The sequence below is a fragment of the Mugil cephalus genome, chromosome 2 (genome assembly GCF_022458985.1).
Source record: "Mugil cephalus isolate CIBA_MC_2020 chromosome 2, CIBA_Mcephalus_1.1, whole genome shotgun sequence".
NCBI classification, from domain to species: Eukaryota; Metazoa; Chordata; class Actinopteri; order Mugiliformes; family Mugilidae; genus Mugil; species Mugil cephalus.
The window spans coordinates 7,285,781-7,354,900 of NC_061771.1; the positions used below are offsets into that span (position 1 = coordinate 7,285,781).

The 69,120-nt window shown below is 41.7% G+C and overlaps 7 protein-coding genes, 2 long non-coding RNA genes and 1 pseudogene across 16 annotated transcripts in view; 7 read left to right on the forward strand and 3 right to left on the reverse strand.

The window, feature by feature from the left end:
* Positions 1-660: 660 nt before the first annotated feature.
* hap1 (huntingtin associated protein 1) lies at positions 661-12,952 on the forward strand. 6 transcript variants are annotated; one of them, XM_047579313.1, is made up of 15 exons: positions 661-1,301; positions 4,610-4,686; positions 5,088-5,204; positions 5,286-5,380; positions 5,963-6,071; positions 6,315-6,393; positions 6,478-6,608; positions 6,688-6,762; positions 6,911-7,122; positions 7,984-8,202; positions 8,285-8,622; positions 9,117-9,305; positions 9,723-9,813; positions 10,093-10,151; positions 11,405-11,549. In XM_047579313.1, the coding sequence occupies exons 1-14, from the start codon at positions 1,112-1,114 to the stop codon at positions 10,130-10,132; spliced, it is 1,962 nt and encodes a 653-aa protein (XP_047435269.1). In that variant the 5' UTR covers positions 661-1,111; the 3' UTR covers positions 10,133-10,151; positions 11,405-11,549. The 6 variants fall into 6 exon arrangements, with proteins under 6 accessions (XP_047435269.1, XP_047435270.1, XP_047435268.1 ...); XM_047579312.1 differs by having other exon boundaries at positions 663-1,301; positions 9,711-9,813; XM_047579314.1 differs by lacking the exon at positions 9,723-9,813 and having other exon boundaries at positions 662-1,301; positions 11,405-11,605.
* Positions 11,926-14,635, reverse strand: LOC125004595 (cholecystokinin). Its single transcript, XM_047579318.1, has 2 exons — positions 13,350-14,635; positions 11,926-13,201 (listed from the first exon to the last, which is right to left on the reverse strand). The coding sequence occupies exons 1-2, from the start codon at positions 13,603-13,605 to the stop codon at positions 13,125-13,127; spliced, it is 333 nt and encodes a 110-aa protein (XP_047435274.1). The 5' UTR covers positions 13,606-14,635; the 3' UTR covers positions 11,926-13,124.
* Positions 14,636-19,256: 4,621 nt separating this feature from the next.
* On the forward strand, positions 19,257-23,644 carry LOC125002949 (keratin, type I cytoskeletal 19-like). The gene is made up of 9 exons (XM_047577313.1): positions 19,257-19,741; positions 20,239-20,364; positions 21,219-21,301; positions 21,475-21,631; positions 21,764-21,925; positions 22,026-22,151; positions 22,465-22,697; positions 22,796-22,941; positions 23,043-23,644. The coding sequence occupies exons 1-9, from the start codon at positions 19,298-19,300 to the stop codon at positions 23,147-23,149; spliced, it is 1,584 nt and encodes a 527-aa protein (XP_047433269.1). The 5' UTR covers positions 19,257-19,297; the 3' UTR covers positions 23,150-23,644.
* A 7,916-nt stretch (positions 23,645-31,560) lies between these two features.
* On the forward strand, positions 31,561-33,336 carry LOC125002965 (annotated as a pseudogene).
* Positions 33,337-34,150: 814 nt separating this feature from the next.
* On the forward strand, positions 34,151-34,889 carry LOC125004777. The gene is made up of 2 exons (XR_007112380.1): positions 34,151-34,186; positions 34,288-34,889. It is a non-coding gene; the product is annotated as an uncharacterized LOC125004777 (long non-coding RNA).
* Positions 34,890-42,026: 7,137 nt separating this feature from the next.
* Positions 42,027-45,709, forward strand: LOC125004776 (keratin, type I cytoskeletal 19-like). Its single transcript, XM_047579672.1, has 9 exons — positions 42,027-42,248; positions 42,749-42,874; positions 43,731-43,813; positions 43,986-44,142; positions 44,275-44,436; positions 44,537-44,662; positions 44,976-45,208; positions 45,307-45,407; positions 45,509-45,709. Exons 1-9 carry the CDS (start codon positions 42,051-42,053, stop codon positions 45,613-45,615), a joined length of 1,293 nt encoding a protein of 430 aa, XP_047435628.1. The 5' UTR covers positions 42,027-42,050; the 3' UTR covers positions 45,616-45,709.
* A 7,334-nt stretch (positions 45,710-53,043) lies between these two features.
* LOC125003657 (keratin, type I cytoskeletal 19-like) lies at positions 53,044-56,491 on the forward strand. The gene is made up of 7 exons (XM_047577673.1): positions 53,044-53,457; positions 53,960-54,085; positions 54,942-55,024; positions 55,198-55,354; positions 55,487-55,648; positions 55,749-55,874; positions 56,188-56,491. The coding sequence occupies exons 1-7, from the start codon at positions 53,086-53,088 to the stop codon at positions 56,422-56,424; spliced, it is 1,263 nt and encodes a 420-aa protein (XP_047433629.1). The 5' UTR covers positions 53,044-53,085; the 3' UTR covers positions 56,425-56,491.
* Positions 56,492-58,268: 1,777 nt separating this feature from the next.
* On the reverse strand, positions 58,269-60,552 carry LOC125003659. 3 transcript variants are annotated; one of them, XR_007112258.1, is made up of 5 exons: positions 60,419-60,552; positions 59,032-59,186; positions 58,832-58,923; positions 58,673-58,712; positions 58,269-58,569 (listed from the first exon to the last, which is right to left on the reverse strand). It is a non-coding gene; the product is annotated as an uncharacterized LOC125003659 (long non-coding RNA). The 3 variants fall into 3 exon arrangements; XR_007112257.1 differs by having other exon boundaries at positions 58,269-58,712; positions 59,042-59,186; XR_007112256.1 differs by having other exon boundaries at positions 58,269-58,712.
* Positions 60,553-63,344: 2,792 nt separating this feature from the next.
* Positions 63,345-65,531, forward strand: krt15 (keratin 15). The gene is made up of 7 exons (XM_047577672.1): positions 63,345-63,884; positions 63,995-64,077; positions 64,195-64,351; positions 64,467-64,628; positions 64,744-64,869; positions 64,971-65,188; positions 65,330-65,531. Exons 1-7 carry the CDS (start codon positions 63,408-63,410, stop codon positions 65,433-65,435), a joined length of 1,329 nt encoding a protein of 442 aa, XP_047433628.1. The 5' UTR covers positions 63,345-63,407; the 3' UTR covers positions 65,436-65,531.
* Positions 65,532-67,273: 1,742 nt separating this feature from the next.
* krt98 (keratin 98) overlaps positions 67,274-69,120 on the reverse strand; it is a 3,263-nt gene continuing 1,416 nt past the window's right edge. Inside the window, exons 4-8 of the mRNA XM_047577674.1 lie at positions 68,585-68,746; positions 68,375-68,500; positions 67,677-67,897; positions 67,522-67,532; positions 67,274-67,416 (exon numbers count right to left, since the gene is read on the reverse strand). Of these exons, the coding sequence (XP_047433630.1) occupies positions 67,319-67,416; positions 67,522-67,532; positions 67,677-67,897; positions 68,375-68,500; positions 68,585-68,746 (618 nt within the window). The 3' untranslated portion in view covers positions 67,274-67,318. The remainder of the gene's footprint in view (positions 67,417-67,521; positions 67,533-67,676; positions 67,898-68,374; positions 68,501-68,584; positions 68,747-69,120) is intronic.

Sequence of the window (69,120 nt, forward strand, 5' to 3'; positions counted from 1 at the left end):
ATGTTCTTCAAAGACCGTGCATGTTATCAGCACGTGCTCTAAGATTTTATTCTGTGAGAACCAACAAATGTTACAGACAAGAACACAGGAAAAAGGATAGTGTGTAAGGCAAAGGTTGTGTCTTTGCTGTCTCTTGCGTGCAGCATTTGACCTGCAAAGAGTCAGTTTGTGGGTGAAAAATTAATGAGAAGGTTAATATTTGATTACAAGAGACTTATCTGTCGAGGAGATGGCAAAGATGGACAGGCCAGAGCCAGAATATGATAACAGTGTGTAGAAAGAATGTGGATCTTGGCACTTCTTTAATAGATGATAAGCTCTTCATTGCGTCTTGGTTGGTTACCATACTCATCTAGAAAAGCTGAATATTCTCTCACTGTGTGTTAAATATTTACAGATAACAACCTCCATTTTTATTACAAAAATGCTTTGAACTGCTGCCAGTGGAGCAGTTGTTCATGAGGCATTTTTCCCGTGTACTGTATACACTTGCTCTCTGTATTTGTGTAAAGACTCCTGCTTCCATCAGACCCCGGTGGGTGTGGCTCAGTCTGCACCAGTATTACGCAGAGCCCTCTCTCTGTCTGCTATTACGTATGTCTTCAGCAAAGAGCAGCCATTGGCATGGGACCTACCATCTCCCTCAATTCACGGGGGGGGGGTGGGCTTTGTGTAGCATCTCCTTAATCTGCATCGGTTTTCTCACTCTAAATATTTCTTTTCAGTTATATCCACATCTGCTCCTTTTTCTGTGATTTATACAAGGTCGGTGTGATCAGCTGTCGTGACTCATTGTTTAGATTTAGTTTCCTCCTCCAGCCCTCCTCCTCTTCTTCCCCTCTTTTCTTACCCAGTAGTCCAGCGTGGCCAGGTGAACGCAGGCAGGCAGGCATGACGACAGATGGACAGCACAGGCCGAGGGATTATATATTAACAGCGAGCAGCTCAGATTCTCTTGCACACACAAACACAGGTGTACCCGCCCACTCACGTAGGCCAGAAGATACTGTTTTCCCCTAGACACGAGCCAGCAGAGTCATGCCAGGGGCACAGCTGGTGTGGCACACCACAGCTGACACACAGTAGAATTAGAGAGGGAAGGATTTATCCTATGGACGGAGGACTAGAAGGCAGTTTTTCTCCAGTCACCATGGAGGTATGGAGCTCCTCTGCATCTGAAGAAGATGACGAAGAGAAGAGCACTTCCAGCTTCCTGGATGAAATGGACGAAGCGGAGAAGAAATGCCTCAACAGCAATAATAATAACAATAATCACCAGCTTTGCAGAGAAGTGACACAAGGTGAGAAAAGAATGAGACGTGACTGAGAATATGAAAGGCAGGTAGCACGCAGAAGAGGCTGCTCAGTCTACAGAGCTCCAACATAGAAATTGTGTTATAGCAAGAAGTGCAGAAGATATTAATTATTGTGTTTTATCTGTCCTGCAAGTCAAGTTTACTGGGGTTCATTTCTTCATCAAGGTCCCTAGTAGCCAAGTGCTTTGATACTTAATAGTGCACTGCAAATGCTGCAGGGTGCAGTAATGTCATTGAAGGTGCATCATGCAGTGGGAGACTAACGTCAGATGTAATGCTTTGTTTCTTGTAATATTTAGATCAATTTGAAGGCTTGTGAAGTTTTTAAATATATGCAGCTTAAATATTTCTTCCTATTTTGGTGAAGGTTACTCAGCCTGTATGTGTGTCTGTTTGTGTGTCTCCAAATGCACTGCAGCAGCATAACCAAACTCTGCGTACATGACAGCACACGTAACTGGTCGCATTTTGAATGTGTCCTTTCGTTCTCTTTGCTCTTTACTTTTTTATTACGTAGAAGACAAAGGAGAATTATTACATTGTAATTTAATCCTGCAAATTTTCATAAATACGTTTTCATTCTCCAAAACAAAATTACCAATAAAATCTAAATTGGTTTAGTAAATATGTTAAAATGATACACAATGACCAGATGACTGTCCATGGTGGTGGAGCACAAACTCCTGCTGCTCCGTTTCCAGTCCAGCAATGTCAGTCGTCCTTGGGCGTCTTCCTTTAAAATTCCTTGAGTAACGTTACACTATTGGTGTATTTAAATGGATATTTAGTAAATATAGTATGTTTATAAAAGATAATATAGGGGTATTTCTGGGCTTATTCTCAGGAACAGTGTGTATTAACACAATTTGCTGTTGTGGCAGTACTTTTTAAATGAACTATAAAGGTGCTCAGACTACATTTCTGTGTTATTGTGAGCACGGTGTCTCCTTTTCCTTCCCTTTGTATGTGGCATTGTATGACATGTGGCTGGTACCTGAGAATACTGCAACATGGGCGTCCTTCCAGAAAAAAAAAAACAGGACACTCTGGGCCATTTGTGCATATGTTTTTAATCTGTGTTGAGATTTTGAGATGGGAAGTCCACATATTTGCTATTTTATAGTATAGTTTAGCTTCACTTAAATAATCATTAGATAGACGTACTCTAGGAAGCTTGCAGACAAATTCTAGCTCCTGCTGATCTTGTTAAGCGTGCACCTCCATAACAATATGAGGTCAGTCTTATTTTCGTAGCTCGGAGCCACAGTCCGGCAAGGTCTCTAAGTCAGCAAGGTTTATCCGTAGTAATCAGTATTAGCCTAGCAGTTCATAGTACCTGTATGGATTTAGTGCAAACCGGACCCTAAAACCTCTAGTTGGCATAGCGACACCTCTGCCCTTGATCCTCTGTGCTAAGTCTAACTCTGTCAGGTCAAGAGGAAATAGTTTAGGGGTTTAGCTCAGGTGCTGCAGTCCAGAACAATGGGATTTGTTGTGCCTTAACTATTATCCCATTAGCCATTGTTAATTTATAGAATGTGTTTTGGGAATTACAAAATGTATAAATGATTGTCATTATATTATTTAGGGTCTAGTTAATCCGTTTATCAGGATTGCTCTTTGGTTTACACCAAGTATGAATAATAAGCAGGATGTTCTTGTCATAAATGTACATGTTTACACCCATGGTGACACATACTTCGGTTATAACCTTATATTTGTTTTTAGGAGTGTAGGGAAAAAAGGTTCCTTACTTCAGTACTGACCTCTAGGTGTGTTTAGCTGTTGATCTTTCAAACACACCTCAGAGTTCCCATCAGCATTTGGATTTATTTTTTCAGTTGTCATTGAGTTGTAGACATTTATTTTGTTCACACTTGGATTCACACATCAGATCTATTGCTCTCTCCTGTTGGAAGTTAGACAATTTCCCTGCCTGGTGTTTGAGAGAAAAGGACAGTGCTAAACGTGTTCTCATATTAAAGACTGGGTGTTCAAGTGTCCTTCTGCATTGTCCTTGAGAGTCACTTGAGCTCCTGTCAGCTGACCTCTTATACAGTCAAGAGGAGTATTGTGATGAATGTGTGTTCCCAGCAGCGTTTTTTATCTCAGTGACTTTGAACAAAGGCATTTTTTAAGGTGACTTATATTTCAGATGTGGCACATTAATTGAAGCGTCCTCTGTCGCTTAGGAAGCATTTTGTCTGTAATCTACTTAGTAAAGATGGAAGCATGTTCTCAATCTACAGTGACAGGAGAGCAACTCTATTCTCTATACTATAGACATGATTTATTTTCTGCAAGTCATGGCCAGTATTCGTACACTTTGCAGTTAAGCTCAAGGTATTCTTTCCATTAGGATGATTAGATACTGATACAGCTATCCAATCAACGTGTTTACAGGCCAAATTCACAGACCCCAATCTAATTAATTTACGATATGGCAACTTCCCATCTCTTTAGTCCAGCTAAGCTTTCGCCTGCAGTAAGATTACGTCACTGATTTTGGTTAAGATGCACTGTACGTAGTCTGTATATTTACAATGCCAGTAATCGTCAAATGTATGAAATGAGTGTAATTAACAAATGAAAAATAATGTTGAGAACACAAATGACTTTAATTAAAAAATACATTCACGTCAACGATAAATCTGCCTGAACTTTTCTGAGTAAATGACTAATTAGTCTTCTGTGCCTCGTTAGCTCCATTGACTTTAACACGCACATAAACAAGCCATTGTCCAGTGTATATAAACAAAGCGTCAGGCCGATAGCCAGCCACTCTTATCCCTTCCAACATGTCCTGCTGCCGTGAACACATTGTGAGCTTAGCTCTGGCAGTCTCTCCCGTCGAGCTATATTGGTACGCAGGGGAACGAGGTCTTTACTGGTGTCTTATCTGGACTTGAAAGGATCAAGCTAAGAGGATCTTTATCTGGCTGACCACATGGAGATGCTGGGGGGAGTAGCTCTGAGAAGCTGGGAACAACAATACTGTTTTCTGGGTTTGTTGTTACTGATTAATATTATATAATAGTATGGCATCTTCTGTACATGATCTGTAATCTGTGAATAATGAAAACAACATGTAATCTGTAATCCTTTTCTGTCAGGCCTGAACATCCAAAAATTATATTATGATGACAAAAAAAAGAGAGCGAGAGACAAAGTAGAAAAACTTGAAAATGTGAACAAAACATCATGCGAGTTGGCAGGCCGCCGTCTTTTCTGTGTCACCCATTCTCTGCTTTATCTTCTCCGTCATTCATGAAATCTGTCCCTGTCTCCCTCAGTGCTGTGCTCAGACAGAGTGGGCCAGGTCACCAAGACGTATCATGACATTAAGGCAGTCACCCACCTGCTGGAGGAGGTAAGAGACAGACTCAGAGCAGATGAATGGGATTAAAGAGGATAAACAACCCCCCCCCATCCACCCCAGCAGTTTGTGTTTTCTGCACTGTTATTTCCGTCGCTACAATCACATGAAAATAAATTGAATGTTTGAGTAGGATATGAAAATCCTTGCATTTATAAGATGTCTGGTTGTCGGTGGAGACTTTCAGACACAAAATACCAGGGTGGACTCAGTTATTAGTGAAGGAGGATCTGTTGTGCAGCAGTTCATGTTCAGGGCTGAGGTTGCTGCGTAGTCCTTAATAGGTGCTGCAAAAGTGAACAAAATTCAAATATCGGAAATTTCAACTTTAAACTGCAATTATGAAAATGCAAAACCAGGTCTGAAAATATCTCTTTTTATTTCTGACTTTGCAGAAAGAGCGGGACCTGGAGTTAGCAGCGCGGATTGGTCAGTCCCTCCTGAAGCAAAACCAAGAACTAACAGCACGCAATGAAATGCTGGATGAACAGCTTGAAATCGCAACGGAGGAGGTAAAAATAAATATGGAGTAAGACTGAAATACCTGATGTATGTCATGTTGCAGTCTACTGAGCTGTTGATTTCTTTTCTAGATTGCACAACTTCGCCATGAGCTCTCTATGCGAGACGACCTCCTCCAGTTCTATGCGAGCACTGAGGAGATTGAGAACGCTCAGTCAAATTCACCGTGAGTACACATAGTAACACAGGTGTTTAGAGTATTTCCACATTTGAACAGAATACACCTTATTTCAGTTTTCAAAACTCAGTGAGAGCATTTTGTTTTTCTTGTTTTTTTTCTAAAACTCAGGTAACCTGTAATTTGTGTTTCACAAACGCTCTCATAAAAATGTAAAAGTCTTCCTCCCGCTAGAGTTTAGTGATAAACAACAGACAACTTCGTGTTGAAGATTCTAATTGTCCACTAAGAAGGATTTTGCTTTGTACTGTTGCTCATTGCACTAAGCTTGTTTGTGAGTAAACATGCGTCAATGTTTCCAGCGAAGCTTTTTGTGCAGTGAACGCCTCCTCCTTATTCTTCTGTCTTTTAATTCTTTTTTAATTTCCTTCAATTACTGCTAGCCATGATCTACTTTGTAAGGATGTTACCCAGTTCAACAGCTGATAGTTTGACATGCTGAAGAAGCAAACAGCTCATTTCTGTTGTTTTGTTTTAGCATTTGTGATTCATTGTGTCAGTATTTCCCAAAGATACTTTTCCCTGAAAGGGGACTTACTTTACGCCGACATGTTGTCTTTTCTTGTGTAGGATGAAAAGGAATGAATCTAGCAGTTCACTTGGAAACTTTGTCCACTACGACTTCCTGCAGCAGAAACTAAAGGGTTTAGAAGAGGAGAACCGCAAACTGAGATTAGAGGTAAACAATTGCCGCACTGACTTAAATTATCAGTCAACACTTACTTATTGTACATGACGGTGTTTTAAAGTTTTCCAGAAAAACCTCAGGTTCCTGATATCATCTTGTATGAAATAACATTAAAAAAGACATCATCATTATTTATCTTCATGGTTTTGCTTGTATTTTGTAATAGACAATAGAGGATGCAAGTCTCCATTCACCGCACAATGCAAATAATTGACAGTTGCATTGTTTCTTTAGGCCAACGAGCTGTCAACTGAGACGACCAACTACGAGGAGCAAGAACAGGAGCTGATGATGGTGTGTGTGGAAGAACTATGTAAGTTTGACAGTCTTTCCTCAATAAATTACAGGGAAATTGTAACTCAAGAATAGTTGCATTCATGGTGATTGTGTGTTTCAGCGTCTGCCAATAAGAGGGCGGTGGAACTGTCAGAAGAGCTGGCACGGAAGGTGGAGGATACTCTCCGACAGCAGGAGGAGATCAGCTCGCTGCTCGCTCAGATTGTTGACCTGCAGGCCCGATGCAAAGGGGTGAGGACTCACTCTCACACATGACTTCTGATATATATCTGGAATTAAAACTCACCTAAATCCTTCTTCATCTCTGTAGCTCTCACATGAGAACGAGGAGCTGAATCAGCACCTGAGTACCTCCCGTGAGAGCCAGCTGAAACTTACATCAGAGGCAAGACATTCACTGTACACACTCACTGTACTTCAACAGAACAGTTTAGTTTCAGCTTAATGAATCCTTCGCTGCGTCCTTCTGTAGTCAGGCAGGAATATATGTCCTGGTTTGTCATTTTGAACGATTTGTCTCCCCCTGTGTGCAGCTTAAGGACCTGCAGGACAAATACTCGCAGTGTGAGGACATGCTCCACGAGGCCAGAGAGGACATCAAAAACCTGAGAAATAAGAGCCTGCCCAACAGCACGGTGCAGCGGTACACGGCACTGGCCTCCGTCCTCCCTATGGACTCTCTGGCAGCAGAGATAGAAGGCACCTTCCGCAAAGGCCTGGACACCCCGGCTCCCTCAGAGTACAAGTAAGCCTGTCACCTGTAAATATCACTACTTTATAACAGGTTAAGAGTTCAAACAGCTAGTGTCACTGGAGTAAACATCAAACTCCGTATCAGCACTTTTACTTAATGTCTTAAGCTTATAAATGCCTTGATTACTCCTCTCCCTACGTTTATGAGGCTTTTAAGCTGGGATATAGTCCTCCAGTGTGTCTTTGGCCTTCATTACACGAGACATGCATGTCTGGCAACTTCTTTTATTTTGCAAAGGACATTGACCTCACATCTAAGCTGACTACCGCATCTTTTAATACAGTGTATTAACTGTATGTTAAAGACGTGTATGTATTCTGCATTGTATACAAGAAAATATATAGACAGGAAAAAATTAAGAAAAGATTTGGTAAGTGCAGTTTCACTACACTCTAAGTTTACTTTAGTCCTTTAGACGTAAGTTAGGAGATCTTACCTTGTATTAAGTTTTCTTAATACAAGGTAAGATCTGTGGAGGGTTTGTGTTTTGCACTGTGACAGATTTCACGTTGTTTGCTTATGTTGCCAGGAAACTGTTTATCATACCTGGTCAAACTCCACTCACGCCCATGCTGTCTTATCTTGTGTTTTGGAATAGGCAACAAAGGGACTTGATAGCGGCTCCAAAAACTCTAATCTGATTTCTCAACTTATCTGCAAACATTCTGATTAATCAGTATTGTCTGGATGGAGTCCTGTGAACTCTAATGGCGGTTACAGTTAAACCTTCATGACCTTTCAGTTTTCCACCAATCTGATGTAACACAACAACACACCATGAAACGTTATACTACTGCTTGTATTGCTATTGTTTTATCGTGTCTTTAATGGCCGCTCTGTTTTCCGTGACAGGAACCACCCGTGGCGTGTGTTTGAGACAGTGAAGGTGGCGAACAAGGCCGTTAGGCTGCGGTCTCGGTGCCACTCACCGGGTTTGCCAGGTTCCAGTCCTGTGTCTGCACATTCCAGCTGTACCAGCACCCCCAGAACCAGCTACTATGGCTCTGATAATGCCAGCCTTACCCTGGAGGAGAAGCCCAGCTCCAATCACACTCAAAAAGAAGACAATGGGTGAGCTCTATATAAAAAGGAAAATGTTACGTCTTTTAAGTGCAGCATGGTAGGAAGTTGACTTAACACTTTCTCCTTGTAGTGCCAGTGGGCCAAAGCGTCTGGGTCAGCCAGGCACGCCGGGAGGCCAGGACCTCGAAGCAGCCTTGCGCAACCTCTCAGCCCGCCAGCAGAACCACTCCTCCGAACGGCCTTTCTTTGATGTGGAGCGAGAACGGAAACTCCGTGCCTTGGCAGCAAACTCTGAGGAGGGTGAGGGCTCCAGCGGATTCCTGACTCCAAACGACAGCCTGGACTCCAGCCCGGGAGCATCGACAGGCACCAACTACTCCAACGGTAGCTCACGGCACTCCTGTGGCTCCTCGGGAGGATCCAGATCATACCTGCCGGACCGACTGCAGATTGTCAAACCTCTGGAAGGTAAAACCTGCAGCTTTATACAGTGTCAACAATGTCTTTGAATCTGCTCCAGCTTTTGTACAGTCTCGTCGCAGAATAAGAATCCAAAGTAGGACATAAACTGCTGATTATTATGGACATTTGTCTGTACGTCTACAATAAAAACCACTCACAAACAGCTTTCAAGTCAAAACTGTATTACCAAACATGGACAAAGGAAGCATTTATTTACTTACAATATGGTGGCAAACATATTTAATGATAAAAACTTCCCCTCTAATTAGAGTGCAGGTTATTCCAGTCTATAATTTAAGACGTGTAACCTCTTTATTAAGCTTTGCATTAACCGACTTTACTAAGAATATGTCTCTCCTTTTTATAAACCGTACCGGAAAGCAGTGCTGGTCATTTTAATTGTAAAATGTGTGGTCACATTGATCTGGGGTCAAAAGAAGTACAGATGTAAATCACTGTAATTTCTAATGCACCTTCCTTATCACATACTTCACCATCAGGCTCAGTGACTCTGCACCAGTGGCAGCAGCTGGCCAAACCGAACCTGGGAGGCATCCTACATCCACGCCCAGGGGTCCTGACTAAAGACTTCAGGGAGCTAGAGGTGGACATACAGCACGTCTACAGTCTGAACGACCTGGAGGAGGATGAGCTGGACCTGTCACAGCTGTCTGGAGCTCATGGCATGGGTACGACACATATTAACCCATATGTATAAATGTATATTATATATATCTTTTTTTTCATCATTATTTTAGATGGCCATGTCATTTGTGTGTGTATGTGAAGGTATTCAGTCATCCAGGTTGTGGTATATCTAAAAAACAAAACTGGACTTGTTGGGTTTCATCATCACTTTGAAACTCACATATTTCACAAGTGTCTGGAACAACCAGACACCTGTGAGATATGTGAGTTTCAGGTGGACACCACCCACAGGCGTTCTTAATAAAAACCTAAATGCTCCTCCAGTCATTTAGAACTGAGGAAGCCAATTTTTTCAGCCTTTTTTCAGCTTTGTTTTGTAAAAGTGTGTGCATGTGTTCTCCTCCATGTGTAGCTTTATAGTCATTTCTCCTTCCATGACTTCACAGTCTCCCCATCAGGTCCCAACCTCCCTCAGACCTCTCCCACACATACCATTACCACCTGCCAAGTCCACCAACCCTCCATCCTCATCCCCTCCTTCTCCACTAGGTAAGCATTCACTGACTGTAAAGATGTCCTTTAGCTTTAGTTCCTTTGCTATTTTCACAGCCCTGACTAAGACGTTTTCCATGTTGGGTAATAATGTTGGATTTGTAATAATGTGGCAACTTCACTTGGTGTTTATAAGGGATGGATTAACCTGAAACGTCATTTTGCAGCTGGCTTTCATTAAACATCTGTGTTTCCATCTGGATATTCCAGATATCATCTACTCATCCAAAGCTGCTGCTGGTTTTCTCTCTTAACTTCTGCTCTTTACTCCCCCAGTGGCAGAAAACGCTTGTCGCGGCTCTTTCTCCAACTCTAGGAGGAGCCCTCGGGGCAAAGTAAGAGCCAAGTGTCGTGGCTGCACCTGGCATGAGAAATAGTTTATAAAAATGATTAACGACAGAGGCACAGTACTGTCTTGTACTGAAAAATAATATTCTCAGTAACACGTGAGAAACTATCAAAATAAAGGCATAAAAATAACAAGACAAACCAAATAATGGCATTGGAAAGAAAAAAAAAAACAAAAGTTACCAAGGCACTGATCTTAGAAAAAAGTAAAATGACCTTAATAAAATTACAGGCAAGACACGGTTAAAAGCCTGTGGCAGAAAGCAGCTCGAGTCAGATTTTGTCAGATCTTCCTTGGAATCAGACCATTCATTTGTCACGTCAAGTGTTTGTGTTTAAACATGCCTTTATTGAAGGCTTTTCCCTTTTTTCCAAGAGGAGTGCCTTGTTACCTTTTTTTTTTTTATTTTCCACTGTCTTTCCTCGGAACTAAAGAGCACCATCTTCAGTGACTCAGTTGTTAGTTGCAGGCAGCACTCCTACTACTACTTCCAACACTGTCTTAAAAGGGAAGAAATTATGTTAAACCATGTTAGAATATCATTTGTGTTCTGACTTTTTTTTTTTTATTTTCCACTGTCTTTCCTCGGAACTAAAGAGCACCATCTTCAGTGACTCAGTTGTTAGTTGCAGGCAGCACTCCTACTTTTCCAACATTTTAGTAAATGACACATGGCTCCTTTTAATGTTAAAAAAACAAAAAAACAGTGGCCCTATGATTCTTGGATTCGTGGCCCTATGATTCTTGGATTCTTGACACATGGCTCCTTTTAATGTTAAAAAAACAAAAAAACAGTGGCCCTATGATTCTTGGCTTCTATATAACCAAAACTTACTTACATTAATACACTGACCAACAGGTGAAATCTATATTATGTTGTTATAAAGCATTTGTCACCTGTGGATGTTCTGCTGGAAATACTGAGAACAGTAAGATAAGATAATCCTTCTTTCTTTAATGTGCCATGTACTGTGCCTCTCTCTATAGTGCATCACCTCCTACTAACACTTCACTTTATGCTTCAGCTCCTGTGCTTGCTCTCCCATTCTTGGTTTTACGTCTCTTGCCCCCTCTAGGCTTTCATCAGCACCAGCTCCTGTTCATCAGCACACTAACATTGTGTTTGATTTACTAACCGAATCTTTTTCAGTTGTTTTGTACCGTATATCTGCATGCAAAAACTGATGTTCATCAGGTGTGATATTTTATTTTAATGGCTTTATGTCTTCTTGTTTTCAGCCTTCACTCTTTCGCCCTGCCACCTTGTCGGAACTGTGAGCACGTAAGCACTTCGACTCCTTCCCACCAGCAGCCCTTTGGCTGGGGAGGACAAACCCCCCCCACAACCGTACCCTCTTCATCACTGGGACTCCTCGAGCTGCTGCAAGAGCGCGGCATCTCCGCCTCTTCCAATCCTCACCACAACCTGCACTACAGCCACCCCACAAAAACTGCATGCTCCACAGTAAAACACAAAGACGGAGACTCGTCCGCGGACAGACAGGGAAGACAGAACACTTTTAGCTTGAACCTGGTGGAGAAACTTCAGAGTCTCGGGCTGCACCGAGTGGCAGCCTTGGGGATGATGGGCCGCGGTGGCAAAGCCAGAGAATCGTCCCAACATCCTCCCAAAGTGTTCACCACTCTCTCTCATTCACCGTAGTGACTTTTCATCATGCCATGTGATTCCCGCTGTGCAGTTCACGGCCCCGCCACTGCAACCGTGTCTTGAAAGCCACAGAATGTGCTAGAGCCATACCTTTAGTTGTTGGTAGTGTATTCTTTTCTATGAAGAGTAAATACTTGTTTCAGTGTGAGACATTTTCATCTCAGGACAGCCGCCTGATCACCAGTCTGTTTGATTCACACCTTTTCTTTGTTTTACACAAATAAGAAACATCATGACGGGAAAAAAAGACTTTTTATATCTGTGTTTTGTGGATTTTACAGTTCTCCCCATCACTGCTTTTAAAATCATCTGTCTTTTTCCAAAGTGAAACACCAGGTATGTGTAAATATTAACATTGTCCTTTAGGAACATTAGTAAAAAGAATACATGCAGTATATTACTGTCGGTTGAAACCACAAACCAAACCGTTGCTGTCACACTGAACATTTCAGATGCACTAAAGCACTCTCTGATCCTGCTGCTTCTACGCTTCTGCATTGAGAAAAGCATGTTGTACATACGATTGTTTCATTTGACGAAGACATCTGCCACTAGCTGGGCCAGATGATGACTGAATCATATAAATAACCTTTCACTTGTCTGGTGCTCGTCACCCACACTCATGTTGCACTTGCAGTCTCACCTCCGTGCTGTTTAAAGTTCTGTGGACTTTATTCTAAGCCAAACCTCACGAAAACCAAAATCAAGACACTGAATTTTGAAGCAATATATACGTACTAAACAACTGTGCTTGTACAAATCTGCTGTGTTTCACACCACGTTCAGGAATTTTGCTGAGATTTTAATTAGATCAAAAATCACACTGGGCATTCGAGGTGATTTCTCAATGAATACTTATTTAATTAACGCAAGCAGAAGAGTGGCAATAAATGTTAAAACAGCACCTCTCTGAACAATCAACTGTAGCAAAAAAAAGGCATAGGATACCGTGGATTTAAAAGGGAAGAAATGATGTTAAACCATGTTAGAATATCATTTGTGTTCTGACTTAAATCAACCAAACTGCTGTTCTCTGCACTACTGTTTGCTATAGTCTGGTAGCATCACTGCTGTACTTGTCAGTGCGTGTATAAATTGTGAATAAAACTTTACATTCAGTTTGGGTGTCTCTCAATCCGCTCAAATCAATCAATCAAGACGTCTGTGATAAATCTGCAAAATATTTTAATTTATCAAGTTGCATGGGAAGTAAAATTTTTTACAAAAGCCGAACAAAAAAAGCAGGAAGCACGAGCTCTCCAGCCGCTCTGCCGTTGTTTTTATCGTGCCTCATTCCGCGTCCCTGCGTCCAAAGTCCACCCAGCCCTGGTAGTCCCGGTCTGACATGCAGTCGGAGTTCATCATCTCTGTGAACAAACCATTCCTACATGAACCACACAAAAGGCTTCAGTACACACGCCTGTTAAGGTTGTATTTTATTTCTGCCCATTTCTCTCATTAATACAAGCATAAACAAAACGCCTCATGTGAAAAACAACTGTGCGTGCAGCATACCTGAAATTGCTTGCATTATCTGTTTAGTCATAATCTCCCGTTCATCCTCCGATAGGTGCGCCCGTCTCTCCACCCTGGCACTGTGAGGCCCTGGCTTCTGTCTGCCAGCTGAGTCTCTCAGGTTGTCCCTCTTAGCTAGGAGCTCCCTCAGGACATTAGTCTCTTTAGCCTCTACAGCTGCAGGGGTCTCAGGGGAGGAGATCACACCAGATACCAGCAGCGCAACCAACAGTCCAAATACGACAACAACCTTCATGTCTGTGGGCAAGAACAAAGAACAATTTCTGTTAAAAAGGACATCGAGTGACTTAAATATTCAAAGTTTAACGTACTACACCTGCAGCAGTGGGATGAGAGGTGTAAGTCTAAGGAGAGTGACGTCTGTGGTTGCCAACCTGGGGATGAATCTGAGCAGGTTCTCTCTTATATACTACAGGTTTGGTGAAAGCAATATGGCTGAAAATCGAAGCCTGATAACAGTGTTCACCGCAGGGCGTTGGATCGATTCAAAGACGGATACGCTGGAAGGATGTGCGTAAAGGAAGCGGTGCACCTTGACATGTAGGAGCCCATCATTGTGGTGCTGGAAAGGCCCTTTTTGCACCGCAATAACTATAAAACGACTCAATGTGTTTACATTAGAAATCCAATACCCCTTTAGAGCCCATTTTAACCAATACGAAGGATCTGGGGTCAACATGCAACGGTGAAACATCAGGTGTTTTGAAACCATCAGGCGGCTTCCACAAAATGACAGTTGTAGCAACCATTCTCATTAGCTGGTTTTCATTTGTCCTTTTAGGACAATAGAGCTGGGCAAAGACAAAGCTTATTTGTGCTCAAGAGGATGACTGATTATCACTGTCATTATATCCTGTCCAGATGACGCGCTCGCCACCCTTTTAGTCAAAACACACGACGGCTCGGATGACATTAGCTCTATTTACATACTGTATGGATTCGTTTTGGCTGTTTCCAGTTTCCCATGACAATATGTGAGGTGTGAATGCCAGCCTGTGCCACCATTAAACATTTTCTAAGAGGCAGTGAATCATGTGTCTGTGGTGAGTTTTTATTTATGCAATAAATAGACGTGTCAGCCGCACAATGGAGAGCAGACAATGTACATGCATGCAGACAATACCTCTGGATTTGACCGCAGAATAAATGAGAATAAAACTAAGCTGAGCAGCAAATAAAGCCCTGAAACATGATCCTACAGGTTGTCACAGAGTTACACCTGCCCTTTATGCGACCTTGGTTGTTTTATCTATTAATACTGCGTTGAAAAGATAATCACATGTCTCGACGGCTAAGATTTGCACTCTGCATCTAGACCGAGGCAACACACACCCATCAGTCATAATTAATAAATGCATCAGATCCCACACACCCATTTTATCAGGAAAATCAGATGCTCTTTGTTTTCTTTCACGTTAGCTTGTGTTCTTTGTACGGCTGGAGAAAGTACATGTTGAGTCCAAGTCATTTTATTGGTCTAAATGTCCCTTGTCAGTCTTGATAATATCCTAAAAAAGTAAATATTAAGATCAAAATTTAAAATGAAAACGTCATTTTATTAGTGTTTTTTAGCATATCCACCGATAGCCTTCGAGAACAGGACTTTGTTTTGTTTTTTACAGAAAAAGACTTTTATTTTTTTATTATTACTTTATAAAAAATGGGAAGGGTCGATGTATACTCTGGTCAGACATAACATTATGACCACAATCCAGAGGAAACCACGTTCATCAATACAGCTGAAAACAAAGAGTCCAGACCCTATCTACAGCCTGTAACCATCAACTGGTGTAGAGGTGGTTCAGACCTGGGTCTACACCTGGATCACAAACTGGACTGGTTGGCTAACACACAGTCAGTTTACAAAAAAGATCCCTCAGATTCCCTCAGGAGGCTAATATCTGTTGGAAGCTGTTGGACATGTTCTACCAGACCATTGTTGGCAGTGCCCTCTTCTACGCTGCGGTGTGCTTAAATATCTTTCATATCTTCGATCCATCTCCATCTGCATTCATCTGCCATGAAATATACCTTCTTCCTGTTTCACTTGCTGGGACTATATATAACACAGAAGAATTTTAGATTTGCATGCCAATCAAAATCCTGTGTGCTCTGACAGTTAGTATGAACATGCATCCAAGGAAAATTTTATAAAATATAATTTTGGAAGATTTGCGTGCTTGTCACTTCAGGAAATATTTAGTGTGATGTCGGATTCCTCCGAAAAAAAAAGGTGCGGCAATGGTTTTGTCTGCGTGTGTTTTAGAAATTCTAGAGTTAAAATATGCAGTTGTGTTAGTTGAGATTAGCTGGTATGCCTAGAGCATTTAAAACTTTTGTTCAACAGAAACAAAAACACTTCCAGAGAAGAACCAGTTTGATGTGGTTAAAACACTCCTTCCTTCTTTATGGTGTGTCTTCCTTTGTTGATAATTCAGACTTGCAATGTGTGAGGTGAGGTGACACACAACTGACATCACAACAATGAGGATGAGAATGAGGACAGTGCAGGTAGATGTAGCACATTAATGATTTTATAAAGCCACGCATTGTTAACCTGTAATGTGCCCAGTGTGAACCTCATTTGTCTCTAAGGGTGTTCAGATGTAAGATATCAGAAAACGGTAAAGCTCAGCACATTGTAGAGAAACAGACATTAAGTCAGAATGTCAGATCGAGTGCTGTTGAAGTCACTAGATCCAGGTGAATACAAATCTCTCTCCATACTGCAATTTCACCTGCTGGATTTCACAAGTAACAGTAAAACAAAAAATGTACAGTGATGTGAAAAAGCGTTGGCCCCCTTCCTGATTTCTTATGTTTTTGCAAAAAAATAAATCCAAACCTACATGGTCTTCCTTTTAACATAACTTACTGTGAAAACTGTGGTTTATCACACATGAGGTCAATGTCTCTCGCCACACCCAGACACACCTGTTCTCAATCAAGAAGTCGCTTAGACAGGACCTGGCTGACGAAGGGAAGTAGAGCAAAACATCCTCGAAAGCTAGACATCATGACGAGATCCAAAGAAATTTAGGAACAAATGAGAAAGAAAATAATTGAGATCTGTCAGGCTGGAAAAGGTTAGAAAAGCCATTTCTAAAGGTTTGGGACTCCAGTGAACCACAGTGAGAGTCATTATCCACAAATGGTGAAAACAGTAAAATCTGGAGGTGGTAGTGTGATGGTCTGGGGCTGTTTTGCTGCTTCAGGACCTGGAAGACTTGTTGTGATAAACGGGAGCATGAATTCAGTTGTCTATCAAATAATCCTCAAAGAGAACATCCGGCCATCTGTTCATGACCTCAAGCTGAAGAGAACTTGGGTTCTACAGCAGGACAATGATCCAAAACGCACCAGCTAATCCACCGCTGAATAGATGAAGAAAAACTAAATTAATCCTATTGAGATGCTGATGCATGACCTTAAAAGGGAGGTTCATGCTGGTAAACCCCCCAATGTGGCTGAATTACAACAATTCTAGAGAGATGAGTGGGCCAAAAATCCTCCACAGCGCTGGAAAGACTCATTGCAAGTTAATGCAAACACTTGATTGCAGTTGTTGCTCCTACAGGTATCCCAACCAGTTATTAGCGTCAGGGGGCAAACACTTTTTGACACAGGGCCATGTAGGTTTGGATTTTGTTTTCCATTAATAATAACAACCTTCATTTAAAAACTGCATTTTTTTATTTTTTATTTATTTGTTCGATGATCTGAAACATTTTAGTGTGACAAACATGCAAAAAAAAAAAGAAGACATCGTTCAGGAGGACAACACTTTTTCATACCACTGTAAATAATACACCACAGATAACAATGCTGCGATTGTTGTTCCTAATAGGACTAGTCGACTAGTCGACTAGATGCTTTACGCATCAAGGCGACGAGGAGAAGACAGGTGAGGAGCCCAGTGGATCACTGCAGCAAACTAGCAGTGGCTAATCTAGTGTGTGTAAATACTCCACTAGAGATGAAGTCCATTACACCGTGACATACAGAATATGTAAGAAATACATAAAAAGTACTACTGCAATGCGCACTCACCTGAAAAGTCATCCGCTAGCGATAGCAGAGGAACGGTCCACACATTAGGGCCAAATCATCTTGACTGCAGTCAAGAGAAGTAGACTGCACATCAGCAACTTGCTGGTAAATGTTATCATCTAAAGTTATTAGACGTTTAGCTGCTGTACGTGGTACATGATTTTTTTTTTTTTTTTTTTTTTTTTTTTTTTTTATCCCGGCTACATTATCCTGCTATAGGCTACCTGCAGCGTTTGTGTGGCCATGTGTTTATGTTTGGATTTTATTGTGTTCTGCTGACAATGTTGCCGTGGTTGTAGAGCGTTTTTTTGTGTGTTTTTTTCTCGAGCAGTATAGAAGCATCAAGACTGGTGGTGTGTATGGTGTTGTCGTGGGCTGCTACGGTCAACAGTAGTCTTCTTGCTTCAGTTACCTCGCCTGAAAGCCTCCGTAGTTTTTCTTGTGTGAAACGCTACAGTATGTATTCAGCTCAGGAATGTAGATTTCATTGTTGCAAAGCATTCATTTCTTTTGTATTTGTATGCCTGACGTCATCGACTAGTCGACGTTGATTCGACTTTCATCACAAAGTCGACTTTAAAATCCGAAGTCGTTCACCCCCTAGTTCCTAAACTGGATTTTGTATCATTCATCTATTTAGGATTGACTGAGTTTAGGAGCGACAGCAGGAGACAACAAACATCCGAGTGAAAAATAAAGCTAAATTGACACTTATTGATGCCAAAAATGTGAACAACATCCACATAAAGAAAGGTGGGGAAGGTCTGAAATGTCTGTCGAGGTTCAGTCACTAGGTGATGGTATATATAAACGATAAAGCTGAAACAATCGAGGTTCTTGAAGATGTTTTCATTATTCAAGTGACTTCTTCAGTTGTAAAAGACTGGTGGAGATGTTCTTTTTATTAGGAGCCTCTGTTGACAGTGCCCACCTGAGACTCACACAATGACCAGAAAATCACATGTAAATGAAGGAATTTGTACTGATCCTGTCTCCTGTCCCCAGTCAATGATAGTCTACTGACAATTAACGACCAGAGGCTCCAGTCCCAGTGTGTGAACGGGACTGACACTATTTCTGTTCCTAAAAGGTTTTAGAAATCCAACACATCCATTTTCCCTTGAGTCAGCTGTGTATACTGAATGAGCTTTAAAATATGAATAATTGCTGAGTATTGAAAGATATAAATAGTACATATTAATGAATGACTGTTTTCTTTTCACAAAGTCGACTTTAAAAAATCCGAAGTCATTCAACCCCTAGTTCCCAAACTGGATTTTGTATCATTGGTCTATTCCCCGTTGTGTTCTTGTTATGCACCATGACATAGAGATGTGGGGAATCTGGAGGCCAATCGACCTTCACAAAGACCACGTTGTTATGTTTCTCAAATCCTTCCTGAACGATTTTTACTTTCCTTAAAGGTGTTTCTGTCATTAGTTTTTCCTCACTTGTTTTACTGTGTGCCTGTGTTTTTTTTTTAATCATGTTTGATTAGTAGTTTTGTTATGATTCCTTTCTTTTTGACAAGGTCTCACTTTGTATCACCAATATGTTACACACAAAAAATAAACCCACCTATTAAAAGGTTTGCAGTCTACATTTTCTCTCAAACCTGAAAGTCTCATTAGTAAAACTATTAAGTGAGAGACAACTGTTCTGATATCACTTGGTCTATCAGTCTTGCTGAACTGGATACTCCACCTGTCTGCCACGGATCATTTCTAATGAGCCTGTACACGCCTAATGATTTAAAAAAAAATATGATTTGCATACCACACATGGTTGTTTGGAAGACCTGACCAGTCCTGCCCTATAAATACCCACTAGTCTCAGTCAGAATCACAGCGCACCAGTCTGCACATCCTCGACTCACCATGGCCCAGTCTCCCAGCCAGCAGAGCACCAGCTACAGCTCCCAGGGCATGTCCACCGGCCGTGGTAACTCCGCCGCCTGTGGCAGCTCCACCGCCCGCAGCACCTCCACCTCCTGCGGCACCTCCACCGCCCGTGGGAGCTCCGCTGCCTGCGGCACTTCCACCGCCCGTGGCAACTCCACCTCCTGCGGCTCCTCCACCGCCCGCAGTGTCTCCGGCAGCAGCGCCTGCAGCCTGGGCGGACGGATGAATGGACGCTCCTCCGCTGGCTGGGTGCCCAGCATGTACGGAGGAGCAGGAGGTTTTGGGACCCGCATAGCCCAGTCCTCCAACTCCTCCTCATCCTCTGCATCACTGAACATGGGCGGAGGGGCCGGCGTGGTCGTGGATGGGAAGTTGACCATGCAGAACCTCAACGACCGCCTGTCAACCTACCTGGACAAAGTAAGTTATCATATCACCTCCTGTAGGATTTTATAAACAACACACACATGGCATTGCCTCATAAATTTGTCACATTATAATTGATGTCTCATAATTAATCTGCTCTCATGAAGCTATGTGTGAATGATTTGGTTTAGAGAATGTAAAGTTAGACACTGCATGGTTGGTTATTATTGAGGGGAAAATAGTATTCAAGAAATATTTTAAAAGCCCTCGACTGACATTTAAAATACGATATAATACAAGGATCTGACTTGAAAAGTTTTTACCTTTTGCAACATGGACAAAAAACAACAAAGAGGATGTCAGTTGTTGATTTTAGATAGAAATTAAAGGAAAGAATGATTTTTTGATATATATATATATTTAAGAGCTGACAGAGATTTGCTTATCTGACCCAGTATTTCCATCATTGTCATAAAGCACAAGTGGCTAAAGCAGGTGATAATAAAAAAGAAGAACAAGAAGAAACTGATGTTGTCTGGTTGTGTGTGCAGGTGCGCTCTCTGGAAGCAGCCAACAGGAATTTGGAGCAGCAGATCAGAGACTTTTATGAGAAGAGAGCTAACGATGTCCCTGACTACAGTTGCTACTACGCCACCATCAGTGACCTGAGAGCTCAGGTACCTTTCACATCAATACATGTTGAACCGACAATGAAGGAACACAAAATTTGGACTAACAGTTCTGTCCACTCCTCCTGCTGGTCATTGGAGAATAGAAATACTTCACACTGCTCAAAGCAAAACTAAACTGTGGACCTAGATTACTGTGATTGAAAAGACATGGTTAGAACTCAGTCATTCAGTTCAACTTTGGTCCAGTTTGGTCTGGAGTCAAGTAGCAACAACAGAAAGACACACCATTATACTGAGTAAATGATACTTTACCAATGAAACCAAATGTGGTCTGATTAGACAGGAGTGACAGCAAACATCTGACTGTCACCCTTGAAAAAAAAAATGCTAAACTGACACCTATGTGAACACATCCACATAAAGGAAGCTGGGGAAAGTCTGAAATGTCTGTCGAGGTCACGACTAGGTGATGGTATATACAAACACCAACGCTGAAACGATTGAGGTTCTTGAAAATGTTTCCATTATTCTAGTGACTTCCTCAGTTCTACAAGGTGGAGATGTTCTTTTTATCAGGAGCCTCTGCTGACAGTGCCCACCTGAGACTCACAATGATGACCAGAAACTCACGTGTAATTGAAGGAATTTGTACTGATCCTGTCTCCTGTCCCAGTCAATGATAGTCTACTGACAAATAACGACCAGAGGCTCCAGTCTCAGTGTGTGAACGGGACTGACGCATTCTGTCCCCAAAAGGTTTTAAAAGTTGTACAAATACATTTTCCCTAGAGTCAGCTGTGTATACTGAATAAGTTTTAAAATATGAATAATTGCTGAGTACTGAAAGATATAGATAGTACATATTAATTAATGATTGTGTTTTCTTTTCCCCTTCTTAGATTGAAAAGCAATGGTCAGAGAATCAGAACATCATGTTGCAGATCGACAACAGTCGGCTGGCTGCAGAAGACTTCAAAACAAAGTACAGCAAATTTACCTTTCTGTGTTGGTTCATGCTGCAATTTTTGTAGAGTTGGAATAACACATTTATGAATACTGAAAAAAGATAATCTTTTAAATATCACACCTTTAATAGAGATAAAAATGACTCTAAGTGCATGTTAATGAAGTCTAACCCCTGACGGTCCTGTGCAGATATGAATTTGAGCACCACCTGCACAAGGTAGTGGAGGCTGATGTGCTTCGTCTCCGCGGGGTCCGGGACAGCATGACTCTTACCATCAGCGACCTGGAGATGCAGATAGAGGGTCTGAAGGATGAGCTAGTGTGCATGAAGCAGACCCACAAGGAGGTGAGAACATCGTCTGTTTTTGAAACACAGAGGAACCGCGAGCTGTTGATTGAACTGCAAATGGCGCCACCTGTTGGCGACAGCAGTAATGGACACTGAAAATGTTGAGCAAGTCCTTCTTGAATGTTGCAGGAGACAACTCAGATGAGGCAGCAGAGCAAGGGTTCTGTGAATGTAGAGGTGGACATTGGCTGCTCTATTGATCTGTCAAAGCTCCTGGAGGAAGTGAGGGAGCAGTATGAAAATGTGGTGAAGAAGAACAAGCATGAAGTTGAAAAATGGTTCCAGTCTAAAGTAAGGTGTCTCCAGAATAAGTCTTTGAAAAAGAAAATGTGAATGAAGTCATTCAAAGGTTGTTCATTATGTGTATGTATGTGCCTGTGCCTGTGAAAAGGTGGAAACCCTCCAGAAGACTATTGTTACCTGTGAAACAGAAGCGAAGGCAAGTGCCAAAGAGGTGGCAGAGCTGAAGAGGACGTACCAGAGTTTGGAGATCAACCGGAACAGCGCCTATGCAGAGGTAGAGATAACAGGAAGCACACCTTGGTTGTGTTGGATAAGTTGGTCATAATTTTGATTGAAGAGTAGTGTGATATTTCTGTCTGTCTCAAAGCAACACTAATGACCAATGGAACACAATATTTCAGCAATATATTGCATTTATTCCTGATGCTGTTTGAAGGGACAGAATTCACTGTCCCATTCGAAAAATGTACTTGGAAAAACTGTGGGCCTTTTGAAGAAATCTGTGTTGTCCAAATTCATCACAACATGGACGAGGTGATTCTTTCCTCTCATCACTCTCACCAACATCTTTCCTGTCTGTCCTGCAGCTCGAGCTCCTGGGGCAGAACTTGAAAGAAGTGAAGACCTGTTACGGCGCTCAGCTCTGCGAAAGCCAGAGGCGCGTCACCATGATGGAGACGGAGCTGCAGCAGCTGAAAGCCTCCATCGAGCAGCAGCAGGTCTGTTACAAGCAGCTGCTGGACATCAAGATGAGGCTGGAGATGGAGATCGCTGAGTACAGGAGGCTGCTGCAGGGAGATCAGTGTGTGCAACAGCTGACGTGAGACATGAAATATATATTTTGATCCTTTATTACTGGAAATGGGAGTTGTTTCACAAAGCTAACTGTGTTTTAAATAATTGTTGCTCCCTCCATAGTACCCAGTGCACCCAGGCCCCCCAGGCCCCCAAGGCCCCCCAGGCAACCCAGGTCACCCAGTGCACCCCGGTCGCCCAACCGACCCAGGTGACCCAGGTCGCCCAGGCTCCCCAGGTCCACAAGAAGGTGGAACAAAAAGGGGAAGGTAAGGAATAGTGATCACTCAGTGAACTACCTTTCTCATCTTGGAACAATATCAGTGAATGCGCTGACGTCACATGATGGATTATTTTTTGTTCTCTGCAGAACATAAACCCCACATCGAGAGGCGGGTGAAGACCATTGTGCAGCAGGTCGTCGATGGACAGGTGGTGTCCTCCTCCGTTGACACCCAAGTGGAGACCATTCAGTAATGCTGCTGCTAAACCCTATACACTGACTTAAATGGCGTAAATGATGTTCAGTGTATCTCTGTCACATGGGTTTAATTAAGGCTTTAACCGTAATTTACTTTTAAGCTTGCAAAAGCAGTTCAGCTTCTTCAGTGAGTTACGTTGGTATTTTCATTCTTGATTGGTGATGTAGGGAAAAGTTTCAGTGAGTGATGATATTTACCTGGTGGATGCTTCTTCTGATAAGTCACAATATGATTTAAAGTCATACAGATGATGCGCTGTCTTAATTATAACTCTGAGAGGTGGATGGTATGAAGGCAGACTGTGTTTTTGAACAATTTCATCATAAAGTCAACTGAAACACTTTTGTTATAACACTTTAAAATTAGTATGTGAAGCTCCTCAGACATCCAGGTCATAGTATAACAATAACAACACCAACTGCATGCGCTTAAAGTCACCATCTCCTCCTGACTGTCCTGACAATAAAAATACTGCAGTGCTTGATAAAAACTGTGTTTTTGCTTTTTTTTTTCCAAAAATGTTGAAATATGATTTTAAGCAATTATGCTACTCTGCAAACCATGTTAAGAAAAGTATTCAAGTGCAGAATTTAGAATGAAATTCAATTGATGACCACCAGGTGTCACCTTTGGTTTCTCCCCTGGCTCAACCTGAGTGGTTTTAACCTTTAACCACTTTGCATAAACCTGTATACTTTTTGATGTTGGGTGGGGGTGCTGGCAGGTTTAGGCCTAATTTGATAATTAAAACTACTGACAGGAGAAAATAACATTGACCATCACAGGCACTTCAGTGTTCTGCTGGGAAACATTTGGACCTGGCATTCATTCATGTAGATGTTACTTAGACATGTAGCACCCACCTAGACCAGACCAGACACCTCGACCCCATAGCAACGACACACTTGGTGGCATCAGACATCCCCAGCAGGATGCAGCCTGACACAGACACACACACAAACAGTTTAGGAACAACTCAGAAAACACAAAGAACAGCATAAGGTGTTGACCTGTCCTCCAAATTCACTAGATCTTAAACTGATCAAGTGTCTGAACTAAATTACTAAATTAATCCTATTGAGATGCTGAGGCATGACCTTAAAAAGGAGGTTCATGCTGGTAAACCCTCCAATGTGGCTGAATTACAACAATTCTAGAGAGATAAGTGGGACAAAAATCCTCCACAGCGCTGGAAAGACTAATGCAAGTTAAGGCAAACACTTGATTGCAGTTGTTGCTCCTACAGGTATCCCAACCAGTTATTAGTGTCAGGGGGCAAACACTTTTTTTGACACAGGGCCATGTAGGTTTGGATTTTGTTTTCCATTAATAATAACAACCTTCATTTAAAAACTGCATTTTTTTATTTTTTATTTATTTGTTTGGTGATCTGAAACATTTTGCATAAAAAGAAGACATCGTTCATGAGGCCAACACTTTTTCATACCACTGTAAATAATACACCACAGATAACAATGCTGCGATTGTTGTTCCTAATAGGACTAGTTGACTAGTCGATTAGATGCTTTACGCATCAAGGCGACGAGGAGAAGACAGGTGAGGAGCCCAGTGGATCACTGCAGCAAACTAGCAGTGGCTAATCTAGTGTGTGTAAATACTCCACTAGAGATGAAGTCCATTACACCGTGACATACAGAATATGTAAGAAATACAACAAAAGTACTACTGCAATGCGCACTCACCTGAAAAGTCATCCGCTAGCGATAGCAGAGGAACGGTCCACACATTAGGGCCAAATCATCTTGACTGCAGTCAAGAGAAGTAGACTGCACATCAGCAACTTGCTGGTAAATGTTATCATCTAAAGTTATTAGACGTTTAGCTGCTGTACGTGGTACTTATTTTTTTTTTGATCAATTTTTTATTGAAGAATGTACAGTGTATATATATATTCACATTATATACAGAGTTTTTACCTTTTTTCCCCCCCACACTAAATAATGATAGAACCCCCCTCCCCATCCTGCATGGCGATTTCCCATGAACCTCCCACCCAGGATCCCCCCCCCCCCCAAAAAAAAAGAAATATATATATATCAAGGTCGATCGTGCTGCAACCTTTCCAACTAACTTGTATGCTGCCTCCCAGGCCTGCAGAGTCTTATGATAGGCCCCATGCATACGGGCAACAGACCACTCAATCAGAACAATGTCGAGAAACGAATTGGCCCACTGCTGCCAAGCCAAGGAATGTGGCGGTTGCCACCTAAGAGCTAGCATCTTCTTTGCTGCTGTGAGACCGGCCCATACAATACGTCTATACTGCAGGGACAGATTTAAAAAAGAGTCGTCATTAAGCAGAAGTAGGGCTGGGGAGACTGGGATGCTGATCTTGTCACTTAAACTGAGAGATACTTCCTTCAAGAATCTAGCAACACCAGGGCACTCCCAATAAACATGCAAGAATGACCCCTGGGCATTAAGTGGGCAAAGATCACAATCTGGAGATGTGGTGATCTTCATAGAATAACGCCTTCTGGGGGTGAGGTACATCCTATGAACATATTTATAGTGTATTAATTGATGGTTGGGGTTTTTGGATGTACCACTGAGATTTTTCCACACTGTGTTCCAGCAAATCTCTCTATCATTTAACTCATTTAAATCTCTATTCCAAACACCCTCTACTGGTAAGGGTTTGTAAGTTCCAAAAATGAATTTGTACAGTTTAGAAACCATCCCCCGTGTAGGTCCAAATGAGGCAAGTTACTTACGTAGAGGGTGAGTGGGTAGAGCTGTACCCCATGGGACACCATATGCCCGCATAGCTGATCTTAACTGCATATAGAAGAAAAAAGATGAACCTGGAAGATCAAACTCAGCTTGTGGATCGTTAAACGCTCGTAAACCATGGACGCTATACAGGTCTTTTAGTACATTCACACCCTTATTCTTCCAATGCGGAAATGAAAAGGCTATATTACCAGTAAGTAAGTTAAAAATCGGTGTATGATTCATTACAGTACGATAAGATGTGAGTAGAAATGAAATAACAGGACCTAAACGTAATTTTGCTTTTTACAATGGTATGTTAGCATATACCAGGTCTTGCAACCTGTGAGGCAGTGCAATATTCTCTTCAATTGATCTCCAAGAAACAGAGGAACTAGGGTTGAACCATGTAGACAGAGGGCGTAGCACATAAGACCAGAAATAGATTTTAAAATCTGGCAGAGCTAAACCCCCCAGTGTCTTATCTCGTTGGAGAGTTGTAAGTTTTAGGTGCGGTCTCTTTCCTTTCCATATGAATTTAGAAACTAATGACTGGAGTCTATCCCAATATCCCAAAGGGGGAGCAAGAGGGATCATAGAAGAGTAAAAATTAACAGTCGGAAGTACATCCATCTTAACTATTGCTATTCTGCCTTGAAATGAATTTGGAAGATACGACCAGTGCTCAAAGTCCTTCTCTATCTGATTGTATATACCCTGAAAATTTTTTATTGCAATGGACGACGTGGAGGGAAAAATTTCAACCCCAAGATATCTAAAGCTTTTAACTACTGGTATATGAGGTGGCAGGTGAACTTGAAGTGCAGCTGAGTTTAAATGCATCAACGCTGACTTTGTCCAGTTAATTTTGTATCCAGAGAGTGAGCTGAATGTATCAAAAGAGGAAAGCAAATGTGGGATTGAGGAACCAGCACTGCCTACATAAAGAAGGATGTCATCAGCGTACAAAGATATACGATGCTCTGTATTACAAAAAGTGATGGGATATACTGATGGATGTTGTCTTATTTTCTGCGCCAGTGGTTCAAGGAAAGAGCAAAAAGTAGGGGTGAAAGGGGGCAGCCCTGGCGAGTGCCCCTTGATATTGGGAACAGGGCAGAGCATATGTGGCCTGTGCAGACCATTGCTGAGGGATTTGCATATAAAACCTTAATCATATTAATAAAATGTATACCTAGTCCAAATTTGTCCAACGTTGTCCAGAGATATTCCCATTCTAACCGGTCAAACGCTTTTTCAGCGTCCAACGATAGAACTGAGCAAGGGGGATCAATGCTACTAGCTGCATGGATGATGTGTAACAGGCGGCGCACATTGTCAGATGCTAGGCAAGTTCTGATAAAACCAGTTTGGTCGTTGTGTATAAGTTTTGTAAGATGTTTCTCCTACCGGGTTGCAAGCACTTTAGCATATAGTTTAATATCCCCATTCAGAGGGAGAGAGGTCTGTAGTTACCACATGGGCAAAACTGTAATTATAGCTGTGTTAATGCTAGAGTTAAATGCACACTTATCAATGGCTGTATTAATCATATCCAGTAATGGTTTGCCCAGTTCATCCCAGAAAGTAAGATATGGCTCAGGTGGAATTCCATCCCACCCTGGGGATTTGCCCTTTTTCATATTAACAAGAGCCTTCTTCAATTCTTCTAGAGAAATTGGGGTATTGAGTAATTCTGATTCATTGTCAGACAGAGAAGGTAGATTTAGGTCCTGAAAAAAATCTGCAAAATGCCTGCGCATCAAGGGAGATTTCAGAGTTGTAAAGAGATGAGTAGAAAGATTTAAATTTCAAATTGATATCAAGTGGATTGCTCAGGGTGCGAAGAGGTGTTTTTAATGGCTGTAATATTTGAATATTTTTCATGTTTTTTCAGTCTTAGGGCTAAAAGGTGACTTGGTCTGGCGCCATTGAAATAATATGTTCTTCTGGTTCTGTGCGTTAAGAACTCCGCCCTATATCTTAACAAAGAGTTCAACTCAGTTGTTGTCACAGCTATTCTGCCTTGTAATGCCTCAGAATAACTTGTTTGTTGTTGGACCTCTAGTTGGGTGAGAGTATTCTCCAGTTCAGTTATCTTGTTTAGTCTGCTCTTATTAAGGTGGGATGAGAATGAGATTGAAGAGTCCCTGATACAACCCTTTATAGCGTCCCATACAAATCTAGGATCATCTACTGAGCCTGCATTGACGTCTATAAAAGTGTTTAACTTTTCTCTGAGAAAAGTGCAAAAATCTCCATTTTTAAGCAGTGAGATATTGAACCGCCAGCGAGGAGCTCTAAGGGGTGTACCTAGGAGCGTGAAGCGTGAGGCGACAATGCTATGATCTGATAAAGAACAAGGCTTGATAACAACATCATGTATTCAGAAAGGGAAGTAGCTGAAGTTAATATGTAATCTATTCTGGAAAAACTCTGATGTCTTGCCGAATAAAAAGTGTATTGCTTAGATGTAGGGTTGACAGTACGGTAAAGGTCTGTTAAGCTAAGTACTGACAGAAAGTTCTGAAAGTCTTTTGATGCCTGAAGCTGTGTGGCTGTGGAGCGCTGAGCTGATTTGTCCAATGTTACATTTACACTACAGTTCATGTCTGCACCTAGAATAAGCGAGAAGTCCTGAAGTTGCAATAAGACTTCTGTTAAGCTGGGAAAGAACTCTGGTTCATACTGGGGTAGAGCGTAAACTGAAATAAAAGCAAATTTTGCGTCCAGATATAATAGTCTTAATGTAAGAGATCCTACCATCCTCACTGCCAAATTGTCCAAGTATAGTTATTGAGAGGTTACGCCGCAATACTACTAGTGAACCCCTAGTTTTGGTGTTCAAGTGATGCTGAGGCAGCCACATAATAGTGTTTGTTTGAAAATCGTGGACGTCTATAGTTCTTAAGTGGGACTCCTGTATAAAGCCAACATCCACATGTTGTCTGCGTAAGAGGTCTAAGCAAGCTGTACGCTTAATTTGACCATTCAGCCCGTTTACATTCCAGCTAATTACATGCATACTACTCATAACGACTTATAGAGGCTAGTATGCTGTACGTGGTACATGATTATTTTTTTTTTTTTTTAATCCCGGCTACAATATCCTGCTATAGGCTACCTGCAGCGTTTGTGTGGCCATGTGTTTATGTTTGGATTTTATTGTGTTCTGCTGACAATGTTGCCGTGATTGTAGAGCGTTTTTTTTTGTTTGTTTTTTTCTCGAGCAGTATAGAAGCATCAAGACTGGTGGTGTGTATGGTGTTGTCGTGGGCTGCTACGGTCGACAGTAGTCTTCTTGCTTCAGTTACCTCGCCTGAAAGCCTCCATAGTTTCTCTTGTGTGAAACCCTACAGTATGTATTCAGCTCAGGAATGTAGATTTCATTGTTGCAAAGCATTCATTTCTTTTGTATTTGTATGCCTGACGTCATCGACTAGTCGACGTTGATTCGACTTTCATCACAAAGTCGACTTTAAAATCCAAAGTTGTTCACCCCCTAGTTCCTAAACTGGATTTTGTATCATTCATCTATTTAGGATTGACTGAGTTTAGGAGCAACAGCAGGAGACAACAAACATCCGAGTGAAAAATAAGGCTAAATTGACACTTATTGATGCCAAAAATGTGAACAACATCCACATAAAGAAAGGTGGGGAAGGTCTGAAATGTCTGTCGAGGTTCAGTCACTAGGTGATGGTATATATAAACGATAAAGCTGAAACAATCGAGGTTCTTGTAGATGTTTTCATTATTCAAGTGACTTCTTCAGTTGTAAAAGACTGGTGGAGATGTTCTTTTTATTAGGAGCCTCTGTTGACAGTGCCCACCTGAGACTCACACAATGACCAGAAAATCACGTGTAATTGAAGGAATTTGTACTGATCCTGTCTCCTGTCCCCAGTCAATGATAGTCTACTGACAATTAACGACCAGAGGCTCCAGTCTCAGTGTGTGAACGGGACTGACACTATTTCTGTTCCTAAAAGGTTTTAGAAATCCAACACATCCATTTTCCCTTGAGTCAGCTGTGTATACTGAATGAGCTTTAAAATATGAATAATTGCTGAGTACTGAAAGATATAAATAGTACATATTAATGAATGACTGTTTTTCTTTTCACAAAGTCGACTTTAAAAAATCCGAAGTCATTCAACCCCTAGTTCCCAAACTGGATTTTGTATCATTGGTCTATTCCCCGTTGTGTTCTTGTTATGCACCATGACATAGAGATGTGGGGAATCTGGAGGCCAATCGACCTTCACAAAGACCATGTTGTTATGTTTCTCAAATCCTTCCTGAACGATTTTTACTTTCCTTAAAGGTGTTTCTGTCATTAGTTTTTCCTCACTTGTTTTACTGTGTGTCTGTGTTTTTTTTAATCATGTTTGCTTAGTAGTTTTGTTATGATTCTGTTCTTTTTAACAAGGTCTCACTTTGTATCACCAATATGTTACACACAAAAAATAAACCCACCTATTAAAAGGTTTGCAGTCTACATTTTCTCTCAAACCTGAAAGTCTCATTAGTAAAACTATTAAGTGAGAGACAATGTTCTGATATCACTTGGTCTATCAGTCTTGCTGAACTGGATACTCCACCTGTCTGCCACGGATCATTTCTAATGAGCCTGTACACGCCTAATGATTTAAAAAAAAATATGATTTGCATACCAGACATAGTTGTTTGGAAGACCTGACCAGTCCTGCCCTATAAATACCCACTAGTCTCAGTCAGAATCACAGCGCACCAGTCTGCACATCCTCGACTCACCATGGCCCAGTCTCCCAGCCAGCAGAGCACCAGCTACAGCTCCCAGGGCATGTCCACCGCCCGTGGGAGCTCCGCTGCCTGCGGCACTTCCACCGCCCGTGGCAACTCCACCTCCTGTGGCTCCTCCACCGCCCGCAGTGTCTCTGGCAGCAGCGCCTGCAGCCTGGGCGGACGGATGAATGGACGCTCCTCCGCTGGCTGGGTGCCCAGCATGTACGGAGGAGCAGGAGGTTTCGGGACCCGCATAGCCCAGTCCTCCAACTCCTCCTCATCCTCTGCATCACTGAACATGGGCGGAGGGGCCGGCGTGGTCGTGGATGGGAAGTTGACCATGCAGAACCTCAACGACCGCCTGTCCACCTACGTGGACAAAGTAAGTTATCATATCACCTCCTGTAGGATTTTATAAACAACACACACATGGCATTGCCTCATTAATTTGTCACATTATAATTGATGTCTCATAATTAATCTGCTCTCATGAAGCTATGTGTGAATGATTTGGTTTAGAGAATGTAAAGTTAGACACTGCATGGTTGGTTATTATTGAGGGAAAATAGTATTCAAGAAATATTTTTAAAAGCCCTCGACTGACATTTAAAATACGATATAATACATCAAGGATCTGACTTGAAAAGTTTTTACCTTTTGCAACATGGACAAAAAACAACAAAGAGGATGTCAGTTGTTGATTTTAGATAGAAATTAAAGGAAAGAATGATTTTTTGATATATATATATATTTAAGAGCTGACAGAGATTTGCTTATCTGACCCAGTATTTCCATCATTGTCATAAAGCACAAGCGGCTAAAGCAGGTGATAATAAAAAAGAAGAACAAGAAGAAATTGATGTTGTCTGGTTGTGTGTGCAGGTGCGCTCTCTGGAAGCAGCAACAGGAATTTGGAGCAGCAGATCAGAGACTTTTATGAGAAGAGAGCTAACGATGTCCCTGACTACAGTTGCTACTACGCCACCATCAGTGACCTGAGAGCTCAGGTACCTTTCACATCAATACATGTTGAACCGACAATGAAGGAACACAACAATTTGGACTAAAAGTTCTGTCCACTCCTCCTGCTGGTCATTGGAGAATAGAAATACTTCACACTGCTCAAAACAAAACTAAACTGTGGACCTAGATTACTGTGATTGAAAAGACATGGTTAGAACTCAGTCATTCAGTTCAACTTTGGTCCAGTTTGGTCTGGAGTCAAGTAGCAACAACAGAAGACACACCATTATACTGAGTAAATGATACTTTACCAAATGAAACCAAATGTGGTCTGATTAGACAGGAGTGACAGCAAACATCTGACTGTCACCCTTGAAAAAAAAAATGCTAAACTGACACCTATGTGAACACATCCACATAAAGGAAGCTGGGAAAGTCTGAAATGTCTGTCGAGGTCACGACTAGGTGATGGTATATACAACACCAACGCTGAAACGATTGAGGTTCTTGAAAATGTTTCCATTATTCTAGTGACTTCCTCAGTTCTACAAGTGGAGATGTTCTTTTATCAGAGCCTCTGCTGACAGTGCCCACCTGAGACTCACATGAGACCAGAAACTCACGTGTAATTGAAGGAATTTGTACTGATCCTGTCTCCTGTCCCCAGTCAATGATAGTCTACTGACAAATAACGACCAGAGGCTCCAGTCTCAGTGTGTGAACGGACTGACGCATCTGTCCCCAAAAGGTTTTAAAAGTTGTACAAATACATTTTCCCTAGAGTCAGCTGTGTATACTGAATAAGTTTAAAATATGAATAATTGCTGAGTACTGAAAGATATAGATAGTACATATTAATTAATGATTGTGTTTTCTTTTCCCCTTCTTAGATTGAAAAGCAATGGTCAGAGAATCAGAACATCATGTTGCAGATCGACAACAGTCGGCTGGCTGCAGAAGACTTCAAAACAAAGTACAGCAAATTTACCTTTCTGTGTTGGTTCATGCTGCAATTTTTGTAGAGTTGGAATGACACATTTATGAATACTGAAAAAAGATAATCTTTTAAATATCACACCTTTAATAGAGATAAAAATGACTCTAAGTGCATGTTAATGAAGTATAACCCCTGACGGTCCTGTGCAGATATGAATTTGAGCACCACCTGCACAAGGTAGTGGAGGCTGATGTGCTTCGTCTCCGCGGGGTCCGGGACAGCATGACTCTTACCATCAGCGACCTGGAGATGCAGATAGAGGGTCTGAAGGACAGCTAGTTGCATGAAGCAGACCCACAAGGAGGTGAGAACATCGTCTGTTTTTGAAACACAGAGGAACCGCGAGCTGTTGATTTAACTGCAAATGGCGCCACCTGTTGGCGACAGCAGTAATGGACACTGAAAATGTTGAGCGAGTCCTTCTTGAATGTTGCAGGAGACAACTCAGATGAGGCAGCAGAGCAAGGGTTCTGTGAATGTAGAGGTGGACATTGGCTGCTCTATTGATCTGTCAAAGCTCCTGGAGGAAGTGAGGGAGCAGTATGAAAATGTGGTGAAGAAGAACAAGCATGAAGTTGAAAAATGGTTCCAGTCTAAAGTAAGGTGTCTCCAGAATAAGTCTTTGAAAAAGAAAATGTGAATGAAGTCATTCAAAGGTTGTTCATTATGTGTATGTATGTGCCTGTGCCTGTGAAAAGGTGGAAACCCTCCAGAAGACTTTTGTTTACCTGTGAAACAGAAGCGAAGGCAAGTGCCAAAGAGGTGGCAGAGCTGAAGAGGACGTACCAGAGTTTGGAGATCAACCGGAACAGCGCCTATGCAGAGGTAGAGATAACAGGAAGCACACCTTGGTTGTGTTGGATAAGTTGGTCATAATTTTGATTGAAGAGTAGTGTGATATTTCTGTCTGTCTCAAAGCAACACTAATGACCAATGGAACACAATATTTCAGCAATATATTGCATTTATTCCTGATGCTGTTTGAAGGGACAGAATTCACTGTCCCATTCGAAAAATGTACTCGGAAAAACTGTGGGCCTTTTGAAGAAATCTGTGTTGTCCAAATTCATCACAACATGGACGAGGTGATTCTTTCCTCTCATCACTCTCACCAACATCTTTCCTGTCTGTCCTGCAGCTCGAGCTCCTGGAGCAGAACTTGAAAGAAGTGAAGACCTGTTACGGCGCTCAGCTCTGCGAAAGCCAGAGGCGCGTCACCATGATGGAGACGGAGCTGCAGCAGCTGAAAGCCTCCATCGAGCAGCAGCAGGATCTGTTACAAGCAGCTGCTGGACATCAAGATGAGGCTGGAGATGGAGATCGCTGAGTACAGGAGGCTGCTGCAGGGAGATCAGTGTGTGCAACAGCTGACGTGAGACATGAAATATATATTTTGATCCTTTATTACTGGAAATGGGAGTTGTTTCACAAAGCTAACTGTGTTTTAAATAATTGTTGCTCCCTCCATAGTACCCAGTGCACCCAGGCCCCCCAGGCAACCCAGGTCACCCAGTGCACCCCGGTCGCCCCAACCGACCCAGGTCCCCAAGAAGGTGGAACAAAAAGGGGAAGGTAAGGAATAGTGATCACTCAGCGAACTACCTTTCTCATCTTGTAACAATTTCGCTGAATGCGCTGACGTCACATGATGGATTATTTTTTGTTCTCTGCAGAACATAAACCCCACATCGAGAGGCGGGTGAAGACCATTGTGCAGCAGGTCGTCGATGGACAGGTGGTGTCCTCCGACGTTGACACCCAAGTGGAGACCATTCAGTAATGCTGCTGCTAAACCCTATACACTGACTTAAATGGCGTAAATGATGTTCAGTGTATCTCTGTCACATGGGTTTAATTAAGGCTTTAACCGTAATTTACTTTTAAGCTTGCAAAAGCAGTTCAGCTTCTTCAGTGAGTTACGTTGGTATTTTCATTCTTGATTGGCGATGTAGGGAAAAGTTTCAGTGAGTGATGATATTTACCTGGTGGATGCTTCTTCTGATAAGTCACAATATGATTTAAAGTCATACAGATGATGCGCTGTCTTAATTATAACTCTGAGAGGTGGATGGTATGAAGGCAGACTGTGTTTTTGAACAATTTCATCATAAAGTCAACTGAAACACTTTTGTTATAACACTTTAAAATTAGTATGTGAAGCTCCTCAGACATCCAGGTCATAGTATAACAATAACAACACCAACTGCATGCGCTTAAAGTCACCATCTCCTCCTGACTGTCCTGACAATAAAAATACTGCAGTGCTTGATAAAAACTGTGTTTTTTTTTTTTTTCCAAAAACGTTGAAATATGATTTTAAGCAATTATGCTACTCTGCAAACCATGTTAAGAAAAGTATTCAAGTGCAGAATTTAGAAATTTAGAAATTCAATTGATGACCACCAGGTGTCACCTTTGGTTTCTCTCCCTGGTTCAACTTCAGTGGTTTTAAACAACACTTTGCATAAACCTGTATACTTTTTGATGTTGGGTGGGGGTGCTGGCAGGTTTAGGCCTAATTTGATCATTAAAACTACTGACAGGAGAAAATAACATTGACCATCACAGGCACTTCAGTGTTCTGCTGGGAAACATTTGGACCTGGCATTCATTCATGTAGATGTTACTTAGACATGTAGCACCCACCTAGACCAGACCAGACACCTCGACCCCATAGCAACGACACACTTGGTGGCATCAGACATCCCCAGCAGGATGCAGCCTGACACAGACACACACACAAACAGTTTAGGAACAACTCAGAAAACACAAAGAACAGCATAAGGTGTTGACCTGTCCTCCAAATTCACTAGATCTTAAACTGATCAAGTGTCTGAACTAAATTACTAAATTAATCCTATTGAGATGCTGAGGCATGACCTTAAAAAGGAGGTTCATGCTGGTAAACCCTCCAATGTAGCTGAATTACAACAATTCTAGAGAGATGAGTGGGCCAAAATCCTCCACAGCGCTGGAAAGACTAATGCAAGTTAAGGCAAACACTTGATTGCAGTTGTTGCTCCTACAGGTATCCCAACCAGTTATTAGTGTCAGGGGGCAAACACTTTTTTGACACAGGGCCATGTAGGTTTGGATTTTGTTTTCCATTAATAAAAACAACCTTCATTTAAAAAACGCATTTTTTTTTTTTTATTTATTTGTTTGGTGATCTGAAACATTTTGCATAAAAAGAAGACATCGTTCATGAGGCCAACACTTTTTCATACCACTGTAAATAATACACCACAGATAACAATGCTGCATTGTTGTTCCTAATAGGACTAGTCGACTAGTCGACTAGATGCTTTACGCATCAAGGCGACAGGTGAGGAGCCCAGTGGATCACTGCAGCAAACTAGCAGTGGCTAATCTAGTGTGTGTAAATACTCCACTAGAGATGAAGTCCATTACACCGTGACATACAGAATATGTAAGAAATACAACAAAAGTACTACTGCAATGCGCACTCACCTAAAAAGCTATCCGCTAGCGATAGCAGAGGAACGGTCCACACATTAGGGCCAAATCATCTTGACTGCAGTCAAGAGAAGTAGACTGCACATCAGCAACTTGCTGGTAAATGTTATCATCTAAAGTTATTAGACGTTTAGCTGTACTTTTTTATTGAAGAATGTACATTATATATTATTATCAGTTTATGACAGAATGTTTACCTTTTTATTCCCCCACAACTAAATAATGATAGAACCCCCCCCCATCCTGCATGGCATTACATGAACCTCCCACCGATCCCCCCCAAGAGATTCATAACCTCACAATTACCAAAAAAAATAATATAGATATACATATCAAGGTCGATCGTGCTGCAACCTTTCCAACTAACTTGTATGCTGCCTCCCAGGCCTGCAGAGTCTTATGATAGGCCCCATGCATACGGGCAACAGACCACTCAATCAGAACAATGTCGAGAAACGAATTGGCCCACTGCTGCCAAGCCAAGGAATGTGGCGGTTGCCACCTAAGAGCTAGCATCTTCTTGGCTGCTGTGAGACCGGCCCATACAATACGTCTATACTGCGGGGACAGATTTAAAGAAGAGTCGTCATTAAGCAGAAGTAGGGCTGGGGAGACTGGGATGCTGATCTTGTCACTTAAACTGAGAGATACTTCCTTCAAGAATCTAGCAACACCAGGGCACTCCCAATAAACATGCAAGAATGACCCCTGGGCATTAAGTGGGCAAAGATCACAATCTGGAGATGTGGTGATCTTCATAGAATAACGCCTTCTGGGGGTGAGGTACATCCTATGAACATATTTATAGTGTATTAATTGATGGTTGGGGTTTTTGGATGTACCACTGAGATTTTTCCACACTGTGTTCCAGCAAATCTCTCTATCATTTAACTCATTTAAATCTCTATTCCAAACACCCTCTACTGGTAAGGGTTTGTAAGTTCCAAAAATGAATTTGTACAGTTTAGAAACCATCCCCCGTGTAGGTCCAAATGAGGCAAGTTACTTACGTAGAGGGTGAGTGGGTAGAGCTGTACCCCATGGGACACCATATGCCCGCATAGCTGATCTTAACTGCATATAGAAGAAAAAAGATGAACCTGGAAGATCAAACTCAGCTTGTGGATCGTTAAACGCTCGTAAACCATGGACGCTATACAGGTCTTTTAGTACATTCACACCCTTATTCTTCCAATGCGGAAATGAAAAGGCTATATTACCAGTAAGTAAGTTAAAAATCGGTGTATGATTCATTACAGTACGATAAGATGTGAGTAGAAATGAAATAACAGGACCTAAACGTAATTTTGCTTTTTTCAATGGTATGTTAGCATATACCAGGTCTTGCAACCTGTGAGGCAGTGCAATATTCTCTTCAATTGATCTCCAAGAAACAGAGGAACTAGGGTTGAACCATGTAGACAGAGGGCGTAGCACATAAGACCAGAAATAGATTTTAAAATCTGGCAGAGCTAAACCCCCCAGTGTCTTATCTCGTTGGAGAGTTGTAAGTTTTAGGTGCGGTCTCTTTCCTTTCCATATGAATTTAGAAACTAATGACTGGAGTCTATCCCAATATCCCAAAGGGGGAGCAAGAGGGATCATAGAAGAGTAAAAATTAACAGTCGGAAGTACATCCATCTTAACTATTGCTATTCTGCCTTGAAATGAATTTGGAAGATACGACCAGTGCTCAAAGTCCTTCTCTATCTGATTGTATATACCCTGAAAATTTTTTATTGCAATGGACGACGTGGAGGGAAAAATTTCAACCCCAAGATATCTAAAGCTTTTAACTACTGGTATATGAGGTGGCAGGTGAACTTGAAGTGCAGCTGAGTTTAAATGCATCAACGCTGACTTTGTCCAGTTAATTTTGTATCCAGAGAGTGAGCTGAATGTATCAAAAGAGGAAAGCAAATGTGGGATTGAGGAACCAGCACTGCCTACATAAAGAAGGATGTCATCAGCGTACAAAGATATACGATGCTCTGTATTACAAAAAGTGATGGGATATACTGATGGATGTTGTCTTATTTTCTGCGCCAGTGGTTCAAGGGAAAGAGCAAAAAGTAGGGGTGAAAGGGGGCAGCCCTGGCGAGTGCCCCTTGATATTGGGAACAGGGCAGAGCATATGTGGCCTGTGCAGACCATTGCTGAGGGATTTGCATATAAAACCTTAATCATATTAATAAAATGTATACCTAGTCCAAATTTGTCCAACGTTGTCCAGAGATATTCCCATTCTAACCGGTCAAACGCTTTTTCAGCGTCCAACGATAGAACTGAGCAAGGGGGATCAATGCTACTAGCTGCATGGATGATGTGTAACAGGCGGCGCACATTGTCAGATGCTAGGCAAGTTCTGATAAAACCAGTTTGGTCGTTGTGTATAAGTTTTGTAAGATGTTTCTCCTACCGGGTTGCAAGCACTTTAGCATATAGTTTAATATCCCCATTCAGGAGGGAGAGAGGTCTGTAGTTACCACATGGGCAAAACTGTAATTATAGCTGTGTTAATGCTAGAGTTAAATGCACACTTATCAATGGCTGTATTAATCATATCCAGTAATGGTTTGCCCAGTTCATCCCAGAAAGTAAGATATAGCTCAGGTGGAATTCCATCCCACCCTGGGGATTTGCCCTTTTTCATATTAACAAGAGCCTTCTTCAATTCTTCTAGAGAAATTGGGGTATTGAGTAATTCTGATTCATTGTCAGACAGAGAAGGTAGATTTAGGTCCTGAAAAAAATCTGCAAAATGCCTGCGCATCAAGGGAGATTTCAGAGTTGTAAAGAGATGAGTAGAAAGATTTAAATTTCAAATTGATATCAAGTGGATTGCTCAGGGTGCGAAGAGGTGTTTTAATGGCTGTAATATTTGAATATTTTTCATGTTTTTTCAGTCTTAGGGCTAAAAGGTGACTTGGTCTGGCGCCATTGAAATAATATGTTCTTCTGGTTCTGTGCGTTAAGAACTCCGCCCTATATCTTAACAAAGAGTTCAACTCAGTTGTTGTCACAGCTATTCTGCCTTGTAATGCCTCAGAATAACTTGTTTGTTGTTGGACCTCTAGTTGGGTGAGAGTATTCTCCAGTTCAGTTATCTTGTTTAGTCTGCTCTTATTAAGGTGGGATGAGAATGAGATTGAAGAGTCCCTGATACAACCCTTTATAGCGTCCCATACAAATCTAGGATCATCTACTGAGCCTGCATTGACGTCTATAAAAGTGTTTAACTTTTCTCTGAGAAAAGTGCAAAAATCTCCATTTTTAAGCAGTGAGATATTGAACCGCCAGCGAGGAGCTCTAAGGGGTGTACCTAGGAGCGTGAAGCGTGAGGCGACAATGCTATGATCTGATAAAGAACAAGGCTTGATAACAACATCATGTATTCAGAAAGGGAAGTAGCTGAAGTTAATATGTAATCTATTCTGGAAAAACTCTGATGTCTTGCCGAATAAAAAGTGTATTGCTTAGATGTAGGGTTGACAGTACGGTAAAGGTCTGTTAAGCTAAGTACTGACAGAAAGTTCTGAAAGTCTTTTGATGCCTGAAGCTGTGTGGCTGTGGAGCGCTGAGCTGATTTGTCCAATGTTACATTTACACTACAGTTCATGTCTGCACCTAGAATAAGCGAGAAGTCCTGAAGTTGCAATAAGACTTCTGTTAAGCTGGGAAAGAACTCTGGTTCATACTGGGGTAGAGCGTAAACTGAAATAAAAGCAAATTTGCGTCCAGATATAATAGTCTTAATGTAAGAGATCCTACCATCCTCACTGCCAAATTGTCCAAGTATAGTTATTGAGAGGTTACGCCGCAATACTACTAGTGAACCCCTAGTTTTGGTGTCAAGTGATGCTGAGGCAGCCACATAATAGTGTTTGTTTGAAAATCGGTGGACGTCTATAGTTCTTAAGTGGGACTCCTGTATAAAGCCAACATCCACATGTTGTCTGCGTAAGAGGTCTAAGCAAGCTGTACGCTTAATTTGACCATTCAGCCCGTTTACATTCCAGCTAATTACATGCATACTACTCATAACGACTTATAGAGGCTAGTATGCTGTACGTGGTACATGATTATTTTTTTTTTTTTTTAATCCCGGCTACAATATCCTGCTATAGGCTACCTGCAGCGTTTGTGTGGCCATGTGTTTATGTTTGGATTTTATTGTGTTCTGCTGACAATGTTGCCGTGATTGTAGAGCGTTTTTTTTGTTTGTTTTTTTCTCGAGCAGTATAGAAGCATCAAGACTGGTGGTGTGTATGGTGTTGTCGTGGGCTGCTACGGTCGACAGTAGTCTTCTTGCTTCAGTTACCTCGCCTGAAAGCCTCCGTAGTTTCTCTTGTGTGAAACCCTACAGTATGTATTCAGCTCAGGAATGTAGATTTCATTGTTGCAAAGCATTCATTTCTTTTGTATTTGTATGCCTGACGTCATCGACTAGTCGACGTTGATTCGACTTTCATCACAAAGTCGACTTTAAAATCCAAAGTTGTTCACCCCCTAGTTCCTAAACTGGATTTTGTATCATTCATCTATTTAGGATTGACTGAGTTTAGGAGCGACAGCAGGAGACAACAAACATCCGAGTGAAAAATAAGGCTAAATTGACACTTATTGATGCCAAAAATGTGAACAACATCCACATAAAGAAAGGTGGGGAAGGTCTGAAATGTCTGTCGAGGTTCAGTCACTAGGTGATGGTATATATAAACGATAAAGCTGAAACAATCGAGGTTCTTGAAGATGTTTTCATTATTCAAGTGACTTCTTCAGTTGTAAAAGACTGGTGGAGATGTTCTTTTTATTAGGAGCCTCTGTTGACAGTGCCCACCTGAGACTCACACAATGACCAGAAAATCACGTGTAATTGAAGGAATTTGTACTGATCCTGTCTCCTGTCCCCAGTCAATGATAGTCTACTGACAATTAACGACCAGAGGCTCCAGTCTCAGTGTGTGAACGGGACTGACACTATTTCTGTTCCTAAAAGGTTTTAGAAATCCAACACATCCATTTTCCCTTGAGTCAGCTGTGTATACTGAATGAGCTTTAAAATATGAATAATTGCTGAGTACTGAAAGATATAAATAGTACATATTAATGAATGACTGTTTTTCTTTTCACAAAGTCGACTTTAAAAAATCCGAAGTCATTCAACCCCTAGTTCCCAAACTGGATTTTGTATCATTGGTCTATTCCCCGTTGTGTTCTTGTTATGCACCATGACATAGAGATGTGGGGAATCTGGAGGCCAATCGACCTTCACAAAGACCATGTTGTTATGTTTCTCAAATCCTTCCTGAACGATTTTTACTTTCCTTAAAGGTGTTTCTGTCATTAGTTTTTCCTCACTTGTTTTACTGTGTGTCTGTGTTTTTTTTAATCATGTTTGCTTAGTAGTTTTGTTATGATTCTGTTCTTTTTAACAAGGTCTCACTTTGTATCACCAATATGTTACACACAAAAAATAAACCCACCTATTAAAAGGTTTGCAGTCTACATTTTCTCTCAAACCTGAAAGTCTCATTAGTAAAACTATTAAGTGAGAGACAATGTTCTGATATCACTTGGTCTATCAGTCTTGCTGAACTGGATACTCCACCTGTCTGCCACGGATCATTTCTAATGAGCCTGTAGACGCCTAATGATTTAAAAAAAAATATGATTTGCATACCAGACATAGTTGTTTGGAAGACCTGACCAGTCCTGCCCTATAAATACCCACTAGTCTCAGTCAGAATCACAGCGCACCAGTCTGCACATCCTCGACTCACCATGGCCCAGTCTCCCAGCCAGCAGAGCACCAGCTACAGCTCCCAGGGCATGTCCACCGCCCGTGGGAGCTCCGCTGCCTGCGGCACTTCCACCGCCCGTGGCAACTCCACCTCCTGCGGCTCCTCCACCGCCCGCAGTGTCTCCTGGCAGCAGCGCCTGCAGCCTGGGCGGACGGATGAATGGACGCTCCTCCGCTGGCTGGGTGCCCAGCATGTACGGAGGAGCAGGAGGTTTCGGGACCCGCATAGCCCAGTCCTCCAACTCCTCCTCATCCTCTGCATCACTGAACATGGGCGGAGGGGCCGGCGTGGTCGTGGATGGGAAGTTGACCATGCAGAACCTCAACGACCGCCTGTCCACCTACGTGGACAAAGTAAGTTATCATATCACCTCCTGTAGGATTTTATAAACAACACACACATGGCATTGCCTCATTAATTTGTCACATTATAATTGATGTCTCATAATTAATCTGCTCTCATGAAGCTATGTGTGAATGATTTGGTTTAGAGAATGTAAAGTTAGACACTGCATGGTTGGTTATTATTGAGGGGAAAATAGTATTCAAGAAATATTTTAAAAGCCCTCGACTGACATTTAAAATACGATATAATACATCAAGGATCTGACTTGAAAAGTTTTTACCTTTTGCAACATGGACAAAAAACAACAAAGAGGATGTCAGTTGTTGATTTTAGATAGAAATTAAAGGAAAGAATGATTTTTTGATATATATATATATTTAAGAGCTGACAGAGATTTGCTTATCTGACCCAGTATTTCCATCATTGTCATAAAGCACAAGCGGCTAAAGCAGGTGATAATAAAAAAGAAGAACAAGAAGAAATTGATGTTGTCTGGTTGTGTGTGCAGGTGCGCTCTCTGGAAGCAGCCAACAGGAATTTGGAGCAGCAGATCAGAGACTTTTATGAGAAGAGAGCTAACGATGTCCCTGACTACAGTTGCTACTACGCCACCATCAGTGACCTGAGAGCTCAGGTACCTTTCACATCAATACATGTTGAACCGACAATGAAGGAACACAACAATTTGGACTAACAGTTCTGTCCACTCCTCCTGCTGGTCATTGGAGAATAGAAATACTTCACACTGCTCAAAACAAAACTAAACTGTGGACCTAGATTACTGTGATTGAAAAGACATGGTTAGAACTCAGTCATTCAGTTCAACTTTGGTCCAGTTTGGTCTGGAGTCAAGTAGCAACAACAGAAAGACACACCATTATACTGAGTAAATGATACTTTACCAAATGAAACCAAATGTGGTCTGATTAGACAGGAGTGACAGCAAACATCTGACTGTCACCCTTGAAAAAAAAAATGCTAAACTGACACCTATGTGAACACATCCACATAAAGGAAGCTGGGGAAAGTCTGAAATGTCTGTCGAGGTCACGACTAGTTGATGGTATATACAAACACCAACGCTGAAACGATTGAGGTTCTTGAAAATGTTTCCATTATTCTAGTGACTTCCTCAGTTCTACAAGGTGGAGATGTTCTTTTTATCAGGAGCCTCTGCTGACAGTGCCCACCTGAGACTCACATGATGACCAGAAACTCACGTGTAATTGAAGGAATTTGTACTGATCCTGTCTCCTGTCCCCAGTCAATGATAGTCTACTGACAAATAACGACCAGAGGCTCCAGTCTCAGTGTGTGAACGGGACTGACGCATTCTGTCCCCAAAAGGTTTTAAAAGTTGTACAAATACATTTTCCCTAGAGTCAGCTGTGTATACTGAATAAGTTTTAAAATATGAATAATTGCTGAGTACTGAAAGATATAGATAGTACATATTAATTAATGATTGTGTTTTCTTTTCCCCTTCTTAGATTGAAAAGCAATGGTCAGAGAATCAGAACATCATGTTGCAGATCGACAACAGTCGGCTGGCTGCAGAAGACTTCAAAACAAAGTACAGCAAATTTACCTTTCTGTGTTGGTCATGCTGCAATTTTTGTAGAGTTGGAATAACACATTTATGAATACTGAAAAAAGATAATCTTTTAAATATCACACCTTTAATAGAGATAAAAATGACTCTAAGTGCATGTTAATGAAGTCTAACCCCTGACGGTCCTGTGCAGATATGAATTTGAGCACCACCTGCACAAGGTAGTGGAGGCTGATGTGCTTCGTCTCCGCGGGGTCCGGGACAGCATGACTCTTACCATCAGCGACCTGGAGATGCAGATAGAGGGTCTGAAGGACGAGCTAGCATGCATGAAGCAGACCCACAAGGAGGTGAGAACATCGTCTGTTTTTGAAACACAGAGGAACCGCGAGCTGTTGATTTAACTGCAAATGGCGCCACCTGTTGGCGACAGCAGTAATGGACACTGAAAATGTTGAGCGAGTCCTTCTTGAATGTTGCAGGAGACAACTCAGATGAGGCAGCAGAGCAAGGGTTCTGTGAATGTAGAGGTGGACATTGGCTGCTCTATTGATCTGTCAAAGCTCCTGGAGGAAGTGAGGGAGCAGTATGAAAATGTGGTGAAGAAGAACAAGCATGAAGTTGAAAAATGGTTCCAGTCTAAAGTAAGGTGTCTCCAGAATAAGTCTTTGAAAAAGAAAATGTGAATGAAGTCATTCAAAGGTTGTTCATTATGTGTATGTATGTGCCTGTGCCTGTGAAAAGGTGGAAACCCTCCAGAAGACTATTGTTACCTGTGAAACAGAAGCGAAGGCAAGTGCCAAAGAGGTGGCAGAGCTGAAGAGGACGTACCAGAGTTTGGAGATCAACCGGAACAGCGCCTATGCAGAGGTAGAGATAACAGGAAGCACACCTTGGTTGTGTTGGATAAGTTGGTCATAATTTTGATTGAAGAGTAGTGTGATATTTCTGTCTGTCTCAAAGCAACACTAATGACCAATGGAACACAATATTTCAGCAATATATTGCATTTATTCCTGATGCTGTTTGAAGGGACAGAATTCACTGTCCCATTCGAAAAATGTACTCGGAAAAACTGTGGGTCTTTTGAAGAAATCTGTGTTGTCCAAATTCATCACAACATGGACGAGGTGATTCTTTCCTCTCATCACTCTCACCAACATCTTTCCTGTCTGTCCTGCAGCTCGAGCTCCTGGAGCAGAACTTGAAAGAAGTGAAGACCTGTTACGGCGCTCAGCTCTGCGAAAGCCAGAGGCGCGTCACCATGATGGAGACGGAGCTGCAGCAGCTGAAAGCCTCCATCGAGCAGCAGCAGATCTGTTACAAGCAGCTGCTGGACATCAAGATGAGGCTGGAGATGGAGATCGCTGAGTACAGGAGGCTGCTGCAGGGAGATCAGTGTGTGCAACAGCTGACGTGAGACATGAAATATATATTTTGATCCTTTATTACTGGAAATGGGAGTTGTTTCACAAAGCTAACTGTGTTTTAAATAATTGTTGCTCCCTCCATAGTACCCAGTGCACCCAGGCCCCCCAGGCAACCCAGGTCACCCAGTGCACCCCGGTCGCCCAACCGACCCAGGTCCCCAAGAAGGTGGAACAAAAAGGGGAAGGTAAGGAATAGTGATCACTCAGCGAACTACCTTTCTCATCTTGTAACAATTTCGCTGAATGCGCTGACGTCACATGATGGATTATTTTTTGTTCTCTGCAGAACATAAACCCCACATCGAGAGGCGGGTGAAGACCATTGTGCAGCAGGTCGTCGATGGACAGGTGGTGTCCTCCGACGTTGACACCCAAGTGGAGACCATTCAGTAATGCTGCTGCTAAACCCTATACACTGACTTAAATGGCGTAAATGATGTTCAGTGTATCTCTGTCACATGGGTTTAATTAAGGCTTTAACCGTAATTTACTTTAAGCTTGCAAAAGCAGTTCAGCTTCTTCAGTGAGTTACGTTGGTATTTTCATTCTTGATTGGCGATGTAGGGAAAAGTTTCAGTGAGTGATGATATTTACCTGGTGGATGCTTCTTCTGATAAGTCACAATATGATTTAAAGTCATACAGATGATGCGCTGTCTTAATTATAACTCTGAGAGGTGGATGGTATGAAGGCAGACTGTGTTTTTGAACAATTTCATCATAAAGTCAACTGAAACACTTTTGTTATAACACTTTAAAATTAGTATGTGAAGCTCCTCAGACATCCAGGTCATAGTATAACAATAACAACACCAACTGCATGCGCTTAAAGTCACCATCTCCTCCTGACTGTCCTGACAATAAAAATACTGCAGTGCTTGATAAAAACTGTGTTTTTTCTTTTTTTTCCAAAAACGTTGAAATATGATTTTAAGCAATTATGCTACTCTGCAAACCATGTTAAGAAAAGTATTCAAGTGCAGAATTTAGAAATTTAGAAATTCAATTGATGACCACCAGGTGTCACCTTTGGTTTCTCTCCTGGTTCAACTTCAGTGGTTTTAAGAACACACTTTGCATAAACCTGTATACTTTTTGATGTTGGGTGGGGGTGCTGGCAGGTTTAGGCCTAATTTGATCATTAAAACTACTGACAGGAGAAAATAACATTGACCATCACAGGCACTTCAGTGTTCTGCTGGGAAACATTTGGACCTGGCATTCATTCATGTAGATGTTACTTAGACATGTAGCACCCACCTAGACCAGACCAGACACCTCGACCCATAGCAACGACACACTTGGTGGCATCAGACATCCCCAGCAGGATGCAGCCTGACACAGACACACACACAAACAGTTTAGGAACAACTCAGAAAACACAAAGAACAGCATAAGGTGTTGACCTGTCCTCCAAATTCACTAGATCTTAAACTGATCAAGTGTCTGAACTAAATTACTAAATTAATCCTATTGAGATGCTGAGGCATGACCTTAAAAAGGAGGTTCATGCTGGTAAACCCTCCAATGTAGCTGAATTACAACAATTCTAGAGAGATGAGTGGGCCAAAAATCCTCCACAGCGCTGGAAAGACTAATGCAAGTTAAGGCAAACACTTGATTGCAGTTGTTGCTCCTACAGGTATCCCAACCAGTTATTAGTGTCAGGGGGCAAACACTTTTTTGACACAGGGCCATGTAGGTTTGGATTTTGTTTTCCATTAATAAAAACAACCTTCATTTAAAAAACGCATTTTTTTTTTTTTTATTTATTTGTTTGGTGATCTGAAACATTTTGCATAAAAAGAAGACATCGTTCATGAGGCCAACACTTTTTCATACCACTGTAAATAATACAACACAGATAACAATGCTGCAATTGTTGTTCCTAATAGGACTAGTCGACTAGTCGACTAGATGCTTTACGCATCAAGGCGACAGGTGAGGAGCCCAGTGGATCACTGCAGCAAACTAGCAGTGGCTAATCTAGTGTGTGTAAATACTCCACTAGAGATGAAGTCCATTACACCGTGACATACAGAATATGTAAGAAATACAACAAAAGTACTACTGCAATGCGCACTCACCTAAAAAGCTATCCGCTAGCGATAGCAGAGGAACGGTCCACACATTAGGGCCAAATCATCTTGACTGCAGTCAAGAGAAGTAGACTGCACATCAGCAACTTGCTGGTAAATGTTATCATCTAAAGTTATTAGACGTTTAGCTGCTACTTTTTTATTGAAGAATGTACAGTGTATATATATATTCACGTTATATACAGAGTTTTTACCTTTTTTCCCCCCCACACTAAATAATGATAGAACCCCCCTCCCCATCCTGCATGGCGATTTACCATGAACCTCCCACCACGGATCCCCCCCCAAAAAAAAAATAAATATAATATATATCAAGGTCGATCGTGCTGCAACCTTTCCAACTAACTTGTATGCTGCCTCCCAGGCCTGCAGAGTCTTATGATAGGCCCATGCATACGGGCAACAGACCACTCAATCAGAACAATGTCGAGAAACGAATTGGCCCACTGCTGCCAAGCCAAGGAATGTGGCGGTTGCCACCTAAGAGCTAGCATCTTCTTGGCTGCTGTGAGACCGGCCCATACAATACGTCTATACTGCGGGGACAGATTTAAAGAAGAGTCGTCATTAAGCAGAAGTAGGGCTGGGGAGACTGGGATGCTGATCTTGAGAATGTCACTTAAACTGAGAGATACTTCTTTCCAGAATCTAGCAACACCAGGGCACTCCCAATAAACATGCAAGAATGACCCCTGGGCATTAAGTGGGCAAAGATCACAATCTGGAGATGTGGTAATCTTCATAGAATAACGCCTTCTGGGGGTGAGGTACATCCTATGAACATATTTATAGTGTATTAATTGATGGTTGGGGTTTTTGGATGTACCACTGAGATTTTTCCACACTGTGTTCCAGCAAATCTCTCTATCATTTAACTCATTTAAATCTCTATTCCAAACACCCTCTACTGGTAAGGGTTTGTAAGTTCCAAAAATGAATTTGTACAGTTTAGAAACCATCCCCCGTGTAGGTCCAAATGAGGCAAGTTACTTACGTAGAGGGTGAGTGGGTAGAGCTGTACCCCATGGGACACCATATGCCCGCATAGCTGATCTTAACTGCATATAGAAGAAAAAAGATGAACCTGGAAGATCAAACTCAGCTTGTGGATCGTTAAACGCTCGTAAACCATGGACGCTATACAGGTCTTTTAGTACATTCACACCCTTATTCTTCCAATGCGGAAATGAAAAGGCTATATTACCAGTAAGTAAGTTAAAAATCGGTGTATGATTCATTACAGTACGATAAGATGTGAGTAGAAATGAAATAACAGGACCTAAACGTAATTTTGCTTTTTTCAATGGTATGTTAGCATATACCAGGTCTTGCAACCTGTGAGGCAGTGCAATATTCTCTTCAATTGATCTCCAAGAAACAGAGGAACTAGGGTTGAACCATGTAGACAGAGGGCGTAGCACATAAGACCAGAAATAGATTTTAAAATCTGGCAGAGCTAAACCCCCCAGTGTCTTATCTCGTTGGAGAGTTGTAAGTTTTAGGTGCGGTCTCTTTCCTTTCCATATGAATTTAGAAACTAATGACTGGAGTCTATCCCAATATCCCAAAGGGGGAGCAAGAGGGATCATAGAAGAGTAAAAATTAACAGTCGGAAGTACATCCATCTTAACTATTGCTATTCTGCCTTGAAATGAATTTGGAAGATACGACCAGTGCTCAAAGTCCTTCTCTATCTGATTGTATATACCCTGAAAATTTTTTATTGCAATGGACGACGTGGAGGGAAAAATTTCAACCCCAAGATATCTAAAGCTTTTAACTACTGGTATATGAGGTGGCAGGTGAACTTGAAGTGCAGCTGAGTTTAAATGCATCAACGCTGACTTTGTCCAGTTAATTTTGTATCCAGAGAGTGAGCTGAATGTATCAAAAGAGGAAAGCAAATGTGGGATTGAGGAACCAGCACTGCCTACATAAAGAAGGATGTCATCAGCGTACAAAGATATACGATGCTCTGTATTACAAAAAGTGATGGGATATACTGATGGATGTTGTCTTATTTTCTGCGCCAGTGTTCAAGGGAAAGAGCAAAAAGTAGGAGTGAAAGGGGCAGCCCTGGCGAGTGCCCCTTGATATTGGGAACAGGGCAGAGCATATGTGGCCTGTGCAGACCATTGCTGAGGGATTTGCATATAAAACCTTAATCATATTAATAAAATGTATACCTAGTCCAAATTTGTCCAACGTTGTCCAGAGATATTCCCATTCTAACCGGTCAAACGCTTTTTCAGCGTCCAACGATAGAACTGAGCAAGGGGGATCAATGCTACTAGCTGCATGGATGATGTGTAACAGGCGGCGCACATTGTCAGATGCTAGGCAAGTTCTGATAAAACCAGTTTGGTCGTTGTGTATAAGTTTTGTAAGATGTTTCTCCTACCGGGTTGCAAGCACTTTAGCATATAGTTTAATATCCCCATTCAGGAGGGAGAGAGGTCTGTAGTTACCACATGGGCAAAACTGTAATTATAGCTGTGTTAATGCTAGAGTTAAATGCACACTTATCAATGGCTGTATTAATCATATCCAGTAATGGTTTGCCCAGTTCATCCCAGAAAGTAAGATATAGCTCAGGTGGAATTCCATCCCACCCTGGGGATTTGCCCTTTTTCATATTAACAAGAGCCTTCTTCAATTCTTCTAGAGAAATTGGGGTATTGAGTAATTCTGATTCATTGTCAGACAGAGAAGGTAGATTTAGGTCCTGAAAAAAATCTGCAAAATGCCTGCGCATCAAGGGAGATTTCAGAGTTGTAAAGAGATGAGTAGAAAGATTTAAATTTCAAATTGATATCAAGTGGATTGCTCAGGGTGCGAAGAGGTGTTTTAATGGCTGTAATATTTGAATATTTTTCATGTTTTTTCAGTCTTAGGGCTAAAAGGTGACTTGGTCTGGCGCCATTGAAATAATATGTTCTTCTGGTTCTGTGCGTTAAGAACTCCGCCCTATATCTTAACAAAGAGTTCAACTCAGTTGTTGTCACAGCTATTCTGCCTTGTAATGCCTCAGAATAACTTGTTTGTTGTTGGACCTCTAGTTGGGTGAGAGTATTCTCCAGTTCAGTTATCTTGTTTAGTCTGCTCTTATTAAGGTGGGATGAGAATGAGATTGAAGAGTCCCTGATACAACCCTTTATAGCGTCCCATACAAATCTAGGATCATCTACTGAGCCTGCATTGACGTCTATAAAAGTGTTTAACTTTTCTCTGAGAAAAGTGCAAAAATCTCCATTTTTAAGCAGTGAGATATTGAACCGCCAGCGAGGAGCTCTAAGGGGTGTACCTAGGAGCGTGAAGCGTGAGGCGACAATGCTATGATCTGATAAAGAACAAGGCTTGATAACAACATCATGTATTCAGAAAGGGAAGTAGCTGAAGTTAATATGTAATCTATTCTGGAAAAACTCTGATGTCTTGCCGAATAAAAAGTGTATTGCTTAGATGTAGGGTTGACAGTACGGTAAAGGTCTGTTAAGCTAAGTACTGACAGAAAGTTCTGAAAGTCTTTTGATGCCTGAAGCTGTGTGGCTGTGGAGCGCTGAGCTGATTTGTCCAATGTTACATTTACACTACAGTTCATGTCTGCACCTAGAATAAGCGAGAAGTCCTGAAGTTGCAATAAGACTTCTGTTAAGCTGGGAAAGAACTCTGGTTCATACTGGGGTAGAGCGTAAACTGAAATAAAAGCAAATTTACGTCCAGATATAATAGTCTTAATGTAAGAGATCCTACCATCCTCACTGCCAAATTGTCCAAGTATAGTTATTGAGAGGTTACGCCTCAATACCACTAGTGAACCCCTAGTTTTGGTGTCAAGTGATGCTGAGGCAGCCACATAATAGTGTTTGTTTGAAAATCGGTGGACGTCTATAGTTCTTAAGTGGGACTCCTGTATAAAGGCAACATCCACATGTTGTCTGCGTAAGAGGTCTAAGCAAGCTGTACGCTTAATTTGACCATTCAGCCCGTTTACATTCCAGCTAATTACATGCATACTACTCATAACGACTTATAGAGGCTAGTATGCTGTACGTGGTACATGATTATTTTTTTTTTTTTTTTAATCCCGGCTACAATATCCTGCTATAGGCTACCTGCAGCGTTTGTGTGGCCATGTGTTTATGTTTGGATTTTATTGTGTTCTGCTGACAATGTTGCCGTGATTGTAGAGCGTTTTTTTTGTTTGTTTTTTTCTCGAGCAGTATAGAAGCATCAAGACTGGTGGTGTGTATGGTGTTGTCGTGGGCTGCTACGGTCGACAGTAGTCTTCTTGCTTCAGTTACCTCGCCTGAAAGCCTCCGTAGTTTCTCTTGTGTGAAACCCTACAGTATGTATTCAGCTCAGGAATGTAGATTTCATTGTTGCAAAGCATTCATTTCTTTTGTATTTGTATGCCTGACGTCATCGACTAGTCGACGTTGATTCGACTTTCATCACAAAGTCGACTTTAAAATCCAAAGTTGTTCACCCCCTAGTTCCTAAACTGGATTTTGTATCATTCATCTATTTAGGATTGACTGAGTTTAGGAGCGACAGCAGGAGACAACAAACATCCGAGTGAAAAATAAGGCTAAATTGACACTTATTGATGCCAAAAATGTGAACAACATCCACATAAAGAAAGGTGGAGAAGGTCTGAAATGTCTGTCGAGGTTCAGTCACTAGGTGATGGTATATATAAACGATTAAAGCTGAAACAATCGAGGTTCTTGAAGATGTTTTCATTATTCAAGTGACTTCTTCAGTTGTAAAAGACTGGTGGAGATGTTCTTTTTATTAGGAGCCTCTGTTGACAGTGCCCACCTGAGACTCACACAATGACCAGAAAATCACATGTAAATGAAGGAATTTGTACCGATCCTGTCTCCTGTCCCCAGTCAATGATAGTCTACTGACAATTAACGACCAGAGGCTCCAGTCTCAGTGTGTGAACGGGACTGACACTATTTCTGTTCCTAAAAGGTTTTAGAAATCCAACACATCCATTTTCCCTTGAGTCAGCTGTGTATACTGAATGAGCTTTAAAATATGAATAATTGCTGAGTATTGAAAGATAAATAGTACATATTAATGAATGACTGTTTTTCTTTTCACAAAGTCGACTTTAAAAAATCCGAAGTCATTCAACCCCTAGTTCCCAAACTGGATTTTGTATCATTGGTCTATTCCCCGTTGTGTTCTTGTTATGCACCATGACATAGAGATGTGGGGAATCTGGAGGCCAATCGACCTTCACAAAGACCATGTTGTTATGTTTCTCAAATCCTTCCTGAACGATTTTTACTTTCCTTAAAGGTGTTTCTGTCATTAGTTTTTCCTCACTTGTTTTACTGTGTGTCTGTGTTTTTTTTAATCATGTTTGCTTAGTAGTTTTGTTATGATTCCGTTCTTTTAACAAGGTCTCACTTTGTATCACCAATATGTTACACACAAAAAATAAACCCACCTATTAAAAGGTTTGCAGTCTACATTTTCTCTCAAACCTGAAAGTCTCATTAGTAAAACTATTAAGTGAGAGACAATGTTCTGATATCACTTGGTCTATCAGTCTTGCTGAACTGGATACTCCACCTGTCTGCCACGGATCATTTCTAATGAGCCTGTAGACGCCTAATGATTTTAAAAAAAATATGATTTGCATACCAGACATAGTTGTTTGGAAGACCTGACCAGTCCTGCCCTATAAATACCCACTAGTCTCAGTCAGAATCACAGCGCACCAGTCTGCACATCCTCGACTCACCATGGCCCAGTCTCCCAGCCAGCAGAGCACCAGCTACAGCTCCCAGGGCATGTCCACCGCCCGTGGGAGCTCCGCTGCCTGCGGCACTTCCACCGCCCGTGGCAACTCCACCTCCTGCGGCTCCTCCACCGCCCGCAGTGTCTCCGGCAGCAGCGCCTGCAGCCTGGGCGGACGGATGAATGGACGCTCCTCCGCTGGCTGGGTGCCCAGCATGTACGGAGGAGCAGGAGGTTTCGGGACCCGCATAGCCCAGTCCTCCAACTCCTCCTCATCCTCTGCATCACTGAACATGGGCGGAGGGGCCGGCGTGGTCGTGGATGGGAAGTTGACCATGCAGAACCTCAACGACCGCCTGTCCACCTACGTGGACAAAGTAAGTTATCATATCACCTCCTGTAGGATTTTATAAACAACACACACATGGCATTGCCTCATTAATTTGTCACATTATAATTGATGTCTCATAATTAATCTGCTCTCATGAAGCTATGTGTGAATGATTTGGTTTAGAGAATGTAAAGTTAGACACTGCATGGTTGGTTATTATTGAGGGGAAAATAGTATTCAAGAAATATTTTAAAAGCCCTCGACTGACATTTAAAATACGATATAATACATCAAGGATCTGACTTGAAAAGTTTTTACCTTTTGCAACATGGACAAAAAACAACAAAGAGGATGTCAGTTGTTGATTTTAGATAGAAATTAAAGGAAAGAATGATTTTTTGATATATATATATATATTTAAGAGCTGACAGAGATTTGCTTATCTGACCCAGTATTTCCATCATTGTCATAAAGCACAAGCGGCTAAAGCAGGTGATAATAAAAAAGAAGAACAAGAAGAAATTGATGTTGTCTGGTTGTGTGTGCAGGTGCGCTCTCTGGAAGCAGCCAACAGGAATTTGGAGCAGCAGATCAGAGACTTTTATGAGAAGAGAGCTAACGATGTCCCTGACTACAGTTGCTACTACGCCACCATCAGTGACCTGAGAGCTCAGGTACCTTTCACATCAATACATGTTGAACCGACAATGAAGGAACACAACAATTTGGACTAACAGTTCTGTCCACTCCTCCTGCTGGTCATTGGAGAATAGAAATACTTCACACTGCTCAAAACAAAACTAAACTTGGACCTAGATTACTGTGATTGAAAAGACATGGTTAGAACTCAGTCATTCAGTTCAACTTTGGTCCAGTTTGGTCTGGAGTCAAGTAGCAACAACAGAAAGACACACCATTATACTGAGTAAATGATACTTTACCAAATGAAACCAAATGTGGTCTGATTAGACAGGAGTGACAGCAAACATCTGACTGTCACCCTTGAAAAAAAAAAATGCTAAACTGACACCTATGTGAACACATCCACATAAAGGAAGCTGGGGAAAGTCTGAAATGTCTGTCGAGGTCACGACTAGGTGATGGTATATACAAACACCAACGCTGAAACGATTGAGGTTCTTGAAAATGTTTCCATTATTCTAGTGACTTCCTCAGTTCTACAAGGTGGAGATGTTCTTTTTATCAGGAGCCTCTGCTGACAGTGCCCACCTGAGACTCACATGATGACCAGAAACTCACGTGTAATTGAAGGAATTTGTACTGATCCTGTCTCCTGTCCCCAGTCAATGATAGTCTACTGACAAATAACGACCAGAGGCTCCAGTCTCAGTGTGTGAACGGGACTGACGCATTCTGTCCCCAAAAGGTTTTAAAAGTTGTACAAATACATTTTCCCTAGAGTCAGCTGTGTATACTGAATAAGTTTTAAAATATGAATAACTGCTGAGTACTGAAAGATATAGATAGTACATATTAATTAATGATTGTGTTTTCTTTTCCCCTTCTTAGATTGAAAAGCAATGGTTAGAGAATCAGAACATCATGTTGCAGATCGACAACAGTCAGCTGGCTGCAGAAGACTTCAAAACAAAGTACAGCAAATTTACCTTTCTGTGTTGGCTCATGCTGCAATTTTTGTAGAGTTGGAATAACACATTTATGAATACTGAAAAAAGATAATCTTTTAAATATCACACCTTTAATAGAGATAAAAATGACTCTAAGTGCATGTTAATGAAGTCTAACCCCTGACGGTCCTGTGCAGATATGAATTTGAGCACCACCTGCACAAGGTAGTGGAGGCTGATGTGCTTCGTCTCCGCGGGGTCCGGGACAGCATGACTCTTACCATCAGCGACCTGGAGATAAAGATAGAGGGTCTGAAGGACGAGCTAGCGTGCATGAAGCAGACCCACAAGGAGGTGAGAACATCGTCTGTTTTTGAAACACAGAGGAACCGCGAGCTGTTGATTGAACTGCAAATGGCGCCACCTGTTGGCGACAGCAGTAATGGACACTGAAAATGTTGAGCGAGTCCTTCTTGAACGTTGCAGGAGACAACTCAGATGAGGCAGCAGAGCAAGGGTTCTGTGAATGTAGAGGTGGACATTGGCTGCTCTATTGATCTGTCAAAGCTCCTGGAGGAAGTGAGGGAGCAGTATGAAAATGTGGTGAAGAAGAACAAGCATGAAGTTGAAAAATGGTTCCAGTCTAAAGTAAGGTGTCTCCAGAATAAGTCTTTGAAAAAGAAAATGTGAATGAAGTCATTCAAAGGTTGTTCATTATGTGTCTGTATGTGCCTGTGCCTGTGAAAAGGTGGAAACCCTCCAGAAGACTATTGTTACCTGTGAAACAGAAGCGAAGGCAAGTGCCAAAGAGGTGGCAGAGCTGAAGAGGACGTACCAGAGTTTGGAGATCAACCGGAACAGCGCCTATGCAGAGGTAGAGATAACAGGAAGCACACCTTGGTTGTGTTGGATAAGTTGGTCATAATTTTGATTGAAGAGTAGTGTGATATTTCTGTCTGTCTCAAAGCAACACTAATGACCAATGGAACACAATATTTCAGCAATATATTGCATTTATTCCTGATGCTGTTTGAAGGGACAGAATTCACTGTCCTTTTCGAAAAATGTACTTGGAAAAACTGTGGGTCTTTTGAAGAAATCTGTGTTGTCCAAATTCATCACAACATGGACGAGGTGATTCTTTCCTCTCATCACTCTCACCAACATCTTTCCTGTCTGTCCTGCAGCTCGAGCTCCTGGGGCAGAACTTGAAAGAAGTGAAGACCTGTTACGGCGCTCAGCTCTGCGAAAGCCAGAGGCGCGTCACCATGATGGAGACGGAGCTGCAGCAGCTGAAAGCCTCCATCGAGCAGCAGCAGATCTGTTACAAGCAGCTGCTGGACATCAAGATGAGGCTGGAGATGGAGATCGCTGAGTACAGGAGGCTGCTGCAGGGAGATCAGTGTGTGCAACAGCTGACGTGAGACATGAAATATATATTTTGATCCTTTATTACTGGAAATGGGAGTTGTTTCACAAAGCTAACTGTGTTTTAAATAATTGTTGCTCCCTCCATAGTACCCAGTGCACCCAGGCCCCCCAGGCAACCCAGGTCACCCAGTGCACCCCGCGGTCGCCCAACCGACCCAGGTCCCCAAGAAGGTGGAACAAAAAGGGGAAGGTAAGGAATAGTGATCACTCAGCGAACTACCTTTCTCATCTTGTAACAATTTCGCTGAATGCGCTGACGTCACATGATGGATTATTTTTTGTTCTCTGCAGAACATAAACCCCACATCGAGAGGCGTGTGAAGACCATTGTGCAGCAGGTCGTCGATGGACAGGTGGTGTCCTCCGACGTTGACACCCAAGTGGAGACCATTCAGTAATGCTGCTGCTAAACCCTATACACTGACTTAAATGGCGTAAATGATGTTCAGTGTATCTCTGTCACATGGGTTTAATTAAGGCTTTAACCGTAATTTACTTTTAAGCTTGCAAAAGCAGTTCAGCTTCTTCAGTGAGTTACGTTGGTATTTTCATTCTTGATTGGCGATGTAGGGAAAAGTTTCAGTGAGTGATGATATTTACCTGGTGGATGCTTCTTCTGATAAGTCAAAATATGATTTAAAGTCATACAGATGATGCGCTGTCTTAATTATAACTCTGAGAGGTGGATGGTATGAAGACAGACTGTGTTTTTGCACAATTTCATCATAAAGTCAACTGAAACACTTTTGTTATAACACTTTAAAATTAGTATGTGAAGCTCCTCAGACATCCAGGTCATAGTATAACAATAACAACACCAACTGCATGCGCTTAAAGTCACTATCTCCTCCTGACTGTCCTGACAATAAAAATACTGCAGTGCTTGATAAAAACTGTGTTTTTTCTTTTTTTCCCAAAAATGTTGAAATATGATTTTAAGCAATTATGCTACTCTGCAAACCATGTTAAGAAAAGTATTCAAGTGCAGAATTTAGAAATTTAGAAATTCAATTGATGACCACCAGGTGTCACCTTTAGTTTCTCTCCTGGTTCAACTTCAGTGGTTTTAAGAACACACTTTGCATAAACCTGTATACTTTTTGATGTTGGGTGGGGGTGCTGGCAGATTTAGGCCTAATTTGATCATTAAAACTACTGACAGGAGAAAATAACATTGACCATCACAGGCACTTCAGTGTTCTGCTGGGAAACATTACCCCCACCCCATAGCAACGACACACTTGGTGGCATCAGACATCCCCAGCAGGATGCAGCCTGACACAGACACACACACAAACAGTTTAGGAACAACTCAGAAAACACAAAGCATAAGGTGTTGACCTGTCCTCCAAATTCACTAGATCTTAAACTGATCAAGTATCTGTGGGATGATCCACAGAGGCCCCTCCCCTCAACCCATAGGATCCAAAGACCCCCACTAACACCATCCTGTTAACAGACACCACAGGACACCCTCAGAAGACCCATGTCCATTCTCTGATGAGTCACTGTTTTGGAAGCACAAGGGGGACCTCACAAATATTAGGAAGGTGGTCATAATGTTATACCTGGTTGTGTATATTTTAAAAAAGTATTAATTTTAAGTGCAGAATTTAGAATAAAATTTATCACCAGGTTCACCTTTGGCTTTCTCACCTGGCTCAACTTGCTTAAACCTTTATAGTTTTCTTTTTAAATTTTTATTGGTTGTCCTCAGGAAACAAACTTTTTGGAGATCACATAAACATGGGCACGTATATTGTCAATTTTTCATTTTGATGTTATATACAGGTTCAGCAATCAGCTCTGAGCCAACATATATTTTAATTCATGGTTAAGGCATTGTCTGTATGATCAATTTTCATTTATTTTCATTTTTAAGTTGCATGTATTTCTCTTTTGCTCAGTTGAATATTGCAAATTGAACAATATTGAAAATGGACAACATTTAAGCATTCGTGCAGCTTGGGGTCAAGGTCTTATCAATGCAGAGGTCCACACGGTCAGCGCTTGGGAGGTTGACTCGTCTTACTGCGTAGCTGCTGCTGAAGTCAAACATAGCAGAAAGAGTCCGGAAGCTCAGGCAGGAAACTACCGTTAAGATGTGACAAAGAAGGGATATGTTTGCTCCATGACTCCTGTGTGTAATAAGGAGGAACTGTATTGACAATTCATATGCTAGGTTTTACCAAACAGGCGGCCTAGGTGTGCGTGTGAATGCGAGTGTACCCCGCCTCTCACCCAATGACAGCTGGGACAGACTCCAGAAACCCCCGTGACCCTAGTGAGGATTAAGTGGTATGGAAGATGAGAGGAGATGAGATAAGGTTTTACAAAACAGTAAAGCAAGGTCCATAAAGACATGGATGAGTGAGTTTGGAGTAGAAGAACATGACTGACCTCAACCTGATAGAACACCTTCCAGATGAATTAGGTGACTGTGAGCTGGGCCTTCTCATCCAACATCAGTGTCTGACCTCACAAATGCACTTCTGGAACAATGGACAAAACACAATGTTGGCCCGACCTCATATTAAAGCCTATGGATTAAAAATGGGATGTCATTATACAATTTAGAATGTCATTTAACTTCTGCCCACCAGGTGTCACCTTTGACTTTCCCTTTAGGAGTGGACTCCTGGCTGTACTTCAGTGGGTTGCACAACCTTCCTGTGCTTAAGTGGAAACAGATTGCTGCTCCACAAAAGACATTTAGGAACCAGATGAGCTCACTCACAGAGCAATGAGCAGTGATCTGCAAAGAGCATAAAATTAAAGCACATTAGTGATGCCCTTTTCGGAGATAAATGGCACTGGTTATTCTTCAGTGCCTGAAGACATCTTTCTTTGGATGGAGTTGGATCAAGCAGAGGCGTGGACTGCCTTTCTTTCATTGCTTTTGTGTGTAAATCCTTTATATAATATATCAAGAGTAATTAGCACCTGCCTTGAAAATGCAGGAAAGCGGTATCAGGTTTAGGCAAGAGCCATTCATACATGTTGTCCGGACCTCAAATCTTATTTTGTTCTGCATGCCTAGACAAGATAAAAGGGCTTATTTATTGATCACATGAAGCATGAATGCAGAAAGTCACATTTCTACTTGAAATTCTAACGTTACATTTGCCCGACTGGTGCCAAACTTGTGTCAAACTGTTAAAGATAAAAGCTGTCACACATGTTCCCTGCATAATGGGCTTTCTGCTGTGGCTGACTGATCAACAGAGAAAGGCATTGTTTTACCTCATGGTTGTATCACAATGAGGAAATTAAGTTTTCTCTCAGCTGAATTGTCAAATAATTAAGAGTTTAACTGTGAGCACATGGGCTCTTCAGTTAGATCAGTTGAGTAGATTTAGAATATCTAAATAAAATGAAGCTTTAACGGCAGAAGAAGGGAATCTAAAGCTTTGCTTTATATATCTGCTGTAAATTTCCAGACCTCTCAGAGCAAGGCTGCAGGGCATTTCAAGAAATGAGATGCAGCAGAAACCAGTCTGGGCCTGAATTGGAACAAGCTCACACACAAAGTCATCAGAAAAACATCTGATTTGGCAACGAGTCTTCACGGGTCGCGCTTCCTCCTCCACAACAGAAGATTCTTTTTTTATTGTCAGCCCATACCTAAGCGCCACACCTAAGTAAAAGTACTCTGTTCTGTTTATCCTGCCACATTGTAAACATACTGTTCTGAATTTCCTCTCTAGCTGCAGTTATTTGTCTCGGTGAGGCACTTCATACTCAGACTTGAATGAGGCTTTTCACATTCTGACAAGTCTTTCCCATTCACATGAAAAGTGGTTTGGATCGTTGACACAGTAAATGTGTCAGAAAGATTTAGAGATATAGTTTCTGGCAAGCAGAACCAAACATCCATCACCTACTTATTGCACAATACTGCAGCCCTAGTTACAGGACATTGATCATCAAAGGAAATCTGCAATGAAGTTTAATAATCTTGTTAATTATCTTAACTTCTGCACTTACCTTCTGCAAATGTAATTCTCCTTTCGCTAAATGGAGCATTTCACTGGAGTTTCAAATAAAACCCTTAAAGCCCCATTATTACAGTATGTTGCTTCACACATGAGAACCAAAGCCACACCTTGCTCTACCCCCACACATACCACCCATCACTCGTCTTACTTCTAAGCACATTCTTATTGCCACAACAAGAATACGTGTGCAGTCTGTGGGACCGTCAGGTACAAGTGAGAGACTGGAATGTGATATTTTCTGTTTCTACTTTTTCAGTTGAATTAAAGTTGTTTATCACACGTTCACATACAGGCATGTCAAGCAGTGCATCTCAAAGGAAATTGTTGACGTTTCTGGACAAGGGGACATTTTGTCCTCTTGGGAGAGACTGAACAACACCACAAAGAAGCATTCCAGTCCTTAATTCAACAATCACATTCTGAATTAATGAATGCAAAATTCTTAGCTGGAAAAGTTAAATAGCTACATCATTGGCCTCAGAAGGTAGATTTGCCCCTGTCATCAGTTTGCCAACGTTTTAGCCCTCTCTTCTGTGAATGTTGTGCTTGGATACATGCATTTTCGTATCCGTTTGCCTCAAAACATGTCAATGAGATTTAAATCTGCGCTTTGACTAGGTTACTTCATTCCATTAATTTCTTCTGTTTGAGCCATTTTTTTCATTGAATTCCTCTTGTACTGAGGATTATTTTCCTGGTGATAGCTCGTCCTCTGGTTCCACTTTAATTTTCAGACAGACTCTAAGAGTTGCCTTCAAACTCACTGTGTGATACAGAATTTATAGTCGAATCGCTGACTGCAAGCTGCTCAGCACAGGCAGCCAGGCAGCCTCAAAGTACAACACAATTCTTCACAATTAGTTTGAGGTTCTTCTCTTGAAAAGCTGATTTTGTTCTCCAGCACTGACAGCATATGGCTACTGTTAGCGGTCGGACTTTGCCTGTATGTTCATAGCATAGACTGAACAAAAAAAAAAGAAAAGAAATATCAATGGCAGTGATATGGGTGGGGCCGTCTTGCAAGTTTGGAGCAAGCATTTGGTTAATACTGCACTGGAAAGAGAAACTGAGGTGGAGCAGCAAAATCAATTCAGAAATAGGGAAGCAAAGACACCTTAAAGAGAGTCATATTCTCCAACTTTATAAAGTATTTTGTCATCTGAGGGACCTCTGATGCCTTGTGGACCACCTGTTGAAGACCTATGTTTTACAAGATTTTTATAATTTTACACCATTAAATTATTCTGAAATAAAGGTATTAAGACAAAAGACCATTTTTATTTATCCCACGTATGGGAAATTACCTTGTCAAAGTAGCAAAGAGTTTGGTAAGAAATATATACAAAAAACAATAAAAGAATTTACAAAATACACAAGAATATAACAGCACTCTGAAAATGCTAAAAAGAAATTGGCATATAATATAATTACTAAGACATTAACTTTGTATTTTGATACAGTGTTTTGTATACAGTGTTCATCTGCATTCATTTAACACACTGAAGCTAAGTTAATATTCACTAACAATATTCGGCCACTGACTTACAGTAACATTTGCATGAACTGACTGAGTGCACTGTGTTGTTTGAACACTTCAACTAGAACAGACGGTTTTACTGGAGGGTAAAGTGCCACAAGGCTGTACTATATGTTAAACATAAGGGGTTGGCACGTTAGTGTGAAATGTTCATATATAACAGGGGCTTTAGAAGTAATCATTATCATGGACATAATTTACTGCTGCTTGACACAGGCATGAGGTGGCTTTGCAACCTCAAAATGATAAGCAGCTGCGAAAAGAAACATCTGGTTTGTTTTCCTCTAAGTTTTGCACAGTCTGCAGAAAATAACTACAACTCTTTGTCTGATTTTAGTAAGCACAATCTACATGCTCACACCACATGTATTGTTGCTATAAGTGCCAGCATTCAGAATTAAATGCACAACTATATGTAAAGTCAAATCACTGCTTGAAATAAATGAAAAAAAAAATCAAACATTGTTTCCACAAGCCAGATGTGAGACAGTTGAAGAAGATTCTCTGGGGAATTGTAAAATACACAGTGGTAAGGAGGAGAAACGCAAACAGGCAAGAGCTTGTTCTTCTTTGGGCATGATGCACAAGCCAAAAAACAGAGCCAAGAAAACCACATAAGATGTGGGCACATTGTGAGCTTTCTGCTCTGCCCTATCTTAATAAAAGCCAAGTCTGACATCATGGGGGCATATAAAATCTGCCTTTAACCAGTAAGCCTGGAGGGCAGTTGCAGCACAAAATACTACTGACTCAACAAAATACCTAGTTCATACAAGGTGATTTTTAATGGAGGGTAACAAGAAGAATAGTTTGGTAATGGGAAAGAAGACAGGGGAGGGTGCTGACTGACGACCAAGTAAACTTGATATTGATCAGTTTACTGCACTTCCAGCTCTTATTTCCATGGGAACAAAACATTTTTTTTGGTTTTGATTATGGCACAAATTTGGTGAAGTCCCATCACCCGACCTTGTAGATTTGACTGAACAAAGTATCTTGAGGCACACAGTAAAGGGCGTTCCTGGTTTACAGTTTACAATGCATTAGACCGACACAAAAGACAGAGGTCCACATGGATCGCTTGTCTTTATGCACATTATTATGAAGGGTGAGAATAAATGTTGAATTAATGAAATGCTTGTATTTTTATGAGGTTTGCAGGTAACTGTATTCTGGGCGCTGCTTTGGGAAAAGAAGGATTCATTTTAGTCCCACTCTCCTATTGACGGCTGCACAGCAGGAACAGACACAAGAGAGGACATACGTGATGGGTTGGGCTGAGTACCCATTTAAGGTGACGCTCCTCCCTTCGGGCCTCCACCCACACTGGCAGTAGCACCAGAATCATGCAGGATATAAAGGAGGGGACAGAAGCATACGGGTGCGTCTCAGCAACCTCCTTCTCACAGCAACCTCCTCTCCGGTGCAGCCAGCCTCAACAATGAGCTCCTTCTCCAGAACCGGTGGCATGTCCAGTGCCTATTCCGTGCGCTCCTTTGGGATGGGAGGAATGGGTGGCGGACTGGGTGGCGGACTGGGTGGAACCAAGATGCAAAGGTCATATGCTTCGAGTGTGCATGGTGGCGCAGGTGGCTCAAGAATCTCCATTTCTTCTGGAGGTTTCGGAGCTGGAGGAGGCGCAGGTAGTGGTTATGGCTTTGGAGCTGGAGGAGGCGCAGGTAGTGGTTATGGCTTCGGTTCTGGTGGTTGTGTGGACATCAATGTTAGTGTCAACGAAAAAGCCACCATGCAGAACCTGAATGACCGTCTGGCCTCCTACCTGGAGAAGGTGCGCAGTCTTGAGACGGCCAATGCCGAGCTGGAGCTCAAGATCAAGCAGTTCTTGGAGTCTAAGACTGCCCCTTCTGCCCGTGACTACTCAGCTTATGAAGCCACCATTGCTGACCTGCAGGGGAAGGTAAGTGACATGATGTTTTAGTCCTAATCAGTGTGCAAAGCTTTCTTTTTTTACGGTGTGTTTGCAGCAAATTGTTATTATATAACTATAAATGTTGCTTCATCTCATAGATCCAAGATGCTGTTCGTGTCAACGGAGGCATCTTGCTGGCAAACGAGAATGCAAAACTGGCAGCAGATGATTTCAGACTCAAGTGAGTGTCAGGGTAGTCTTTAAAATTTAGTGAATGAGGCAAACTGTGAATGTACTCTGAAGCAAAAGGTTTACAGTAAGATTGGGATGTGAAGTCTGAACACTATCTGCCTCACAGGTACGAGAACGAGCTTGGCATGCGTACATCAGTAGAGGCAGACATCGCTGACCTGAAGAGACTGCTGGATCAGCTGACACTAGCCAGATCAGACCTGGAGATGCAGATAGAAGGACTCAAGGAGGAGCTCATTTACCTTAAGAAGAACCATGAGGAGGTGATCAGCACACACACTAAACTGTCATTTGATCAAACTCTTAATCATTAGCATTCCTGAATGTAGAATAAAATCCACTTAAATTACTAAGCAAAGTATTACTCTTATTCAACAGGAACTGGCAGCCATGAAGAGTCAAATGACCGGGAACATTAACGTAGAGGTGGATGCAAAGCCTCAAGAAGACCTGAGCTCCATTATGGCTGAGATCCGTGAGCAGTACGAAGGTGTGGCCGCCAAGAACCAGAGAGACCTTCAATCCTGGTTTGATTCCAAGGTAAGTCTGAAGAAAACCTTGATGGTGTCATTTATCGCCTAAGTAATTTAACCTTGTGCACAGAATGTTGTTTGTAGTGATACATGATTCCCACATGCCTACATCTCTTCTGCAGACAGAAACACTCAACAAGGAGGTGGCAGCCAGTACAGAAAGTATACAAACAAGCAAAAGCGAAATCTCAGAACTCCGTCGCACACTGCAGGGCCTGGAGATTGCGCTACAGTCACAACTGAGCATGGTAAAGGATGAGAATCTGGTTACACTCTGCCTTACAATTTACTATCCCACATTCTGTATTCTGTATTTATTTTGTCTCTACTCCGTCCCCCCTCTCATCAGAAAGCAGCTCTGGAAGGCACTTTGGCTGAAACAGAGTCCCGATATGCCATGAAGCTGCAAAGCCTCCAGGTGCAGGTCACAAGCATTGAGGAACAGCTGATGCAGGTGCGTGCTGACACTGAACGCCAGAGTCAAGAGTACAGGATGCTCCTGGACATCAAGACACGACTGGAGATGGAGATTGCACAGTACAGGAGGCTGCTGGATGGAGAGGGCAGGTAAGAAAAGAGAAGAAAAGAAGAAATGTTAGCCCGTAATTTACCTGTAAAGAAAAATTACATAGTTTTCATCATGAACCATCTGTATTAATTGAAGCCTTACAATGATTTTAATCCGAGCGCTTTGTTTCACCTCTACAGTGTTGGCACCTTAGGAACCACCTCCACCACTACTAAAAAGGTGATTGTGGTCACAGAGGAGCTGAAGGACGGCAAGGTGGTGTCCTCCTCCTCCACCACCTCCTAACCTGCTTCACACAGCAAACACAAGACCAGAGGCCACAAGATCACTATCTTCAAATACAAATGGGAACATAATAAAAGGCTTTCAGTTTGCTGACTACCACTGTGTCCTGTTTGTGTCTGCTACATTTCAAATAATGCCAAAAGGTCCTTAGAAATCTTTGCTCTGATGAGATATCTCTTGTATCTGGGATATCATTGTTTTCACAGGCATGAAACTTCCTCTGAGTTACATCATAACAGATTTAGGCTGAGGTACATTCTTTGACTTGATGGGCTGGATGAAAGAGGCTGGAGGAAACGTCACATTGCTCAACCCGAGGCAAGCCTACTTGGTAGAATCTGCACAAACAACAATAATGTTACCCCGTCTCTAGTCAATTTTCTAGGATGTCAGTGAGCTCCGGAGGCTAAATAACATTTTTCACACAGTAGCACAGCCAGAGAGTACAAATTCCCCCCAGTAAATTTTCAGTTTAAAATGTGTCTGAGGCAGAATGACATGTTGTAACATGAGTTTTATAGTCTATAGTTTTCACATCCAGTAATGTATTACAAATGAGTCAGTACAATTTTTCTTCTCTACGCACTGACACCTACCACTCACTTACTTTTACACCAAAGGTATTTCACATAAAATCCATGTCCTAGTTCTCTATTGCCTGTCAGTCACATTAATCCTTGTATTTGATGCTGATGAGTTCAGTCTGAAGATCTTTCCTTTGTAGTTTCTTTTAGGTTTATTGTTTATTTACCGTTGTAAAATGAAGCCTCTCCTAGCATCATTGTAGAAAAAAATCTTTGTGCATGCACTTGTCTCCAGCGCTGAGATAAGTCCCAGTCCCACATTACACTACAAGGCAAAGCATGTATGTGCAGTGTTTTTTTTAGACAACAGTTTGTAGATGTCGCCTTTATGCTGTGGGGAAAATGTTTTCTTAGAGGATGGTTTTGCTGCAGGACCTCTGACAATTGGCACTGAGGAACTGAATTTAGCTTAGACAGTAGTTATGACAGACTGCACAATCCATAAAAAAAAAATAACTTTATCACCTCACTGTAACCACATGTTATATTAAAGTGACTGGTTCAAACCTACCAGGCCCTATGCAAAGACCAGACAGGACCTGTTATTAAAACCTCATTAAAAAAAAATATGTATGACACATCGGATGCTTCCTGGTACTATCATGACTCAGATGGATGTAGATTTAATCACGCTTTGTGTCTGTTGCAACACATCTTAGAACTGGAGTTGAGAAACTTTGGTTGATGTCTGAGTCACTCTCTGATACCACTCAGTATAATAAATATTTCAAGTTTTATACATAGCCTGAGGGTTTCAGGAGTGTTTTAGCTCTGTGGCAATCTCATCCATGTAGACCTCTTCTCAGTATGATCTTTTGAGAAAATTCTTTGGGTCTTTAGCTGATAAATCTGTTGTGTTCCTGACCCACAAAGCACCAACCATATAGCTGTAACATTTCCATGTCCTTGTTTGTGACATGGTGCTATGTAGGAAACAGGAAGTTTGGCTTGGAGCAATTAAAAAAAAAAAAAGAAAATATGGTTTGCAAGAGGAGCAACACAGTTGTCCCATGAAACAAAATCTATGAGCTAGAAAAACCTTGAATGTTGACTAAATTACCTGTATGGGAAACCCTCTCACAACATGACACTCTATGTAAATTTATGAATACAACATACAGGAATGTGGTGTTTCTCTTGATGCAGTATGTGCACTGTCGAAAAACAGCAAATATTTACCAGTGACAATAAAAGTGAAAAGAGGAATCAATGTGTGAGTCATGGAGTTACATTAACCACAGCACACTCTTTGACTGAACTGCAGGATCTTTATTAATTTTCACAGAACCTCCAAATTTTTTACTCAATCTCATCCACATCCACGTCAACAGTCTTGCTGCTTCCAACCACCTTTCCATCCACAACTGTTTCCACCACTGTGATGACCTTGGTGACCACTGAGGAAAAGGAAATAAACAACAATCATGAGCAAATGTCATATTCAGATTATAGTATTAGGTTGATGGTAGAATAGAGATGTTGTGTATGCAAAAGCTGCTTACCTTGTCTTGAGCTGATTAGGGAACAAAAAAGAGAGAGCAAATCATTAGACCAACGTTTCCCTTTAAACTCATGTTTCCTGTCCTGTCTCTAATCTTGTCACATCTCACTAGTTTCTAGTCATCTTTTCTAACTTGTCTCTTTAGCCAGGTCTCACCTCTCATCCTCCCCATCCAGCAACCTCCTGTACTCTGCAATCTCCCTCTCCAGTCGGGTCTTGAGGTCCAGCAGCATGTCGTACTCCTGTTTGTTGGTAGTGATGTTGGCGTGGATCTGGGTCAGCTGAACCTCCAGGCTTGTGACCGTGTTTTGGAGACTTGCCAGCTGTGCAGCGTAGCGTGACTGGGTCTCTGCCAGGGTTCCTTCCAGAGACGCTTTCTGTTGGGGTTGTAGAAAGAAGTTGTTAGGTAGGTGCTGGTAAAACAGTGTGCATTGAAAAACATAATTAAAAGACCTGTCTTCATGGGTGTGTGATACTGCATACTTGTCCAGACTGAGACAGTTAGGACTCACATGTGTATGTTAAATACAAAGCTTTAGCTAGCAGGCAGTCAGCTTAGCATAAAAACTAAAAACAGGTTAAATGTGAGAATATTCCCATCTTGACGCTTTCTTCTTAAATGTGCACTAAACCCAAATCATTTTCACACATGTTGCTCTTTATTTCCTTGAGTTTTTCCATGACTGTAAGGTCAACACAAAACCAAGTGTGATCCTCATGTTAGCTGCTAGGCTGAGCTAACGGGTTAACTTAATATGTGAAGGACAGATGTGACATTATTATCAATCCTTTGACTTTAATCCTTTAATCTACAGTATTGTTAAATGTTGTGCAGCATTAACCAGCATTCATACCATGCTCAAATGAGACTGCAGTTCAATCTGAAGCCTCTGGAGGGTGCTCTTCAGTTCTTTAATTTCTGAGCGGGAGGTCACCAAAATCTCCGTGTGCGTGATCACGTCCTGCTCCACTGCTGTGATCTGGGCACAAGCACAACATCACATATGTTACTACCGCAGCCAACTCTTTTGAAAGTCACTTGCCAGACAACGGTTGCCCCTCACCTTGGTCTGATACCACGACTCCAGCTCCTTGCGGTTCTTGTTGATCACACCCTCGTAGTGCTCCCTGATCTCAGACATGACATGGTTCAGGTCTACAGAGGGTGAAGCGTCCACAGATACGTTAACCTGGCCGCCCATCTGACTCCTCAGCAGAGTGATCTCCTGCAGTGGCAAAGGGCAACATGTTAAAATAACTGAGATGGTGCATTGCATGTTTGGGGTTGTTTGGTCTATGTGTAGTCTGGGGTGGGGGTGTTGGAATAACAGCAGCAATGAGCTAATGGAAGAAGAGAAGAATACATGGAAGTGTATACAGAGAAGAAAAGCAGTACTGGGGAAATGGAGATTAACATTAAGCCAGCACAGTATTTCCTCAGTGTTATCAGGGTAAGCTGAAAGTTATGTGTGGGGATCCTGACCAGCTGAGGCCACAATAGAAGACAAATAGTGACAGACTGATCTTACAGTAAATAGCTGCTTCTAAAAAGATAGATAAGGTTAAGGTTATTTAATTAATCACAGGTGTAGGATGTATA

Coding starts and splice junctions, on each gene's coding strand:
- LOC125004776 (XM_047579672.1), top strand. CDS start 42,051: ATGAATGGACGCTCCTCCGCTGGCTGGGTGCCCAGCATGTACGGAGGA. Junction 44,143..44,274: donor TGAAGCAGACCCACAAGGAG/GTGAGAACATCG, acceptor TGAATGTTGCAG/GAGACAACTCAGATGAGGCA. Junction 45,408..45,508: donor GGTGGAACAAAAAGGGGAAG/GTAAGGAATAGT, acceptor TGTTCTCTGCAG/AACATAAACCCCACATCGAG.
- hap1 (XM_047579310.1), top strand. CDS start 1,112: ATGGACGGAGGACTAGAAGGCAGTTTTTCTCCAGTCACCATGGAGGTA. Junction 6,609..6,687: donor TGCAGGCCCGATGCAAAGGG/GTGAGGACTCAC, acceptor TCATCTCTGTAG/CTCTCACATGAGAACGAGGA. Junction 9,306..9,710: donor GTCTGGAGCTCATGGCATGG/GTACGACACATA, acceptor ATGACTTCACAG/TCTCCCCATCAGGTCCCAAC.
- LOC125003657 (XM_047577673.1), top strand. CDS start 53,086: ATGGCCCAGTCTCCCAGCCAGCAGAGCACCAGCTACAGCTCCCAGGGC. Junction 54,086..54,941: donor TCAGTGACCTGAGAGCTCAG/GTACCTTTCACA, acceptor TCCCCTTCTTAG/ATTGAAAAGCAATGGTTAGA. Junction 55,355..55,486: donor TGAAGCAGACCCACAAGGAG/GTGAGAACATCG, acceptor TGAACGTTGCAG/GAGACAACTCAGATGAGGCA.
- LOC125004595 (XM_047579318.1), bottom strand. CDS start 13,605: ATGAAGGTTGTTGTCGTATTTGGACTGTTGGTTGCGCTGCTGGTATCT. Junction 13,202..13,349: donor GATAATGCAAGCAATTTCAG/GTATGCTGCACG, acceptor GTTTGTTCACAG/AGATGATGAACTCCGACTGC.
- LOC125002949 (XM_047577313.1), top strand. CDS start 19,298: ATGGCCCAGTCTCCCAGCCAGCAGAGCACCAGCTACAGCTCCCAGGGC. Junction 21,926..22,025: donor AAAAATGGTTCCAGTCTAAA/GTAAGGTGTCTC, acceptor GCCTGTGAAAAG/GTGGAAACCCTCCAGAAGAC. Junction 22,942..23,042: donor GGTGGAACAAAAAGGGGAAG/GTAAGGAATAGT, acceptor TGTTCTCTGCAG/AACATAAACCCCACATCGAG.
- krt15 (XM_047577672.1), top strand. CDS start 63,408: ATGAGCTCCTTCTCCAGAACCGGTGGCATGTCCAGTGCCTATTCCGTG. Junction 64,078..64,194: donor GCAGATGATTTCAGACTCAA/GTGAGTGTCAGG, acceptor TCTGCCTCACAG/GTACGAGAACGAGCTTGGCA. Junction 64,629..64,743: donor AATCCTGGTTTGATTCCAAG/GTAAGTCTGAAG, acceptor TCTCTTCTGCAG/ACAGAAACACTCAACAAGGA.